The following is a 56,139-nucleotide window of genomic DNA, read 5'->3' on the forward strand; positions in this document are numbered from 1 at the left end:
CCAGTGGGTTTGGCGACGAGTATGAAGCAAGGGCCAGCCAACGAGAGCGTACAGGTCGCAGTGGTGGGAAGTATATGGGGTTTTGGTGACAAAACGGATGGCACTGTGATAGACTGCATCCAATTTATTGAGTAGGGTATTGGAGGCTATTTTGTAAATGACATCGCCGAAGTCGAGGATCGGTAGGATGGTCAGTTTTACGAGGGTATGTTTGGCAGCATGAGTGAAGGATGCATTGTTGCGAAATAGGAAGCCAATTCTAGATTTCACTTTGGATTGGAGATGTTTGATGTGAGTCTGGAAGGAGAGTTTACAGTCTAACCAGACACCTAGGTATTTGTAGTTGTCCACATATTCTAAGTCAGAACCGTCCAGAGTAGTGATGCTGGATGGGCGGGCAGGTACAGGCAGCGATCGGTTGAAGAGCATGCATTTAGTTTTACTTGTATTTAAGAGCAGTTGGAGGCCACGGAAGGAGAGTTGTATGGCATTGAAGCTCGTCTGGAGGGTTGTTAACACAGTGTCCAAAGATGGGCCAGAAGTATACAGAATGGTGTCGTCTGCGTAGAGGTGGATCAGAGACTCACCAGCAACAAGAGCGACATCATTGATGTATACAGAGAAGAGAGTCGGCCCAAGAATTTAACCCTGTGGCACCCCCATAGAGACTGCCAGAGGCCCGGACAACAGGCCATACGATTTGACACACTGAACTCTATCAGAGAAGTAGTTGGTGAATCAGGCGAGGCAATCATTTGAGAAACCAAGGCTATTGAGTCTGCCGATGAGGATGTGGTGATTGACAGAGTCGAAAGCCTTGGCCAGGTCAATGAATACGGCTGCACAGTATTGTTTCATATCGATGGAGGTTAAGATATCGTTTAGGACCTTGAGCGTGGCTGAGGTGCACCCATGACCAGCTCTGAAACCAGATTGCATAGCGGAGAAGGTGCGGTGGGATTCGAAATGGTCGGTAATCTGTTTGTTGACTTGGCTTTCGAAGACCTTAGAAAGGCAGGGTAGGATAGATATAGGTCTGTAGCAGTTTGGGTCAAGAATGTCCTCTCCTTTGAAGAGGGGGATGACCGCAGCTGCTTTCTAATCTTTGGGAATCTCAGACGACACAAAAGAGAGGTTGAACAGGCTAGTAATAGGGGTTGCAACAATTTCGGCAGATCATTTTAGAAAGAAAGGGTTCAGATTGTCTAGCCCGGCTGATTTGTAGGGGTCCAGATTTTGCAGCTCTTTCAGAACATCAGCTGACTGGATTTGGGAGAAGGAGAAATGGGGAAGGCTTGGGCGAGTTGCTGTGGGGGGTGCAGTGCTGTTGACCAGGGTAGGCATAGCCAGGTGGAAAGCATGGCCAGCCGTAGAAAAATGCTTATTGAAATTCTCAGTTATAGTGGATTTATCGGTGGTGACCGAGTTTCCTATCCTTAGTGCAGTGGGCAGCTGGGAGGAGGTGTTCATATTCTCCTCGGACTTTACAGTGTCCCAGAACTTTTTTGAGTTTGTGTTGCAGGAAGTAAATTTCTGCTTGAAAAAGATACCCTTGGCTTTTCTAACTGCCTGTGTATTTTGGTTTCTAACTTCCCTGAGAAGTTGCATATCACGGGGGCTGTTCGATGCTAATGCAGAACGCCACAGGATTTTTATGTGTTGGTTAAGGGCAGTCAGGTCTGGAGAGAACCAAGGGCAATATCTGTTCCTGGTTCTAAATTTCTTGAATGGGGCATGCTTATTTAAGATGGTGAGGAAGGCATTTAAAAAAAATAACCAGGCATCCTCTACTGACGAGATGAGGTCAATATCCTTCCAGGATATCCAGGCCAGGTCGATTAGAAAGGCCTGCTCGCTGAAGTGTTTCAGGGAGCGTTTGACAGTGATGAGTGGAGGTCGTTTGACCGCTGACCCATTACGGATGCAGGCAATGAGGCAGTGATCGCTGAGATCTTGGTTGAAAACAGCAGAGGTGTATTTAGAGGGCAAGTTGGTTAAGATGATATCTATGAGGGTGGGCGTGTTTATGGCTTTGGGGTGGTACCTGGTAGGTTCATTGATCATTTGTGTGAGATTGAGGGCATCAAGCTTAGATTGTAGGATGGCTAGGGTGTTAAGCATGTCCCAGTTTAGGTCACCTAGCAGCACGAGCTCTGAAGATAGATGGGGGGGGCAATCAGTTCACATATGTTGTCCAGGGCACAGCTGGGGGCAGAGGGTGGTCTATAGCAGGTAGCAACGGTGAGAGACTTGTTTTTAGAGAGGTGGATTTTTAAAAGTAGAAGTTCAAATTGTTTGGGTACAGACCTGGATAGTAGGACAGAACTCTGCAGGCTATCTCTGCAGTAGATTGCAACACCGCCCCCTTTGGCCATTCTATCTTGTCTGAAAATGTTGTAGTTAGGGATGGAGATTTCAGAGTTTTTGGTGGTCTTCCTAAGCCAGGATTCAGACACGGCTAGGACATCCGGGTTGGCAGAGTGTGCTAAAGCAGTGAATAAAACAAACTTAGGGAGGAGGCTTCTAATGTTAACATGCATGAAACCAAGGCTATTATGGTTACAGAAGTCATCAAAAGAGAGCGCCTGGGGAATCGGAGTTGAGCTACATCACCAGAGGAGGAGTAAGATAAGGGTACGGCTAAAAGCTATGAGAATTGGTCGTCTATGACGTCCGGAACAGAGAGTAAAAGGAGCAGGTTTCTGGGGGCGATAAAATAGCTTCAAAGTATAATGTACAGACAAAGGTATGGTAGGATGTGAATACAGTGGAGGTAAACCTAGGCATTGAGTGATGATGAGAGAGATATTGTCTCTAGAAACATCATTGAAACCAGGTGATGTCATCGCATGAGTGGGTGGTGGAACTGAAAGGTTGGATAAGGTTTAATGAGCAGGGCTAGAGGCTCTACAGTGAAATAAGCCAATAAACACTAACCAGAACAGCAATGGACAAGGCACATTGACATTGAGAGGCATGCTTAGCCGAGTGACCATAAGGGTCCAGTGAGTAGTGAGGTTGGTTGGGGTCACAATAATTGGTTGGTTGGGGTTATAATAATACATATTCGTTGTACAATTTTGTAATATTTGTACATTTCAAAGAAAAAAAATCCATAACGGAAAGTCAATTAGTGCAAGCAGCAGTGCAAATGTTGGGATGCCTAGCTCACTACATAGTGAAGGTTACCACCTGGCCAGTCCTTTTCAAGTACTCTTATTAAGTCTTTTGTCAAATATCGTTTAGCATTTTTGACAATTTACTATGTACAGTAATAAAGGAATAACACGTAGGCTATGCAATAACTTTAATATTTGAAAAAAGCTTATTTGCGGAAAGCACATGCATGTGTGCAAAAGATGAGCAGAAACATGCAGTAGTTTGACTTTTTTTTCATTTCACAACAGGTGAAACATTGGCCATGATTTCAGGTTTTATGTTACGCTACTTATTGCACAGATATACACTGAGTGTACAAAACATTAGGAACACCTTCCTAATATTGAGTTGCACCCCCTTTAGCACTCAGAACGGCCTCATTTCGGGGGGGCATGGATCTGCAAGCTGACTAAAGCGTTCGACAGGGATGCTGGCCCATGTTGACTCCAATGCTTCCTACAGTTTTGTCAAGTTGGCTGGATGTCCTTTGGGTGGTGGACCTTTCTTGATACACATGGGAAACAGTTGAGCATAAAAAAATCCACACATTCAAACATGTGCGCCGGGCACCTACTACCATGCCATGGCACGGCACACATACACAATCCATGTCTAAATTGTCTCAAGGCTATAAAATCCTTCTTTAACCTGTCTCCTCCCCTTCAGCTACACTGATTGAAGTGCTTTTAACAGATAACATCAATAAGGGACCATAGCTTTGACCTGGATTCACCTGGTCAGTCTATGTCATGGAAAGAGCAGGTGTTCCTAATGTTTTGTACACTCAGTGTATAGTTGCAGGGGTGCAACTTTCACTGGGGATGGGGGGGCTCCACCTAACATTCTGAAATTGTCCTGCCCAGTTTAATCAATGGAATTTGATACAAAACAAGGAAACGGTGTGCTTTATGACCATACGGACGCCACCGAGCGGTCGGGTAGGCTGTTTGGAATGTTTATCCGTCTGGATTAAAAAATGTAAACACTTCTGAAACCAAAGTTGCGCCCCTGTATAGGGGACATGAGGAGTAGGCTACCAATATGGCGGACGGTGGCTTTCGAAGAAATTGTAGTCTCATCAAGTTATTTAAAATAAATGACACAAATTATATTATAATTATCTTGATATTTAAGATTACATGTTTGTATGAAATATAATCCTATATTCTTACAATAAGTCTTTTTTTTAGATCGATTACCAGACTAGGCCTATAAGGAGCGGGAGTAGAGAACCTAGACGCAGCTGTCTCTAATCAAAGCTTGACACGGTAACATGAGATCAACTGATCTGCTGGTTTATTCTTGTGGGTTTTTAGTTGCATGAAAGTTGTTCCAACACGTAGGTGCATGAACTCCAGCGCTAATACAGAGCTGCATGTGGTTCTGCCTGGTAGTTGCAATTGGCCAGCAAAGTCATTCATCTCTGTTTACACAACGACCTGTGCACACAGACACACTGGAAAAATGTCAATAAAGACATCTTGCTTTTTCGGTTTCATTCTCCTCTGAAAATAACACTTTACACTATTTCAGAGGTCATCTGCATACAAACGCTAAATGAAAGACAGACAAACATTTATGAGAAATTATTGAAACTTTATTGCACTATTCTTTTCTATTAAATGAGTACTCAGGAACATAAAAATATGGGATATTGATTCGTAACAGAGCTTTTAAAGGGAAAGCTGCTATGAACATAAAATGTATTATGATTACTGTCATCATCATTTGTAAAACATGAACAATACCGGGTACAAATGTATTGCTAACAGGTATAGTCACTTATCTCCTTGAACACCCCTCCCCCAGTAGTGAACTCCAATGCTTTCCAGTTGAGAATATTTCCTGGAGTAAAGTTTTTCCCTTGCATATACAATTTGATTTGGCAAGGAGAGATGACACTGTCCCAGAAGTGTACATCAGTAACATCCCCCACAAAGGATTGTGATGCTACAAAACCTCCACCATAACTGCCTTGGTTTTGACCTAAGATTATACTTGGTTTTCCATTTATAGGGCCATTTGGCTTAAGAATCTTCGATGCACTTCGTCTCCCATTTGCCCACATCTGGGTGAGACCAGTTTTAGAGTCCCACGTGACACAAAAAGAGATCCATCCATTTCTATTTTCTGGCAAACCGTTGATAGTAACAGAATTTCCTCTGATATTCAGTTTATACCCACCCTTTGATTGCAGACACAGATTGATATCTTTGGAATCAGAGGGGGTTGCTAGAGAGAAAAGGGACTGGTCTCGTTGTACCTCAGTGAAGAACCTCTGACACATGGTCATAGCAATAACAGGCTTTAAGACGTTGTCAGAGAGTTTTACAAACGAGTCGCTTGTCTCGACTGGGATGATGAACTTTTTCCCTGAGAGATCTGTATGGGTTAAAAATTAGAGAAGGAGAAAAGCTCACCAACAGAAATGTAACAAATCAACTTGACCTAGTATGTGTTGATGTACAGTATGATGAAAATATAGCGCTTTGCTTAGTTATTTCGCCACAGATTAGTTGAACAATATTTGCAATGCAACATGATCGGAAGAGAAGTTGCGGACACTCAATGACAGCAAATATTTGCACAGTTAAGTCCATGTAGGGCCAGATCTACTACATGGTTAAAATTACAAGTGAAAACTTGAGAGATCATTCACCTTGAGGTTCACCATAACAACCATAGGTCAGAACCAGCAGAAACAGCAGCTTCTCCATCCACTTTAGTACACTGTAAAAAGAGAACACAATGTACTGAAAGTATGACATCTGCTGCCTGTTAAACCTGCCTTCAAGAACCATTCTGAGTGCTTTGTACACAAAAAACAGTGCTAAATGTTGCCGATCTCCAAAATCAATTGAAAAACGATTATATTTTAGTAAAGTCATTCAAATTACCTTTCCATGTCTTCTTGATTAAGCAAATGTCCAGGATACCAGTTTTACTCGAGCTCTCTTCTGGGTCTTTCTCTTCTTCTGTAAAAGTCATAGACTTTTAAAGGGGAAGGGGTGGATCTATTATGAACCAATGGTGAAGAGCATCAGATAAATACACTCTCCTCCTCTGGTTGCCATGTTTTACCAGTGAGTGTAAGTGGGTCATTCAAATCAAAGCTGCAGATCATTCATCTTTGCACACAGTATATTCCGAGACACAAACTCAGTACCCTATCTACAGAGAAACAACTAGAACCTATTAGAAGCTTTGTCAATCCCACTGACACAGAAAATGGTGACAGTAGCCTACTTCAGGGCTATTTCCGAATTACTCTTATCTTACTCTTACAATTACACTACATGACCAAAAGTATGTGGACACCTGCTCGTCAAACATCTCATTCCAAAATCATGGGCATTAATATGGAGTTGGTCCCCCCTTTGCTGCTATAACAGCCTCCACTCTTCTGGGAAGTCTTTCCACTAGATGTTGGAACATTGGAAGCAAGTCCCTGCAGCATTCAGCCACAAAAGCATTAGTGAGGTTGAGGTGATGTCTGCAGTCTGCGTTCCAATTCATCTCAAAGGTGTTCGATGGGTTGAGGTCAGGGCTCTATGCAGGCCAGTCAAGTTATTCCACACCAATCTCGACAAACCATTTCTGTATGGACCTTGCTTTGTGCACGGGGGAATTGTCATGCTGAAACAGAAAAGGGCCTTCCCCAAACTGTTGCCACAAAGTTGGAATCATAGAATTGTCTAGAATGTAATTGTATGCTGTAGCGTTAAGATTTCCCTCAACTGGAACAAAGGGGCCTAGCCCGAACCATGAAAAACAGCCCCTGGCCATTATTCCTCCTACACTAAACTTTACAGTTGGCACTATGCAATCGGGCAGGTAGCGTTCTCCTGGCATCCGCTAAACCCAGATTCGTCTGTCGTACTGACAGATGGTGAAGCGTGATTCCTCACTCCAGAGAATGCATTTCCACTGCTCCAGAGTCCAATGGCAGCGACTTTTACACCACTCCAGCCGACGCTTGGTATTGTGCATGGTGATCTTAAGCTTGTGTACCTCTGCTCGGCCATGGAAACCCATTACATGAAGCTCCTGACGAACAGTTATTGTGCTGACGTTGCTTCCAGAGCCATTTGGAACATGGTAATGAGTGTTGCACACGCTACGCACTTCAGCACTCGAAGGTCCTGTTCTGTGAGCTTGTGTGGCCTACCACTTTGTGGCTGAACCGTTGTTGCTCCTAGACATTTCCACTTCACAATAACAGCACTTCGAGTTGACCGGGGCAGCTCTAGCAGGGCAGAAATGTGATAAACTGACTTGTTAGAAAGGTGGCATCCTATGACAGTGCCATGTTGAAAGTCACTGAGCTCTTCAGTAAGGCCATTCTACTGCCAATGTTTGTCTATGGAGATTGCATGGATGTGTGCTCTATTTTATACACCACGGATGTGGCTGAAATAGTAGAATCCACTAATTTGAAGGGGTGTCCACATCACTATATATGCAAAATGATCTCTCCTTCCTCCCAAAGTGTGAACTTGTTTACTTCCCTGATTTGAAAGGAAATGACTGGTATAAGAAATATGGTGGAAACCCCCACTAGGCCATGCCTCCACCAATCCAATGGTTGGTGCCCAGTGAGCAGTGGAAGACACAACCAGTTGTGCTCACTGGGTGGTCAGTAGTGGGTGGTCAGCCCCGTGCCCAGTTTTTAAAAACATTGCTAAAATCCAATCAAAGAAATCAGATAAATCTTAGATTTGGATTTTTCGAAACTGAAGAATTAGATTAGGAACATTCGGATTTGCTAATACAATCTCAACTTTAATAAAGATTAAATGTTGTAGTTGCGTTTTTCAAAATTCAAAAAGGTAGCGATTAGGATAGTTTTGAGGCTGAAATAATCTGGATGATCTTGATTCTACTGGAAGGGTGGATTCAGGTTGGAAGATTAAGATTAAGATCATCGCCCCTCCTGAGCGTAAATACTCTGTGTGGATCGGTGGCTCCATCCTGGCCTCTCTCTCCACCTTCCAACAGATGTGGATTTCCAAGCAGGAATATGAGGAATCCGGCCCGTCTATCGTCCACCGCAAATGTTTCTAAAGCCTCTACTCTCTTGAAAGGCACTACAACCAAACAATGTCAATGTAACTAAGGTGGGAGGTTTAAAAAACACACTGAAAATCCAGATCTGTGACCTTTATATTGTAATATCGGGATCAAAATGTTCCTATCCACTTATTTTCTGAAGAACTTGCTAAAAAAAAGACCGATCTGATTCTGGACAGCAAAAAAATCATTCTGATCCAGATTAAGATTTTTTTTTAAACTGGGCCCAGGATATTGGTCAAAAGAAGCCGTGCATTTATCCACATTTGAGTATAATAACCTAAGGTTACAGTACTTGTGTAACCCCGGTTCTCTGATAATATGAGTGAGGTCACTCACTACGGGATATGTGAATAGTGGGGAACCCACTCCTTATCAGGCGCCACGGTCCCGTCTTCCAACTTCATTATCAAGTATGTCTTCTTCCTTACGCACAATATGAAGTGAAACGCGGTGAGGGACCTCATTCATATTATCAGAGAACCGAGGTTACGTTAGTAACCTTAAGTTCTCTTTCAAATATTTGTTTTGGTCTCTCACTATGGGGATATAGCCAACTCCTGTAGCACTCGTATACTCTCCAAAGCTAGGTAGTCTAGACGGAATCACCCCTCAGGGGCCCTGACATTGAGATCTGTATGCACCAATGAGGGTGCAGTGACAACCAGTCGGTAGAACCTCATGAAGGTATGGGGGGGTAGGCCAACGTTCCACATTACAAATCTCTTGAACAGAGATGCCCTTGAACATTGCCCATGACGCCGCCATACCTCTAGTGGAGTGAGCTCTCAAGCCCTCCGAGGGTGATAAACTTTGCTTTTATACGCCAGTATAATAGCCCACTATCCAGTGGGATAGACGCTGGCAGGAAATGGGCCTTCCTGGGCAGGGCGTTGGCCCAAGAGATTACGGAAATACTTTTATTTATTAGGATCCCCATTAGCCGACGCCAATGGTGACAGCTAGTCTTACTGGCTATATGTAAAGTGGTCATTTATTAGAGACATCTAATTTCCATGCTTTCCAGTGGCCTGAATGGCGGCTGTGAAATGGCCTCAAGCACAATAGATAGCAACCTTCCTTGCTCTGCCAAGGGTCTCTCGCCCTTTGAGTGTTCCCTGGGTTATCGGCCCTTGCTCTTCCCTGAGGAAGAGGTCGGCATACATTCGGCCAGATGTTTGTCCGCCGCTGTCATCGTTCCTGGAAGAGAGCCCGGTTGGCTCTTCTCAAGACCACCTCCAGGTATTGACAACAAGCGAACCGCCACCGGAGCCCGGCACCCCGGGTATGGCTGTCCACCCAGGATATGCCCCTCCAGGTGGAGTCCCACAAACTTGGAGAACCTGTCAGACATGGCGCACGTGTTCTTGGGCGGAGTGGGAGAAGACGCAGATGTCGTCGAGGTAGACTAAGACGAACCGGTTCAACATTTGGCGGAGAACATCATTAACCAGAGCCTGGAACACAGCTGAGGTTTTGGTAAGGCCAAATGTCATGACCAGATACTCGTAGTGACCGCTGGCCATGTTGAAGGCAGTCTTCCACTCGTCCCCTTCCCATATCCGCACCAGGTGGTAGGCGTTCCATAGGTCCAGCTTGGAGAACACGGTGGCCCCCTGGAGTGGCTCAAAGGACCAGGAGATGAGTGGTAGCGGATAGCGTTCTTCACAGTGATGTTGTTGAGGCCCCGGTAGTCGATGCACAGGCGCAGGGTTTTGTCCTTCTTCTCCTTAAAGAAGAACCCTGTGCCAGCGGGGGAGGCAGAAGGACGGAAGAACCCTGCAGCTAGGGAGTCCTCAATGTAGGCCACCATAGCCTTGGTCTCTGGACCCGACAGAGAGTACAGTCGTCCCCGGGGCGGAGTGGTGCCTGGGAGAAGGTCAATCCCGCAGTCATAGGGTCGGTGCGGCGGAAGCGAAGGGGCCCGGGTCTCACTGAACACCTCCTGGAGGTCCTGGTACTCCGCGGAAATAGTGGAGAGGTCCGGGGCGACTGCCGAGCCCCCAGGAAGACGTCCTGGGGCAGGCTGCACTGACTTCAGGCAATGAGCGTGGCAGAACGGGTTCCAGCCCATGATGGCACAGCAGACCAGTCAATAAGGGGATTGTGTCGCTGGAGCCAAGAGAATCCCAATACCATGGGAACCTGAGAAGACTTAGGAATTGGATGGTCTCGCTGTGGTTCCCTGACCCACGTAGGTTGAAGGGGGTGGTATTGTGGGTGACACAGCCTATAGCGCGCCCGTCCAGTACTCTAACATCCATGGGAATGGAGAGGGGCTTAATGGGGATGCCCAGTTCGGATGCCAGGGTAGCGTCGATGAGTACCTGGAGAGATTTCGACTGTTTCCCCCAAAGCAAAATAACATGAAAAGGGGTGCGAGTAAGGAGAGAGGAAAAGTTCTCTGTATGGCCCCCCAGAGTACTCACTCCTACCAGTGAGCCTAGTCTTTTAGTGGACAGGTGGAGACAAAATGACCAGTAGTCCCGCAATACAGGCAACTCTTAGTGTGATGCCTGTATAGCCGTTCGGCTGGAGACAGCCTAGCTCTGCCTAGTTGCATTGGCTCAGGAAGAGGTGAATCGGCAGACTTCAGAGACTCTCGGGGAAACAAGGGTAGCCTCGGGTTCTCTCGGCAACGGAGCCGTCAAGGCCTTCCGGGATGCCTCGGAGGCGAGGTGGAATCCTTAAGCGGGCGAGTGAGATCAAATCTCCTCTCCTTCCTTCGTTCCCGTAGTCGCCCATCGATCTGAACAGTCAAGGCGATAAGCGAGTTGAGATCTGTCAGTAGTTCCTGGGCTGCAAGCTCATCCTTTACTTCCTCCGATACTCAGTACAGGAACATGTCGAACAGTGCTTCCGGATTCCAGGTGCTCTCTGCTGCCAACGTGTGGAAATCTACTGCATAGTCTGCCACACTGCAGGAGTTTTGCAAGAAAGCTGGAGTAACTTCCGGGCAGCCTCTCTCCCGGACAATGGAGCATCAAAAAAACTCTTTACCTCCGCCACGAACTCCTCTAGACTGAAGAATATGGCCGACTGTTGTTCCCATACTTCCGTAGCCCAGGCGAGAGCCCTCCCGGACATCAGCGTGATGAGGTATGCTATTTTAGAGTGGTCCGAGGGGAAGGAGGAGGGCTGCAGCTCGATGATGAGGGACCACTGAGCGAGAAACGCCCGACAGTTGCCCCACTCTCCATCAAAGCATTCCGGGGGAGGTAAGCGGTGTTCCCGGGATACCGGGGTTGCCGAGAAGGCGGGCTGGTTGGTTACCATCGTGGTAGGTTGCCTAACAGACAACCCGCGGATTTGCTCCAGCAATGTGTTCAACGCTCGGTCATGGCATTTGGCCAAGGTCTGGAACCCTTCCATCAGACCACGAAGCAACTGATGGCTCCTTGGGAGGAGATCGCATTGCGGAGCTTTTCCGCGTCTGCTGGGTCAGTCATGGCCAGTTCGTACTATCACGCTTCAGGGAAGACCCAGATGCTGACAGTGTTGAAGTAACAAAAGTGTATTAGTAGAACAGGGGGCAGGCAAAACTACAGGTCAAGGGCAGGCAGAGGTCAGTAATCCAGATCAGAGTCCAAAAGGTTCAGAACAGCAGGCAGTCTCAGGGTCAGGGCAGGCAGAAACCAATAATCCAGTGTGGTGTGATAAGGTAGAGAACAGCAGGCCGGCTCAGGGTCAGGGCAGGCAGAATGTTAAATACCAGGAAAACTAGAAAACAGCAAGGGGGAAAATGCTGGTAGGCTTGAAGAACAAAACATACTGGCAACAGACAAACAGAGAACATAGGTATAAATACATTGGGGATAATGGGGAAGATGGGTGACACCTGGAGGGGGGTAGAGACAAGCACAAAGACAGGTGAAACAGATCAAGGTGTGACAGGATGGAGATAAAAGACAGTAAAAAGACATGATGATGTCGATCAAACAACGTTATGTCCCATATTCTTTAGAAGTAGATGGCAAGACCGCTCAGACCCCACTTGTGAAGTTGACAAAGCAAAATGCAGATAAATTCCCTTTGTTGGATTCAACATTTTGAACATTGAGATCTGAAATAAATGATAGGAAAGAAGAGTAGAATCAAAGGAGAAAGAGACAGGGTTTTATGTCAGAAGTTAACCTCTATGGGCTAGGTGGGACGCTTGCAGCCACTGGCAGCCTTTCAAAACCTTAAAAATCCTATTACTTCAATTTCTCAAACATATGACTATTTTACAGCTATTTAAAGACAAGACTCTCGTTAATCTAACCACACTGTCCGATTTCAAAAAGGCTTTACAACGAAAGCAAAACATTAGATTATGTCAGCAGAGTACCAAGCCAGAAATAATCAGACACCCATTTTTCAAGCCAGCATATAATGTCACCAAAACCCAGAAGACAGCTAAATGCAGCACTCACCTTTGATGATCTTCATCAGATGACAACCCTAGGACATTATGTTATACAATACATGCATGTTTTGTTCAATCAAGTTCATATTTATATCAAAAACCAGCTTTTTACATTAGCATGTGACGTTCAGAACTAGCATACCCCCGCAAACTTCTGGGGAATTCGCTAACATTTTACTAAATTACTCACGATAAACGTTCACAAAAAGCATAACAATTATTTTAAGAATTATAGATACAGACCTCCTCTATGCACTCGATATGTCCGATTTTAAAATAGCTTTTGGTGAAAGCACATTTTGCAATATTCTAAGTACATAGCCCAGGCATCACGGGCTCGCTATTTAGACACCCGGCAAGTTTAGCACTCACCATAATCATATTTACTATTATAAAAGTTTGATTACCTTTAGTTGTCTTCGTCAGAATGCACACCCAGGACTGCTACTTCAATAACAAATGTTGGTTTGGTCCAAAATAATCCATCGTTATATCCGAATAGCGGCATTTTGTTCGTGCGTTCCAGACACTATCCGAAATAGTAAAGAAGTGTCGCGCGCATGGCGCAATTCGTGACAATAAAATTCTAAATATTCCATTACCGTACTTCGAAGCATGTCAACCGCTGTTTAAAATCAATTTTTACGACATTTTTCTCATAGAAAAGCGATAATATTCCGACAGGGAATCTCCTTTTCGGCAAACAGAGGAAAAAATCCCAAAGGCGGCGGCGGTCGGGTCATGCGCATAAGCCCAGTGTCCCTTGATCGGCCACTTGAGAAAGGCGATAATGTGTTTCAGCCTGGGGCTGGAATGACGACATTCTGTTTTTTCCCGGGCTCTGAGCGCCTATAGACGACGTGGGAAGTGTCACGTTAGAGCAGAGATCCTTAGTAAATGATAGAGATTGAAAAGAAGTTCAAGAAATGGTCATGTAAAGGAATCTCTCAGGTTTTGACCTGCCATTTGAGTTCTGTTATACTCACAGACACCATTCAAACAGTTTTAGAAAATTTAGGGTGTTTTCTATCCATATGTAATAAGTATATGCATATTCTAGTTACTGGGTAGGAGTGGTAACCAGATTAAATCGGGTATGTTTTTTATCCAGCCGTGTCAATGCTGCCCCCTAGCCCTAACAGGTTAAGAGCCTTCTGTATCCATGAAATTTTGGGATTGTGAGTGGCTAGCCAGGGAATACCCAGTACCACCGGAAATGCTGGTGAGTCAATAATGAAGAGGCTAATACACTCCTCATGACCCCCCAAAATCACCATAACCAGTGGTGCAGTAACCTCCCTAACCATGCCCGACCCAAGTGGTCGGCTGTCTAGGGCATGCACGGGGAAGGGTTGGTCCAACTGGATAAGGGGGAACCCTAACTTATGGGCGACCCCACGGTCCACAAAACTCCCAGCCGCGCCTGAATCGACTAGCGCCTTATACTAGGAGTGCGGGGAAAACTCAGGAAAAGACACTGAGACATGTATGTGGCCAACAGAGGGCTCTGGGTGAGAATGGTGCTGACTCACCTGGGGTGTTGACGTGGTACTCTGCCTGCCCTCTGAACTCCTGGGTGAGCCTTTCCAGCACCGGTCGGCAGTGTGCCCTCTGTGACCACAGTGGGCACAGGAGAGACCCCCCCCCTCCGGTCTTCCTAGCTGCAGTCCCCCCTATCTCCATGGGCGTTGGATCAGGAAGACTGGGAGGTGGAACGAAAAGGGCCCGAGGAGAACGCCCACGAGCAGCCAGCAGGTTGTCCAGTCTGATGGACAGATCGATAAGCTTGTCCAGGGTGTTTGTAGTATCCCGACATGCCAGCTCCCGGCGAACGTCCTCCCTCAGGCTACAACGGCCCTCTCGTTCCACCCCACTCCAGCGGCAAGGGTCCGGAACTCCAACGCGAAATCCTGTGCGCTCCTCGTCTCCTGTCTCAGATGGAACAGTGTGCACAAAACAGACATAACTAACAAACACATGAAACATGGATCGGTGGCAGCTAGTAGGCCGGTGACGACGACCACCGAGCGCCGCCCGACCGGGGAGTGGCGCCACCTTCTGTGGATGTTGTGACACCACCCTTTGCCTTGATGACAGCTTTGCACATTCTAGGCATTCTCTCAACTAGCTTCACCTGGAATAATTTTCCAACAGTTTTGAAGGAGTTTTTGGCTGCTTTTCCTTCACTCTGCAGTCCAACTCATCCCAAACCATCTCAATTGGGTTGAGGTCAGGTGATTGTGGAGGACAGGTCATCTGATGCAGCAATCCATCACTCTCCTTCTTGATCAAATAGCCCTTACACACCCTGGGGGGGGTGTTGGGTCATTGTCCTGTTGAAAAACGAATGATAGTCCCACTAAGCCCAAACCAGATGGGATGGCGTATCGCTGCAGAATGCTCTGGTAGCCATGTTGGCTAAGTGTGCCTTGAATTCTAATAAAATCACCGGCACTGTCACCAGCAAAGCACCCCGACATCATCCCACCTCCGCCTCCATGCTTCACAGTGGGAACCACACAGGCGGAGATCATCCGTTCACCTACTCTGCGTCTCACAATGACATGCCGGTTGGAACCAAAAATCTCAAATTTGGACTCATCATACCAAAGGACAGATTTCCACAGGTCTAATGTCCATTGCTCATGTTTCTTGGCACAAGCAAATCTCTTCTTCATAATTGGTGTCATTTAGTAGTGGTTTCTTTGCAGAAATTCGACCATGAAGGCCTGATTCACGCAGTCTCCTCTGAATGAGTTGATGTTGAGTTGTTTGTTACTTGAACTCTGTGAAGCATTTATTTGGGTTGCAATTTCTGAGGCTGCTAACTCTAATGAACTTATCCTCTGCAGGAGAGGTAGCTCTGCACTTTCCTTGAAATTGTCCATGTTGACTGACCTTCATGTCTTAAAGTAATGATGGACAGTCATTTCTCTTCGCTTATTTGAGCTGTTCTTGTCATAATATATACTTGGTATTTTACCAAATCGGGGTTTCTTCTGTATACCACCGCTACCATGTCACAACACAACTGATTGGCTCGAAGCATTAAGAAGGAAAGAAATTCCACAAATTCACTTTTAACAAGACACACCTGTTAATTGAAATGCATTCCAGGTGACTACCTCATGAAGCTGGTTGAGAGAATGCCAAGAGTGTGCAAATCTGTCATCAAGGCAAAGGGTGGCTACTTTGAAAAATCTAAAATATATTTTGATTTGTTTAACACTTTTTTTGGTTACTATATGATTCCATATGTGTTATTTCATAGTTTTGATGTCTTCACTATTATTCTACAATGTAGAAAATAGTACAAATGAAGAAAAACCCTTGAATGAGTAGGTGTCCAAACTTTTGACTGGTACTGTATATGGGATCCCCCGCTTTATAAAGGTAGCACACCCTTCTCATCCCCCTGCCACCCTATCTCTATGGACTCCAACATGACCTTGTAATACAAAATCTAGAGTAGTTTTATGCCATGTCTCCTGGAGACATTTCACATCAGGTTTGGCTGGTAACTCCTCAAGAAACTGTTTGAAATCTTGCCCATTACCCATCAAACTTCTGGCATTCCAGTGAAGGATTAACACCATCATGAAAATTAACCAATACATGATTCCTGGCTGGACTGATTCTCAATCTTATTGAGGTCATCCTGTACATTTTCCCCATGTTAGTCATGTGATCCCAAGATACCTCACCGCCTGCTCCTCTATAATCTATATCTTCTTAGTCTTCAATTGTAATTTTCCTTCGCAATTGATTGCTGCTGTCACAAATGTAACAAACTTCCTCATGTCTACTACCATTCTTGTGTTCTCTCCCATTCTGCTCCCTACATCACACCCAACCTGCATCCCAATCTGCCCTGGAATACATGCTCCTCTAGGTGTCTCGATTGTTTCTGCGTGAACTTCCTTCACTGCTTCTACATGTAACCCTCTCACCAGGCTCGAATTTGACTCTCACGATATTCACTTACGTAGAGTATCTCAACAGCATGGGATGTTAGGTGAGAAGGACATCTCCAATCAGAATCCCCATTGTAAACTATCTAGGGTGATGACAAATAGGGTATTAACTTCAAATGGAATGATTATAGATTTTTGTTATTGTATAAGGATATACTTTCCCATGCATTAAATTAAATTGAAACAGGAAATGACTCCACCAAGGCAACATACATAAGGTTCAAGATGGGTATTATTACATTTTCAAAGCACCACATAAAAATAATAAACCCCAATGAGTCGTGCACAACCCATGTCCAAATTATTTCAAGTTTGCTTAACCCGTTGGCGCACGTTGGAGTCTTTCTTAACAAAATTATAACAACTCTCTTATAAAGTAAATCGGTATTTCCCTTCAAAACTCGGTAGATATGGGTTTTGTTCTATTTTTATCGTCTTTTATTAAAAAAATCACCAAAGGTCATAATGTAATGTCCATCCTTTTCTCAACGTCTCTCTCCCTCTCTTTTTTTCCCAGGCCTCCTGCTAACCAGGTCAACTCCCATTGGCCACAGCTTAACAAGCGACCTTATTGGTCAAAACTTAAACTTAAAAGTAAACCAACCTATTCACTTATGCATTAATTAAATATTTTTTCAAAAGAAATGCATTAACATTACAATTCGGGAGCAATTCAATCACCTTTTAAATTTAATACCAATTAATTATAACAAATAAACTCAATACTTGGTTCTAACAAGGGTATTACACGCATATGAGATTCTTTGCTCATTCCTCACCTGCTGCACTTCCACCTGTCTTTTCATCACTGAACAACCCCCATACGCGTCCCCACAGTTACAGCACTTTAACTGGACCCCTTCTCCACATTCCCCATCTGCATGTTCTCCCTCACACATTGCACATCTCCTTTTGCCTTTACACAGCGTCGTCACATGCCCAAACCTTTGACAGTTATAGCAACGCAATGGTTTCAGAACATATGCTCACACATTGTATCTCATATACCCAATCCTAACTTTCCTGGCAATACCAGATCCTCAAAGTTTAGTAGCACTGACAAGCTATCAACCACAAGTTTACATACCTGCCTGAGTTTGAACGCCTTCTCATACTGTTCAGCATTAAAACACACCACCACCAAACTTCCATCACAAAGAACTTTAGCAGGCAACATCTCCTACTTTACTCTCCAAATCTCTAGTCAACGTGATCAGACTCACCACCGTGACTCCACCTTGGTCCTTAAATTTGACCAAAACCTTGAACTCCACTCCTCTCAGCACTGCGAACCAAACCGCCCTCATCACTACGCTCCTTTGACAAGACCTGCAAAGGCTCTTCAGGCTTCCTCTTCTTCTTAACCTTTACTCTTACTATACCTCCACTTTTTCCACTCTACCACTACACGCCATCCCGTCCTCCTCAACTCCTAACCCCCCTACCTTTCCATCCATCTCTGCTCAAGTCACAGCCCCGTGTTGCTCAACCCCCTCCACTGGATTTCTTCCCGTTTTGACAATATAAAAACCAAAACTCAGGAAAAAGCATTTAAAAAAAACAACAACTAAGCAACACAAACAAAAATGTAGCCAGACATGGAAGAGAAAGCAAGTGAGGGGGGGGGCAATGCAAATAGTCTGGGTAGCCATTTGATTAGCTGTTCAGGAGTCTTATGGCTTGGGGGTAGAAGCTTTTTAGGAGCCTCTTGGACCTAGACTTGATGCTCAGGTACCGCTTGCCGTGCGGTAGCAGAGAGAACAGTCTATGACTAGGGTGGCTGGAGTCTTTGACAATTTTTAGGGCCTTCCTCTGACACCGCCTGGTACAGAGGTCCTGGATGGCAGGAAGCTTGGCCCCGGTGATGTACTGGGCCGTTCGCACTACCCTCTGTAGTGCCTTGTGGTCGGAGGCCGAGCAGTTGCCATACCAGGCAGTGATACAACCAGTCAGGATGCTCTCGATTGTGCAGCTGTAAAACCTTTTGAGGATCTGAGGACCCATGCCAAATCTTTTCAGTCTCCTGTCGTGAAAATTCAGTACTGAGAGAGACTTGGTAATTTATTCAAACAATCATCTTTATTTAATATCGATTCATTATTGCAATAATGAGGCTGGTAGACCCCCCACCCTTGAGTGTTGGACCGAGTAATCTAACCTTTACACAAATGCAGAGTACTATATATAGCTGACACTAACAATGCTCAGTCATGGTTGGTTCAACCCCCCTCGTGCAGACCAAGGAGCATCATAAGCCACTCTGGAATCATCCTGTCGTTATCTGCATGTGGGTTGTTATCTTAACCCCACCCTGGCTTAGTTTCCCAGATGCAAAAATAATTTAGAGATAATGAGGAATTGTTCTAAACTCCTTCTGGCTATCTTTATCTCGGTTAGACCCACCACATATTGTCTATGTAATGCAGTCTTTAAGTAATTTGTCAGCTCAAGCCATCTCTCGTGACCCTACGCCCAGATTAGTTGCAGGGAACTAGAGTGGAGACCATAAAAACATAGACCCTAACAGGACAGAAATGTGTTCCTATTTGTTAAGTATTAATTGCTAACTATTAATATCAAACAAATCAGGTAAATACGTAATTTTTCTCTCACACTCCTGAGGGGGAATAGGTTTTGTCGTGCCCCCTTCACGACTGTCTTGGTGTGCTTGGACCATGTTAGTTTGTTGGTGATGTGGACGTCAAGGAACTTTAAGCTCTCAACCTGCTCCACTACAGCCCCGTCGATGAGAATGGGGGAGTGCTCGGTCCTCCTTTTCCTGTCGTCCACAATCATCTCCTTTGTCATGATCACATTGAGGGAGAGGTTGTTGTCCTTGCAACACACGGTCAGGTCTCTGACCTCCTCTCTACAGGCTGTCTCATTGTTGTCGGTGATCAGGCCTACCACTGTTGTGTCATCACCAAACTTAATGATGGTGTTGGAGTCGTGCCCGGCCGTGCAGTCATGAGTGAACAGGGAGTACAGGAGGGGGCTGAGCATGTACCCCTGAGGGCCCTCCGTGTTGAGGATCAGCATGGCTGATGTGTTGTTACCTACCTGTACCACCTGGGGCAGCTCGTCAGGAAGTCCAGGATCCAGTTGCAGAGGGAGGTGTTTAGTCCCAGGTTCCTTAGCTTAGTGATGAGCTTTGTGGGCACTATGGTGTTGAACGCTGAGCTGTAGTCAATGAATAGAATTCTCACATAGGTGTTCCTTCTGTCCAGGTGTGAAAGGGCAGTGTGGAGTGCAATAGAGATTGCATCATCTGTGGATCTGTTGGTGCGGTATGCAAATTAGAGTGGGTCTAGGGTTTCTGGAATAATGGTGTTGATGTGAGCCATGACCAGCCTTTCAAAGCACTTCATGGCTACAGACGTGAGTGCTCCGGGTCGGTAGTCATTTAGGCAGGTTACCTTAGTGTTCTTAGGCACAGGGACTATGGTGGTCTGCTTGAAACATGTTGGTATTACAGACTCAGACAGAGAGAGGTTGTGAAGACAGAAATACTGGAGATTTTTAACTCTTATTATGGTGGTGATTTGACAAAATTGCAATCATGGTCTTGAATTAGACCGCTGGAGTACAGAGCCAAAACAATAACAAAAATGTCACTGTCCCAACAATTACCGAGGGCATTCCATGAATGCCACCAGGAGAAAGACAGAACAAACAAAAGCCAAACAGAAATATGCTGCTGAAATGAACAAGGAGGCAGTAAATTCGGACTGATCACTGTAATTTATACCATACACTTTTAATTTGAATAATGTTGAAGTACTAACAATATGGTCCTCAATAAAATTGATGGGACTTTAAACGCTGTGTAAGTTTTACTTGTGTATTACTTTAAATAAACTAAAATCTAAAATAAAGACGTCAATTTGTTGGTCTAAATGCCATTTTAATAACAATGCAGCTATTGGAATAAACCTATTTTGGGTAAAGACCAGTGTTGTGTTCCAGACCACCTAAAGCGAGACCGATTCAAGACCAAGAGCGGAAGGGGGGGTAAGACCGAGTCAAGATCAAGACTGGGAGGGGGACAAGCGGTCAGAGAACGAGTCAAGGCCGAGACCAGAAAAAAATTACAATTACAATCTGGTCTCGGTCTTGACTCGGTCTCTGACCGCTTGTCCCCCTCCCAGTCCTGGTCTTTACTCGGTCTTGCCCCCCCTCTGCTCTTGGTCTTGGCTCTGTACTCCAGCACTTTGTACTCCAGGACTTTGAAATGATACAGTGACTATGTTAAAGTGCAGACTGTCAGCTTTAATTTGAGGGTATTTTCATCCATATCGGGTGAACCGTTTAGAAATTACAGCACTTTTTGTACATAGTCCCCCCATTTTAGGGGACCAAAAGTATTGAAACAAATTCACTTATGTGTATTAAAGTAGTCAAAAGTGTAGCAATTGGTCCCAAATTCATAGCATGCAATGATTACATCAAGTTTGTGACTCTACAAACTTGTTGGATGCATTTGCTGTTTGTTTTGGTTGTTTCAGATTATTTTGTGGCCAATAGAAATGAATAGTAAATGTGTCATTTTGGAGTCACTTTTATTGTAAATAAGAATAGAATATTTGTTCTAAAGACTTATACATTCATGTGGATGCTACCATGATTCATAATCGTCGCCAAACACATTGGCTCCAGGTCATCTACAAGACCCTGCTAGGTAAAGTCCCCCCTTATCTCAGCTCACTGGTCACCATAGCAGCACCCACCTGTAGCACACGCTCCAGCAGGTATATCTCTCTGGTCACCCCTAAAGCCAACTCCTCCGTTGGTCGTCTCTCCTTCCAGTTCTCTGCTGCCAATGACTGGAACGAACTACAAAAATCTCTGAAACTGGAAACACTTATCTCCCTCACTAGCTTTAAGCACCAGCTATCAGAGCAGCTCCCAGATCACTGCACCTGTACATAGCCCATCTATAATTTAGCCCAAACTACTACCTCTTCCCCTACTGTATTTATTTATTTTGCTCCTTTGCACCATATTATTTATATTTGAACTTTGAACTTTCTTCAAACTACAAATCTACCATTCCAGTGTTTTACTTGCGATACTTTATTTACTTTGCCACCATGGCCTTTTTTTGCCTTTAGCCTCCCTTATCTCAAAACAATTCAATCATCAGGATCCATTTACAAGTTACTAAGAGGTACATGCATGCAAATCAAAAATAGACATGCAAACTATAAATACATATCAGGATGTGTAAACATATGCCCTGATAAAAGAATATCAACGAATGCAATAATTTTACAGGCTAACACAGGGATATTCACACATCAGCAATTTAAACAGAGAGGTAGAGAGAACTAAGACTTGGGCTATTGATTTATGGCCGTCTCTGGCCTGGCTATAGCTCTTATGAGGCAATCAGTAAATGCGCATGTGCAGGGACACAAGATAGGTTATACATTACAGAAGTAGCACGTAAACAATATAATTATTGCTATATCCCTTAATAATGAGTATGCTAGTTGCACTCAATAAATACTCTTGTAGCAATGACTAGACAATACTAAATGGACGAGGTAGCATGCATGGGGTAAATACAACCAGACAGTGAACGTAAACACGTATTAAAATGAAGTGTCGGGGCGGGCCCTGGAGTGCGTAAACGTCCTGATTGGTTGGAATGGGCGGATGAACGCGAATCATATTGAGAGGACCGTTTTTTTTAATGTCCTCTCAATATGATTCGCGTTGTTTTTTATATACAATAAATAAAACAACGCGTCTAACTTATATATATAGATATATATTTTTTTTTACATATAGGCCTACTGTAGGTCCAGCCTTGAAAACGCAATAACATAATTTGTGACGTTTTGCTGAGGAATTTCCCTGTGCCTTTCTATACCCAAATACATCTAACATTAATCTAAAATAAAACTTCCTCAGACTTTATCAGGTGACAATTTTTTTCCCATGATTTTACCATTTACCTTACCAACCTCTCGACTGTGATTGGTTTAATACTTTGATTGGCTCCAAACAAATCACACTCTGATTGGCACAGAGCATTTCTCAAAACGAAAACTTCCTGTTTGTCTGAAAATTGACCAAACTCGTATTTTATTACACGGACGCTTACGAGTCTTTCGCTTAAGTTGACTTTGATCAAAATGAGATTTAAATGTATTTATAGCATTGCTTTACTCGTAGTAGTCTCTAATTTATCAGCACATTGCGAGTTTCAGACTCTCGCACATTTAAAACCGCAAGCCAACGACAAGACTCAGGGAAGAGCTGTAGTGGAACTTCTGAGACGTCTACTTGGAAATAGATCTCGTGAGTTCATAGTGTCCGTCAACAGAACTTTATCCAATGACAATTTGGAAGTGTGTGAGCTCCGGTCGGCGAAAAACAATAAAATCATAGCCACAGGCAGCACTGGGGTGGCAGCCGCCTCTGGGATTTACAACTACTTAAAATACTTCTGTAATTGTCACGTATCGTGGTCAGGTAATCAACTTAACATTCCTCGCCCTTTGCCGCAACTCACAGGCGTACTGCGCATCAGCACCCAACACAGGTAAGTGAACGAAACTTTATGCGGAGATGTAACAGTCCTCACAGGATGAAATAGGGCAACCTAGGCTCATAGACTAGACGTAACATAGTAAACACGAGACACTCAAATTAGGGATACCTAGTCAGTTGTACAACTGAATGCCTTCAACTGAAATGTGTCTTCCGCATTTAACCCAACCCTTCTGAATCAGAGTATGATATGATATGTTATGATTGGTATGGTTACTTAAGGTTATGGTTACTAACCCAAAGGTTGCAAGTTTGAAACTCATCACAGATATTTTTTGTTAATTAGTCACTACTTATTACTTTTTAGCTACTTTGCAACTACTTAGCGTGTTAGATAACCCTAACCATTTTAGCTAAACCCAGAGGTGGGACCAAGTCATTGTTTTACAAGTCACAAGTAAGTCTCAAGTCTTAGCACTCAAGTCAAGACAGGCAAGTCTCAAGTCCAAAACTTTGAGTTTCGAGTCCTAAACAAGTCATAATGTGCTCTTCACCAAATGAAATACCATTTCATATTTTTAACAAGCGTAATAGTTTGTATATTAGGTTTCAAGTTTGAATCCCCGAGCTGACAAGGTACAAATCTGTCATTCTGCCCCTGAACAAGGCAGTTAACCCACTGTTCCTAGGCCGTCATTGTAAATAAGAATTTGTTCTTAACTGACTTGCTTAGTTAAATAAAGGTAAAATATATATTTTTTACACATCATGAATGTTTTAAAAAATATCTATCTATTACTTTCCAAATAAATGTTATATTTCCATGGAAATACATGGGTAGCCATGAGAAAGACCCCTCCATCTGTAATTTTCTTCCTGCATGTTTTGCAAGTTGCAATTCATTTTGGTGTTAAAGTCAGTCGAGTTGCAAGTCATCATATTTGTGACTCGAGTTTGACTCGAGTCCAAGTCATGTGACTCGAGTCCACCTCTGGCTAACCCTAACCACAACCTTAATGCTTTAACCTAACTCCTAAACATAACCCTAACCCTTAACTAACGTTAGCCAGCTAGCTAGAATTCGTATAATTTCATGTTTGTTTCAACATATTGTACGTTCTGCAAAATCATAACATATTGTATGTTTAGAAAATTCGTAACATATAATTTGAATTGTAAATCGCAACATGTCATATGAAATTGGTGATGGACATCCACAAATGATTACATACTAAATGGAGTGTCTGGGATTTACATACAGAATCATGTGAAATGCTTTGAGACCAGGTTGCAGCGGGACATAACAATGTATGCAGAACTCAATGGCATATTGTGCATTATCAATATAATTTTCATCTTACACAAATGTTTTGAGTTTAACAAATTCTAATATCCCAAATAGCGCCCGTCTTCTATTGACTGGTTGGTATTGTCAATTTATGTTTAGAAGCTTGAAAAAGCTGCTCAGATGTGGAAATCCAGTTCTACCACAAATATGAGAATGCTATACAGTTAGAGCCATTGACTTGGCTTACGATCTCCTAGTGAGATCCTTTTTGGAGCAGTGAGCAAGTTACCTAATTCATAGGCGCTAACTATCTTTAGTGCCTATTGATGAAGATATCTTCTTCCTGGGGGACTTTTAAGAGCCCAGAAGCTCAGTCTGAAGGTGAACACACATTGCTTACGGTACAGTTTTTGGAAACATAAGAAACAGCAAAGTATAGTAAATGTAAAATGAACAGTGTAATGTTTGGATTCACTCTCGTCGGGTGAACTGTTGTGTCCTCACCTTTTTACTTTAATGTTCCCATCATTTCCAAACTCTTCCCTTTTTATTGCTACCTGGTTATGCATACGTTTTCCAGATTTCTTCTGTAAGAAACATTTCAATTTAGCCCTAGGCCGATTCTCACGAATGCAAGAGGTTTTAAGAGTACATTCTTGTGCCAATGGCTTGGGAGAGCCGGGTTCGAGACCCGCAAGAAGCATTGCAATGTAGCCGTTCGCTACATTGGAGTCAGAAGTGGGATATGGCTGCCATGAGGCCATCAGAAAGGCACGTACATGAGAGGGACTTGCTATTGTTAAGCATGGGGACACGCTCCTCCTGTACGGAGAGCAGTGGCGTGTATTCATTCATGGATGCCAAGGGAAGTCAGGTGTCCCCCCCAAAAATTGACAATGAATAAAATAATTTGTCTTTAGTCTGTTTCCTAATTTTCCTTCAATTCGCAAGAGGCTGAATGTACAGTATCTCACTGGAGAAAGTATCTGAGATACTCTGTCTCAGTATTGTTTGGTCGATAGGCTGTTGGTTGACTAAGATCTTTTTTTAGTCAAGCAGTTTAAAATATATAGATTCTATGATATATGAGACACCTGTCTGATTCACGCCTGTCTCAGTGGACTAATCGATTGTGGAGGCCACGGGGATGGCACACAAGTATCACATTTACCGTTAATTCCCATCATTTCTAATGTACAATGTTTGTTTGGTTACGGTAATTTCTGTTAATGCATTCAATATATTACTATTAGTCTTTTACTGTTCTCATTGTCAAAGTGGAAACGTTGTTTGCGGACCGCACAACCTAAGCTACACTTGTGAGGAACAAGTTTTGGTTTATTTCATTCTATTTTGGAGTCAATTTATTCATTTTTTGTTTGTGGCGCTCCTGTCAATGTTGGGTAAGGACGCGCACCTGATTATCCATAAAAGTAGGCCTGGGCTACCTGGCCTGCGTGCAAATGTAGGCCTATAAATGTGCCCATGTGGGGATCTGATAGAATTTCTGATTGTCTTAACTCACCACCGCTGTGGAACTTCTCAAAGTAACTTTTTATTCACCTCAAACAGCAAGTAAACAAAGTCTGTTTTTACATCCATTGTGAATGACAATAGTTCCTCAACGTAGCCTATTTAAAAAATATTAGCAGCTCTCTTTCGATAACCACTCGGCGTGAAAGGGGGGAAAAATGTGTTTCTCTGCTCTGGTGGAAACGTCATAAAATAGGCCTAACTGATTACTTCTTATTAGGGATGCAAGATATATCGGTGAACATATTGGAATCAGATGATATTTGCTAAAACTACCAACATCGGTATCGGCCCGATGTCTATTAACGCCGATGTGCAAAACTGATGTCAAAGCTGACGTGCATACCTATATAACGTAGATACATGACGTAATGACAACACAGCATTCCTAACCTAGCCCACAATGTCTGCTGTGTGGATTGAGCAGTCAACAAGTCGAGCAGTCATTTGAAAGAGTAAGAATTTCAGCGAGACAACTCAAAGGCGAAATCCATTAACACCAAGATAATGGCATTCATTGCCCTTGACAATCAACCGTTCTCTGTTGTGATGTTGGCTTTCACCGACTGTTCGAGCACCGGTACACATGTTGCCCTACCGGAGTTACACAGTAATAGCGTCACTGCTATTCGCTTCACGACATACTATGGAACGCCATTTTGGGGCTTTGCGTGTGAAAAAAGATGCATTTCAAATAACACTATTTGACGAGTCAACAGTTCTATTATAGAATGTTGTGTGTTCTGAATTTGCACGTGCAATCCAAGCGCCACCACTACTATCAGTAGCACTGTCAAAGCTGTACAAAAACTCTGCAAACACAGGCCACAAACGATATGTTTACAATACCGTGTTGGTAATTAAGCATTATTTGTTTGACCGCAACTTCTGGGTTAGCTAGCTTTAGCTTGGTACCTAGCTAGCACCAATACAACCAGCCTGAAAACAATGACCAGTAGAAATTGCAGTCATTTTCATTATTCTTAGCAATGATTTAGGAATCCTTGTATAAGTATTAGCTAGGTAGCCACTTGTTTTTCACCTATTGAACTTCAGTTCATGAAAATGAATAGCTAGCCAGCTACTTAACCCTGTTGCCCAAAGCTAACGTTATAAGCAGCCAGTTAGCTTCATCTGGCTAGTGAGGTTCAACCGGGTTAAGTGTTGTGAAGCTAGCCACAATAAGGATTAGGCACAAAGTGGAATTTGCGGTTTGCCTTCAAAAAATAAGTAACTCTTTGAAAGTGATGCAGAAGGTTACAATTGGTGGAATTGTAACCAATTGTGGCTCAATTCAGTTGTTTCAGAGTCCCGCAATAAGAGCTACGATGCTGATGTTCTCTGGGTGTCACTGAGTAGACTGATAACCATGTCATTGATCCACAATCCATAGGTAAGGCTGTACAGTTAAGTATGCCCCCAATGCAATTCTAAAGTATAATACATCCAGTGTGATTAAACAACCTCGTTTAGCATTTTCTATTCAATTATGGCATAATTTTACTATTTGTATCGCTGTCAGTTACATACTTTTATTTTGAAGGCTAACCGCATAGTCCACTATTGTGGCCAATCCTTATTGTGGCAAGCTTCACAGATGGGTCCAACCACCATTAATGAAATAAGAACGGTCTTATATATTAGGGTTATTTTAGATCATGACACCTAGCTATATAGTTAGCTAGCTAACTATAGCTACTGAAACAGATTGTCGTTTTGCTATGTTTCGGGGGAAGAACATTGTTTGCATCCATGAGCTAGCTAGCTTTTTTTTATGACCAGCACTGTAGGTGCGCGAGACAACTTTACCAGCATCATAGCATACGTATTGATGAATCGTTGTGACAATGAAATACGAGTGATAGGTAATCAATGTGTAATAATTACATAATTTAATGCATTCATACATTTTTTTTATGTGATGTGCAGTCATATTCAGGTCCTGATTGGTCAACAAGCTTATTTGACACGTCAAATAACACTATTTGACACGCAAAGACCCAAACTGAGTGCCATTGTATGAGAAATCCTACATATAGTTTATTAAAACACATAGGGTGTGTCTATATAGCGAAAAAGAAAAAAAACACACACAGAGAAATCAGTACCATGGACAGATGTATCGTATGTTATCGTTTCTGGTATCTTAGTTGTGACTGTATTAGACTAAGCATAGATGATTTGATGATGTTGAAATGGTGTTGGAATAGTGGATGTCTCAAACATTAACTTGCTTGACCAGTCTGTAGTAGGTCATGTAACTGTTTGTTTGTGGACTTCACCGGACAGATGTTGCTCTCCGATTTTGTGATGAAATAAAGAATTGCATTGTTTGCACACATCACAAAGCAGGTTGTAATATGGCTTTTTTCCTATTTTGTTGCATTACAAACTGTAATTTTAAATTGATTTTTATTTGGATTTCATGTAATGGATATACACAAAATAGTCAAAATTGGTGAACTGAAATGAAACAATAACTTGTTTAAAAACATTCTAAAAAAAAATGGAAAAGTGGTGCGTACATATGTATTCACCCCTTTGCTATGAAGCCCCTAAATAAGATCTGGTGCAACCAATTACCTTCAAAAGATTGCACACAGGTGGACTTTATTTAAGTGTCACATGATCTGTCACGTGATCTCAGTATATATACACCTGTTCTGAAAGGCCCCAGAGTCTGCAACACCACTAAGCAAGGGCACCATGAAGACCAAGGAGCTCTCCAAACAGGTCAGGGACAAAGTTGTGGAGAAGTACTGACCTGCCAAGAGAGGGCCGCCCAACAACTCACAGACCAGGCAAGGAATTAATCAGAGTCAACAAAGAGACCAAAGATAACCCTGAAGGAGCTGTAAAGCTCCACAGTGGAGATTGGAATATCTGTCCATAGGACCAGTTTTATTTTATATTTTAACTTTATTTAACTAGGCCAGTCAGTTAAGAACAAATTCTTATTTACAATGACGGCCTAGGAACAGTGGGTTAACTGCCTTGTTCAGGGGCAGAAAAACAGATTTTTTTTCTTGTCAGATCGGGGATTCAATCTAGCAACCTTTCGGTTACTGGCCCAACGCTCTAACCACTAGGCTACCTGCCGCCCCATCCACTTTAAGCCGTACACTCCACAGAGCTGGGCTTTACGGAAGAGTGGCAAGAAAAAAAGCCATTGCTTAACTTCTATGGGCTAGGTGAATAGGTGAGACGCCCCGATTCCGGCGCAAGTATTATACATCAACACAATGCTACTTATGAAACTGTTTATATTTACTTTCAATTATCAAGTTTTCCACAAAAAAGAAAATGCTTAGTTTAATTTTAGGCATCAACGTTCGTTTTGTTTCTGAATAGTCTTTTCACTTTTCTCTCAATAAGAAAAATATACTTTCTGGTCACCTGAATACATTATCAATGACTTCCCTTTCAGCACAAATAGTTCAACATCACCCTTTAAACTTAGTGATCAACATGTACATAAGTTACACCAGAATGTCACATTCATCAGTCTTTTCTTTTAACTCAAACCACTTATTTCAGTAATGTTCAGCCACTAATAAACTATGTAAATGATACTGTATTTCCTTTGTCCCTTTACTTCGTCAGCAACCTGGAACATTGGAGAATTGTCACTGGTTGGCAGTGCGAAACTTACCTATACTCAATGCTGCATAGGCCTCCCCCAAGATGGCGATGGCTGTAGTAGAACTGGTCAGAAGATCAGTAGCGCATTCCGACTGCACCATGGGTCTCTCTCTCTCCTATTCCCTTTTGACAGGCGGAGAATGCAGCTCTGCTGTAGCCCTCTCCTCCTGACTGGCGAAGTCCTATTCACTTTACCATATCCCTCCTCTTGACTGGCAAAGTTCCGCATTAACTTCTATGGGCTACGTAGGACGCTAGCGTCCCACTTGCGGGACACAGCCAGTGAAATATCAGGGCGGCAAATTCAAAAACAACAAAATGTCATAATTCAACTTTCTCAAACATACAACTATTTTACACCATTTTAAAGATACACTTCTCCTTGATGTAACCACATTGTCCGATTTCAAAAAGGCTTTACAGCGAAAGCAAAACATTAGATTATGTTAGGAGAGTACATAGACAAATAATCACACAGCCATTTTCCAAGCAAGGACATGTGTCAATAAAACCCAAAACGCAGCTAAATGAAGCAATAACCTTTGACGATCTTCATCAGATGACACTCCTAGGACATTATGTTACACAATACATGTATGTTTTGTTCAATGAAGTTCATATTTATATCCAAAAACAGCATTTTTACATTGGCGCGTGATGTTCAGAAAATGTATTCCCACCAAAACTCCCGGTGAATGTGCACATCAATTGACAAAAATACTCATCATAAACGTTGACAAAATATATAACAATTATTTAAAGAATTATAGATACACTACCCCTGGATGCAACCGCTGTGTCAGATTTTAAAATAGCTTTACGGAGAAAGCACATTTTTCAATATTCTGAGTACATAGCTCAGCCATCACGGTGAGCTATACAGACACCCGCCAAGTTCGGGGCAACCTAAACTCAGAATTAGTATTAGAAATATTCTCTTATCTTTGCTGATCTTCGTCAGAATGCACTCCCAGGACTGCTACTTCCACAAGAAATGTTGTTTTTGTTCCAAATAATCCATATTTATGTCCAAATACCTCCATTTTGTTCGTGCGTACAGATCACTTATCCAAAGGCATAACGCGTGAGCGTGGAACCGGAGACAAAAAGTCAATGTTCCATTACCGTACTTAGAATCATGTCAAACGCTGTTTAACCTCTATGGGCTAGGTGGGACGCTTGCGTCCCACCTACTCAACAGCCAGTGTAATCCCGTGGCGCGTTATTCAAAAACCTCAAATGCAAAAACTTCAATTTTTCAAACATATGACTATTTTACACCATTTTAAAGACAAGACTCTCGTTAATCTAACCACACTGTCCGATTTCAAAAAGGCTTTACAACGAAAGCAAAACATTAGATTATGTCAGCAGAGTACCCAGCCAGAAATAATCAGACACCCATTTTTCAAGCTAGCATATAATGTCACATAAACCCAAACCACAGCTAAATGCAGCACTAACCTTTGATGATCTTCATCAGATGACAACCCTAGGACATTATGTTATACAATACATGCATGTTTTGTTCAATCAAGTTCATATTTATATCAAAAACCAGCTTTTTACATTAGCATGTGACTAGCATTCCGACCGAACACTGCCGGTGAATTTACTAAATTACTCACGATAAACGTTCACAAAAAACATAACAATTATTTTAAGAATTATAGATACAGAACTCCTCTATGCACTCTATGTCCGATTTTAAAATAGCTTTTCGGTGAAAGCACATTTTGCAATATTCTCAGTAGATAGCCCGGCATCACAGGGCTAGCTATTTAGACACCCAGCAAGTTTAGCCCTCACCAAAGTCAGATTTACTATAAGAAAAATGTTATTACCTTTGCTGTTCTTCGTCAGAATGCACTCCCAGGACTTCTAATTCAATAACAAATGTTGGTTTGGTCCCAAATAATCCATTGTTATATCCAAATAGCGGCGTTTTGTTCGTGCGTTCAAGACACTATCCGAAAGGGTAAATAAGGGTGACGAGCATGGCGCATTTCGTGACAAAAAAAATCGAAATATTCCATTACCGTACTTCGAAGCATGTCAACCGCTGTTTAAAATCAATTTTTATGCAATTTTTCTCATAAAAAAGCGATAATATTCCGACCGGGAAAGCGTGTATACGTACAAAGAGAGAGAAAATAAAAACATCTCGTGCCCTCGTGCACGCGCCGGATTCTCAGAGTACTCTGACCAGCCACTATCCAAACGCGATAATGTGTTTCAGCCTGGGGCTGCCTCGATATCATTCAGCTTTTTCCCGGGCTCTGAGAGCCTATGGGAGCCGTAGGAAGTGTCACGTTACAGCAAAGATCCTCAGTCTTCAATAAAAAGAGCCAAGATGAAACACAACTTGTCAGACAGGCCACTTCCTGTTCAGAATCTTCTCAGGTTTTGGCCTGCCATTTGAGTTCTGTTATACTCACAGACACCATTCAAACAGTTTTAGAAACTTTAGGGTGTTTTCTATCCAAAGCCAATAATTATATGCATATTCTAGTTACTGGGCAGGAGTAGTAACCAGATTAAATCGGGTACGTTTTTTATCCGGCCGTGTCAATACTGCCCCCTAGCCCTAACAGGTTAAAATCAATCTTTATGGTATTTTTTATGTAAAATTGTGATAATATTCCAACCGGACAATAGCGTATTCATTCAAGGAGAAAAAGAAGGAACAGCGTGCTCGCGTGAACGAGCATATCCAATCCCTTTGTTGCCAGGCAGTCCACTCAGAAACTGAGCTCCTATTATCTGCCCAGTGACAGCAGAATGCTCAAACCACTTTCTGAAGGCTTTAGACAGCCAATGGAAGCCTTAGGAAGTGCAATGTAACCCCACGGATACTGTAGTTTCGAAAGGGACTAGAAAGAACTACAATTCTCAGATCCTCCACTTCCTGGTTGACTTTTTCTCAGGTTTTTGCCTGCCATATGAGTTCTGTTATACTCACAGACACCATTCACACAGTTCTAGAAACTTCAGAGTGTTTTCTATCCGAATCTACTAATAATATGCATATTCTAGTTTCTGGGCCAGAGTAGTAACCTGTTTAAATTGGGTACGTTTTTCATCCGGCCGTGAAAATACTGCCCCCTAGCCCAGACAGGTTAAAGAAAAATAAATAATAAGCAAACGCGTTTGGTGTTTGCCAAAAGGCATGTGGGAGACTCCCCAAACATATGGAAGAAGGTGCTCTGGTCAGATGAGACTAAAATTGAGCTTTTTGGCCATCAAGGAAAACGCTATGTCTGGCGCAAACCCAGCACCGCCCATTACCCCGAGATGATCATCCCCACAGTGAAGCATGGTGGTGGCAGCATCTTGCTGTGGGGATGTTTTTCATTGGCAGGGACTGGGAAACTGGTCAGAATTTAAGGAATGATGGATGGCTGTAAAAACAGGGAAATTCTTGTGGGTAACCTGTTTGTCTTCCAGAGATTTGAGACTGGGACGGAGGTTCACCTTCCAGCAGGACAATGACCCTAAGCATACTGCTAAAGCAACACTTGAGTGGTTTAAGGGGAAACATTTTAAATGTCTTGGAATGGCCTAGTCAAAGCCCAGACCTCAAGCCAATTGAGAATCTGTGATATGACTTGAAGATTGCTGTACACCAACAGAACCCATCCAACTTGAAGGAGCTGGAGCAGTTTTGCCTTGAATGGGCAAAAATCCCAGTGGCTAGATGTGCCACGCTTATAGAGACATACCCCAAGAGACTTGCAGCTGTAATTGCTGCAAAAGGTGGCTCTACAAAGTATTGACTTTGGGGGGGTGAATAGTTATGCACCCTCAAGTTTTCTGTGTTTTTGTCTTATTTCTCGTTTGCTTCACAGTAGAAAATATTTTGCATCCTCAATGTGGTAGGAATGTTGTGTAAATCAAATGATAGAAACCCCTCAAAAAATAAACTTTAATTCCAGGTTGTAAGGCAACAAAATAGGAAAAATGCCAAGAGGCTGAATACTTTCGCAAGCCACTGTACATAGTCTCATTACAATCTATGCTCGTTCATTAAATCGTCAGACAATAGCGGTGAATGTGCGGTGAATGTGGAAAGAAAAATATCACACATTATGTTTGACCCTGCATGTGAAATATGTGCTTAGTCTCTCTCGGAGTGTCAGCATTTGCATATGACCAGTTCAGTGTTCTGGGCTCTCTTTCGCTGCTTTATGGCACAGTGAAAATCGGGGGGGTGAGAACAGAGCATTGTTACAATTGAGTTATCCTTGTTTATTGTGAGCGCTGTGCCCTTCAATTATCCATAGTGCATTAGTCGCACATCAGCTAACCCCAGCTATGTCATCATGTAAACAGTGGTTGGATTGTAAAGTCCATGGCAAGCATGGAGCAGTTTTTCCCATGACACAACATTAACAGTGAAGTTTAAGTCAATTGTTGAGCTTGAACCTGGCTGAAAGATTTCATCCAATGAATCAACAGGATCTGTATGACAAACGCTGGTGTCAAGGTCAGCAGCAGGATTAGTCTGTAGAACATACACTAGTTAGTGATTAGCCAACATTTTATTACTTTGTCCCCATCAGTACGCACTCAAAAGTACTATATCCACCCACCAACCCCACTCGTGTCAATAGATCATGCATACTAACCTTCACACACAATACCCACACTTAACAGGCACCAGTCGGTCACCCACAGTATCTCCTCCTTACTAATTTTCTCCAATTTAGACTTCAAGCTTCGTATAAACAATCAACTAAGCATCTACAATACAGAGAACTACAGTAGACGTTGTAGCCTACTTATAACACACCAACTATTACCATGAGACACAGACCATGTTTATGCCTAGTACCAGTACACAGTGCATTCGGAAAGTATTCAGACCCCTTCACTTTTTCACATTTTATTATGTTACAGCCTTATTCTAAAATTAATTATAGTTTTTTTCCCCCTCATCAATCTACACACAATACCCCATAATGACAAAGCAAAAACAGATTTTTTTAAATGTTTAAAAATGAAATGCATAAGTATTCAGACCCTTTACTCTGTATTTTGATGGAGCACCTTTGGCAGCGAGTCTTCTTGGGTATGACACTACAAGCTTGGCACACCTGTATTTGGGGAGTTTCTCCCATTTTCTTCTCTGAATATCCTCTCAAGCTCGGTCAGGTTGGATGGGGAGCGTTGCTACACAGCTATTTACAGGTCTCTCCAGAGATGTTCGATCGGGTTCAAGTCCGGGCTGACTGGGCCGCTCAAGGACATTCAGAGACTTGTCCTGAAGCCACTCCTGCGTTGTCTTGGCTGTGTGCTTAGGGTCATTGTCCTGTTGGATGGTGAACCTTTGCCCCAGTCGGCGGTCCTGAGCGCTCTGGAGCAGGTTTTCATCAAGGATCTCTCTGTACTTTGCTCTGTTCATCTTTCCCTCGATCCTGACTAGTCTCCCAGTCCCTGCCGCTGAAAAACATCTCCACAGCATGATGCTGCCACCATGCTTCACCGTAGGGATGGTGCCAGGTTTCCTCCAGACGTGACACTTGGCATTCAGGCCAAAGAGTTCAATCTTGGTTTCATCAGACCAGAGAATCTTGTCAGTCCTTTAAGTGCCTTTTGGCAAACTCCAAGCCGGCTGTCATGTGCCTTTTACCGAGGAGTGGCTTCCGTATGGCCACTACCATAAAGGCCTGATTGGTGGAGTGCTGCAGAGATGGGAGAACCTTCCATGAGTACAACCATCTCCACAGAGGAGCTCTGTCAGTGACCATCCGGTACTTGATCCCTGACCAAGACCCTTCTCCCTCGATTGCTCAATTTGGCCGGGCAGCCAGCTCTAGGAAGAGTCTTGGTGGTTCCAAGCTTCCATTTAAGAATGATGGAAGCCACTGTGTTTTTGGGGACCTTCAATGCTGCAGAAATGTTTTTGTAATCATGTCCAATCAATTGAATTTACTACAAGTGGACCCCAATCAAGTTGTATAAACATCTCAAGGATGATCAATGGAAAAAGGATGCACCTGAGCTCAATTTCGAGTCTCATAGCAAAGGATCTGAATGCTTATAAGGTATTTGTTTAACTTTTTTTTATGTATTTGGAAAAATGTCTAAACCGGTTTTTCATTTTGTCATTATGGGGTATTGTGTGTAGATTGAGGATATATATTTTTTTATCAAATCCATTTTAGAATAAGGCTGTAACGTAAGTAAATGTGGAACAAATCAAGGGGTCTGAATACTTTCTGAATACACTATTTATTTGCTCATCACGGAGTCATGGAAAGATTTAGCAAAGGTGATTTGCCCTAGTTCCTGGTGCTGAGTTTGATGTTGACGTCACTGCAGATGTTAATGGGATCGGTTCATATCTCTGCAGATGTTAATGGGATCGGTTCATATCTCTGCAGATGTTAATCGAACATACAGGCCAGTCAAGTTAGCATCTGCAGTAGTTAGTTGGCTAGCTAACAGGTAGATGTGGTCCAGTAGCTAACGTAACTTAACATAGCTAACATTTGCTTGCAAAGTTACAAATCACATTGCCAGATAGCAGCTGGCTAATTACATTGATTTGCTTCGTAATGTTTAGCCATCAAATTATGAAAGCTAGCTAGATTTTGGTTTAGATAAACACTACGTTACCTCTGCTCGACTTCTTAGTAAGGTAACCAATGAAATGTTAACCCAGCAGCCTGTGCTTGCTTGTAATGGAATAATGTGGAAATGGAATAATGTGTCCCTGAACAAAGGGGGGGTTAAAATCGAAAGGAAAAGTCAATATCTGGTGTGGCCACCAGCTGCATTAAGTACTGCAGTGCATCTCCTCCTCATGGACTGCACCAGATTTGCCGGTTCTTGCTGTGAGATGTTACCCCACTCTTCCACCAAGGCACCTGCAAGTTCCCTGACATTTCTGGGGGGAATGGCCCTAGCCCCCACCCTCCGATCCAACATGTCCCAGACGTGCTCAATGGGATTGAGATCCGGGCTCTTCGCTGGCCATGGCAGAACACTGACATTCCTGTCTTGCAGGAAATTACGCACAGAACGAGCAGTATGGCTGGTGGCATTGCGATGCCGGAGGGTCATGTCAGGATGAGCCTGCAGGAAGGGTACCACATGTGGGAGGATGTCGTCTTCCCTGTAATGCACAGTGTTGAGATTGCTTGCAATGATAACAAGCTCAGTCCGATGATGCTGTAACACACCGCCCCAGACCATGACGGACCCTCCACCTCCAAATCGATCCCGCTCCAGTGTACAGGCCTCGGTGTAATGCTTATTCCTTCGACGATAAACGCGAATCCGACCATCACCCCTGGTGAGACAAAACCGTGACTCGTCAGTGAAGAGCAGTTGTTGTCGGTGATGTCTGGTATGGACCTGCCTTACAACAGAACAGACCTGTAAGCCCTCAGTCCAGCCTCTCTCAGCCTATTGTGGACAGTCTGAGCACTGATGGAGGGATTGTGCGTTCCTGGTGTAACTCGGGCAGTTGTTGTTACCATCCTGTGCCTGTCCCGCAGGTGTGATGTTAGGATGTAACGATCCTGTGCAGGTGCTACACGTGGTCTGCCACAGCGAGGACGATCAGCTGTCCGTCCTGTCTCCCTGTAGCGCTGTCTTGGGCATCTCACAGTACGGACATTGCAATTGATTGCCCTGGCCACATCTGCAGTCCTCATGCCTCCTTGCAGCATGCCTAAGGCACGTTCACGCAGATGAGCAAGGATCCTTGGCATCTTTCTTTTGGTGTTTTTCAGAGTCAGTAGAAAGGCCTCTTTTTAGTGTCCTATGTTTTCATAACTGTGACCTTAATTGCCCACCGTCTGTAAGCTGTTAGTGTTTTAACGACCGTTCCACAGGTGCCTGTTTATTAATTGTTTATGGTTCATTGAACAAGCATGGAAACAGTGTTTAAACCCTTTACAATGAAGGATTTTTAGAAGTTATCTTTGAAAGACAGGGTCCTGAAAAAGGGACGTTTCTTTTTTTGCTGAGTTTAGTTATTCGCAAGCTGATGTTCTATGAACGAGTGGTTTCTCCAGTGAATAACGTTAGCTAACTTTTGACACCCATTCTCAACTGGATCCACCTTGGCAGGGGTGGTACTACGTTCTGAAATCGCTGTGAATTCTGGATATTGGGGTTTGCTTACAACCAGGAAAAGTAGATTACCTGTTTCTAGCGGTGAGATGCAGAAATGCTTGCATTTGTGTGTAGTGAGGAAATTATTTGACACATTGGCCATTAATGTTTATTATCATATGTGAAAGAACAGCGGTGAAATTTTCCTTTAGCATTACCTTTTTAATTAGTTTTTTTTTTAGGTGTGATTTAGCCTCTGAACTCATTATTTAAGCAGGTAAGGATGCGTTTTGGATTTTTATTTAGTCATTAGCCCATCTGTAATAGCTACACTAGCTATCCGGCTTACACAGTTACTTTTTCCTCCTTGTTCAGAGTGTGCGCGACGTGATTCATTCCACTTTGACCTTGACGTTGGCAATATTTCTGGAAATTAATTTCCAGATTGGGGTACGTTTGGCTTTTTAAGCCAATTGCTGGCTACACACAGGTGGGATAATGTCAATGTGGCTTTGATTAGATAGTAGCCAGGAGCTTAAAGTATCTGATATTTGTGAGATTTGTTTATGACAGTTTGCGCGAACAAGTAAAACATTTATCGCCTTTAAGAATTGTTTGGCTTCTGGTAGCTTGCGATCAACCTGTTGTAGACCTCTGTTACTACATCAATCAGGCCTGTTACACTGGACACAACATTTGTCAAGCTTGAGATGCTCCTATTCATTTCAATGAAAGCTGGACGTAAGCAACATTCACTTTTCAATAATTAGACATGATAAAGTGGCTCGCGCTCTGCTGACGCTGGCAAAACGTTGTGTCCAGTGTAGCAACTAAACACCAATGTTTTCCCGACGTCCCAGTGTAGCTCCCTGGTAATGCCTTTCTCTTGTTTCTAGATTCAGGTACTATCAGAACGTATGCACTCAGAGCTACTCCACAGTGTGGTGGGACTGGCCACGATGGCAGAGAGAGATCGACTGGATGGCACTGAATGGCATCAATCTGCCGTTGGCATTTACTGGACAAGAGGCCTTGTGGCAAGAGGTAACGAGATCCCACAGTGTGTGTGTGCTGTGGTGGAGCAAACTGGAATGCATATTACAACTCATTTCCTACTAATAGGTGGGGGTAATGCCAGATAAAAGTGCAAAGTAATTTTTTGCTGAGTTTTTCCTATTTAAACACATTTTGTCTTAAAACTGTATTGTATTTTAGAACAACTCTGACATCTAGCTGTTTGTGATGGATTAGGTGTACCTCTCACTGGGGCTGAACCAGACTGAAATTGACCACTTCTTCACTGGCCCCGCCTTCCTAGCCTGGAACCGTATGGGGAACCTGTTCCAGTGGGGCGGACCCCTACCACAGTCCTGGCATGTGAAGCAGCTCTATCTTCAAGTACTAACATTTTGATTGGTCTCCACTCACACATTGGTTCCCCCCTGCATTTGGAATAATAATGATATATATGTTGTATATTTCTTCTGCACTTCAGTTCAAGATTTTAGACCGAATGAGGTCCTTTGGAATGCTGCCTGTCTTGCCGGCTTTCTCTGGGATTGTGCCTCAGGGCATCGCCAGGTATGACTGCTGATTCAAAACCGTTTCATCAATCCATGGCTTCTGTTCTATATTTTTTGTTGTTGGAATACAAAATAAATATTTGAATCAGTTAAGATCAATGTGCTCGGAAACAATGTTTTCCTGGATTGTTCAGTCCTTGTTTGTTCCATTTTCCAGGCTCTTTCCGAAAGCCAACGTGACTAAACTGGCGCCCTGGAGCCATTTCAACTGCAGCTACTCCTGCGCATATACCCTGGACCCCCGTGACCCTCTGTTCCGTTCGATCGGCTCCCTGTTCCTGTCCCAGCTGGTCAAGCAATTTGGCACAGACCACATCTACAACACAGACACCTTCAACGAGATGACGCCGACCTCCTCGGACCCCACCTACTTGTCCGCGGTCAGCCGCGCAGTCTTCGACACCATGACCTCTGGTGAGACGTGCATGCCGAACGACGCAGAAAAACCCGCTGTCTGTTAATTAGCTGACACTAGCTTTGTTGCCCTCTAATGTGTTAAGTAGTTTTTCTTCCGGGAATTCCGGCCACAACAGTGAGCGGATGTTAAAATGGCAGTATACATTGGGTCATAATTACTGTAATTATCCTACTTTCATAACCCCAGGGTGCCCTGCCATAGTGCCACCTGTGGGGGGGTTGTACCCCTTGCCCATACTCTTAGCCATATCAAGAGCTCTGCCTTTCTTCTCTCTCACCCCAAAATCTTTTTTTTGTCTCCAGTGGATCACCGGGCCATTTGGCTGATGCAGGGCTGGCTCTTTGTGTTTGACACAGCATTCTGGAAGCCTGCACAGATTCAGGCCCTTCTGCACGGAGTGCCCATCGGTCGGATGATCGTGCTGGACTTGTTTGCAGAGTCCACGCCGGCTTTCTCCTTAACCAAGTCTTTCTACGGCCAGCCCTTCATATGGTGCATGCTTCACAACTTTGGCGGCAACAGCGGGCTCTTTGGCACGGTGGAGAGCATCAACTCAGGGCCGTTCGACGCGCTCGCCTTCCCTAACTCCACCCTGGTTGGGCTCGGGCTAGCACCGGAGGGCATCGAGCAGAACCCTGTGGTGTACGAGCTGATGAGCGAGTTGGCATGGCGCAAAGAGCCAGTCAACCTGGCCAAGTGGGTGTCGCTGTATGCGGTTCGCCGCTACGGCAGCACCCACGAGAACCTTACGGCCGCCTGGAGACTGCTTTTTGGTAGCATTTACAACTGCACCGTGCCCCACTACAAGAACCACAACCATAGTCCACTGGTGCACCGGCCCTCGCTGCACAAGACCACAGAGGTGTGGTACCAGCGGGCTGACCTGTACGAGGCCTGGAGGCTGTTGTACCAGGCGGCCTGGCCTCTCATGGCCCAAGAGACGTTCCGATACGACCTGGTGGACGTCACCCGAGAGGTTCTGCAGCTTCTCACCACCGACTACTACCGCGAGATCCGGGATGCCTTCCAGGCCCAGAAGCTTCCGGAACTCCTGACGGCGGGGGGCGTGCTGGTGTATGACCTCCTCCCCGAGCTGGAGCGCCTGCTGTCCAGCGACGGCCACTTCCTGCTGGGGACGTGGCTGGAGCGGGCACACTCCCTGGCCCTGGATGAGGCAGAGGCGCGGCTGTACGACATGAACGCCCGGAACCAGATCACCCTGTGGGGGCCCGAGGGCAACATTCTGGACTATGCCAGCAAGGAGTGGGGTGGCCTGATGGAAGACTACTATTCCCAGCGATGGAGCCTGTTTGTCAACACCCTGGTGGAGTGCCTGGAGAGAGGCCGACCCTTCAGGCAAGACGCTTTCAACCAGGCCGTCTTCCAGGTGGAGAAGGGCTTTGTTTTCAACAAGCGGAAGTACCCCTCCAAACCACAGGGTGACACCTACGACATAGTCAGCAGAATCTTCCTCAAGTATTATCCACAGGCTTTGGAGAGACTAAAGTGAGCCTGTCTGTAATCTGCCGAAAGACTTAATCTCCTTTCACAGCGAGAAGAATGTCTCCCCCCCTCAATCACTTTTCTGTAGAATGTACTCAGAGGCTCAAAATACACTTTTATTTTGTAAATAATTATATTGTGGATTGTTGAGATTACTAGAGCAGCATGCAAATGTACATATTGAAGATGAAACATCCAAACATATGTTAAATGTGTAAGGAAAAATAACAATGACCTATGACATTAAATAGAGAGTTCAGCAAAGTGACATTAAATAGAGAGTTCAGCAAAGTGACATATTTTGATATTTGTTTTCTTACCTTCGACGCAGTCTATGGACAAGAAGTAACTGCAATCCACTATTCGGTTTTGTTAAACTACCACTGCGAACAAATGGTAAAATTTGCATTTTCAGAGCAAAAACGAATGTAAGTCAATCACCCTTGTTTAGCATGTTTTAAATGTAATGCCCAAATGATCTCTTAAATGGATTGTGTTGCTCAATTGCTTTCCAATTACTTGGTTTAAACAAAACAAAAAATGGGAGATTTGGCCAGGAAATTAGGCTGCTTTCAAGGTAAGGAAACTAATATTTAAATATATATTTCACTGTTAAGTAGCCTTGCTTGAGCCTTGGCATGCATTTCACTGCAGGTAGGCCAAGTGCAGCTGTATTTGGCTCAATATCAAATCATTTCTGGGTAACAACTAAGTTAAGCAGTTTTACGTTAACATTTTAAAAAAAATAAAAATAGCTTTTTAGCGCAACTATTTCTCATGCAAGCATTTTGCTAGGACTGTCTGGGAGTGGAGCGGGGAAGGGAACCAGAGCGGTGCACTAATCACAGTTACGATTGTGGAAGGAAGCAGAGAGGCCTAATGGGAGGGATATGTAACTTGAAAACGAACTGTTATTTGCAGAGGTTTGGAAGTCTCTCTTTATTATTGGTCTAATAACTTATTTCGCCTCGATGAGACGAGCCAAAACACGAGGCGAGCCACAACCCATACAAAACCTGCTGAATAGAAGGTCCTGGGTTGTATTTTTCAGCCAGCAACTATCGGGAAATAACACTGATCACATTTGTTTCACACTTTTACAGTGTTCTTTTCAGCGGTTATACAAAAATGATACAGAACACAGGAAAATCTGAACTTTGACTGCACTGGGCCTTATACTTAATTACTATAACCAGCATAGATGAATATATGACTTCATTGCGCCATTAATTAATACACTGTGTACAAAACATTAGGAACACCTGCTCTTTCACATGGTCAGTCTGTCATGGAAAGAGCCGTGTTCTTAATGGTTTGTATACTCGGTGTATTATAGAGAGTAGTCCTTTTGGAGCCCAGATCATTTATTTATGAATCCCATCATTGGAATTTTCAGTAGTTGGGTTTCCCAAGGGACTCCATAGGCCAGCATAACTGACCTAAGTTGTAAATGTACAAAAAAGGAATTGCCCGGTAATGTGAATGTATCTTTCAAAATTTGGAATGTTCTCAAATCATTACTGTTCATGATATCGATAAGGGTACGGATTCCACATTTGGGCTGACGCAAAAGGCCGTCCTCCAGATCGCAAGGCATTGTGAAATGTTGGAGTATGGGAATGCCATTTTGATTCCCAGTTACATTGTTTTTTAAATTTTGCGCCAAATAGGAATTGTGTGAGCAATAATGGGACCAAAGTGTAGTTTACATTGTTTAAGGGATATACAGTATCAGTGAAGACTACCTCTTCCAGGGCGATAGCAGACATCATATTTCTCTATATACTCAGCCGGGGGGCAGAAGAATCTTGTCTTAACCAATTTAGGATGTGGCGAATTGCTAGTGCCTGGAGATACAATTGAAAGCTTGGCACGGATAGTCCTACGTCTTTCCCTATTTGTACCGCAATATGAATTTTATCCCAATAGCCAGAAGGGGAGCCTTCTACTCCCAAATATTTTAAATGGGAACTATTGGGATTCCATAAGTAGAGTCCTCCTGATTTTGATCAGATTCATTTTATAGCTTGAGATCAATTCAGCTTCATCTATGATCTTCGATGCGTTAGGGAGCAATCAGAGGTGTACAGGTCTTTATAGAAGCGAGAGAATCTTTAATTAATTTGTGTTCTGATAGTAATTACCGTCTTTCAGATTCAATAGTTGCTAATATCAGCCAATTGATCATTACTACTTAGCTTGTTGGCCACAATTACCATGGAAATAATGGTTAAGTCTTACTCTATGGATGGCAAATTCTGCTCTGTCTAATTAATAAGTTAAGTTCTGTCTTGACTTTGGAAAAATGGCTACCTGGTCTAAAGAGAGTTTGTGGAGAACGCTCAAAACAGTTACAGAATAAATCAGATTTGTAAATGTTAATTGTGGTCCCGTGTGGCTCAGTTGGTAGAGCATGGTGTTTGCAACGCCAGGGTTGTGGGTTTGATTCCCACGGGGGACCAGTACGGGGGGGAAAAGTATGCAATGTACGCATTCACTACTGTAAGTCGCTCTGGATAAGAGCGTCTGCTAAATGACTAAAATGTAAATGTATTCGCGCCAAATGCAATTGCCTTATTTTTAATAAAACCTTTGGTGGCATTCCATAGAATCCGGGGGTCATCGACTGAAATTTTTGTTGATCTTTATGAATGAATTGAATTGAATTTCAAATTGATGACAGAAATCAGGATTTTGTAGTAATGAAACGTTGAAACGCCATCTTGTGTCTCTTTTGAGATTCTGAAGTTGGCAGTAGTCAGCGTGGTGGTCTGACATACTCATATGTTGAATTTCTATTTTCTCAATTAAATTAAATACAGGTGTAGATAATAGTATGAAATCGATTCATGAGAATGATGTATGCCTGTTTGAGGAGAAAGTGTACTCTTTTTGCTTTAGGATTATGTGCTCGTCAGGCATCAATGAGGTTGTAATCAGAGTATATGCTGGAGAGCCTTGGTTGCCTGTGGATTGTTGTTGCTCTTATTAGATTTCTCCCATGTCAAAAATGGCATTCATGTCTGTCCAAATAACCAGATGGAATTCAGTTAATTTTAACAAAATGCTGTTCAGAGAATCGAGAAATGTAGGATCATATGAATTGAGCGTACACATGAATAAAGGCTATTTTCTTTCCATTTGGAATACGTTTAAGGAAAGTGATTCCCCCTTCTTGGTCTTCGCCTTTATGCTCTGTGACTTACAAAATACATTACTTATCTTGTTTACAATTTAAACATTTGAGACATTTCATGTGGAAGCAGTTTAGCATGGCTTAACGACCTATAAAATCACTCTGGAGAAACTGAAAAGGGTAAATGTAAGAAATGTGTGCTTGCATCAGCTGTCTACATTTTTTTTGTTAATGGTAGTAAATTATGATATACTGAACAAAAATATAAACACAACCTGCAACAATTTCAAACATTTTTATTGAGGTACAGTTCATATAAGAAAATCAGTCAATTTAAATAATTTAGGGCTGACCCCAATTAGTCAATTGTTCGATCGTTAGGCTGTTGGTTGCCCGAGATGGTTTTAGTCGAGTAGTAACAAATATTTGCACCCATCTCAGTGAACTAATCCATTGCAGAGGTCTACACTAAAAGCCAATTTATGCTTGATCCAAAAATGTGGTAGGAGGGTGTAACACAATTGCTGAGCCTCCACAGGCATGCAGAGGCAAACAAGCTCTGTTCCACATCGCCATGCGCCTCCCAAATTTTGTAATATTGTGGAGGGCTCTGTATAGCTCCACATTGACATGATTTGTTGCCGATCGGTGGCGGTGGTACATCCTGTATAAACACAAACTCACTTCCTTGACAACAGCTCTGCACTGTCTGCGACGCGCAAGAAGTATGAATGCCCTGACTTCTCCTTAGGCCATATCACCATAAATGCTGCATGGCCAATTATTTTATATAATTTTTTTATTTAAGGTCAGACAAAATTGTTTCACTGTTTTAATGGATTCCCCCCCCCAGAAAAGTGAGGCACGTGAGCAACAAAAAAAATATATAAAAAATGAATTAGGTGGATAAGGTACTTTACTACATTGTCCTAGGCTATATGGACATGAACAATTAGTGAAATATTCAATTTGACTGATTTTCAGATTATGATTAGAGGTCGACCGATTTATGATTTTTCAACACCGATACCGATTACTCGGCAGATATTTATTTATTTAATTTATTTTTTATTTTATTTTATTTGTAATAATGACAATTACAACAATACTGAATGAACACTTATTTTAACTTAATACATCAATAAAATCAATTTAGCCTGTTCAATTTGGTTTAAATAATGCAAAAACAAAGTGTTGAAGAAAGTAAAAGTGCAATATGTGCCATGTAAAAAAGCTAACATTTAAGTTTGTTGCTCAGAACATGAGAACATATGAAATCTGGTGGTTCCTTTTAACATGAGTCTTCAGTATTCCCAGGTAAGACATTTTAGGTTGTAGTTATTATAGGAGTTATAGGACTATTTCTCTCTATACCATTTGTATTTCATATACCTTTGACTATTGGATGTTCTTTATAGGCACTTCAGTATTGCCAGTGTAACAGTATAGCTTCCGTCCCTCTCCTCGCCCCTACCTGGGCTCGAACCAGGAACACATCGAAAACAGCCACCCTCAGAGCATTGGAACAACTACTTCAAGGTCTCAGAGCGAGTGACGTCACCGATTTGAAACGTTATTAGCGCGCACCCCGCTAACTAGCTAGCCATTTCACATCGGTTACACCAGCCTAATCTCGGGAGTTGATAGGCTGGAAGTCATAAACAGCTAAATGCTTGAAGCACAACAAAGAGCTGCTGGCAAACGCACGAAAGTGCTGTTTGAATGAATGCTTACAAGCCTGCTGCTGCCTACCATCGCTCGGTCAGACTGCTCTATCAAATATCAAATCATAGACTTAATTATAACATAACACACAGAAATACGAGCCTTAGGTCATTAATATGGGCATATCCGGAAACTATCATTTAGAAAACCAAACGTTTATTCTTTCAGTGAAATACGGAACCGTTCCGTATTTTATCTAACGGATGGCATCCCTAAGTCTAAATATTGCTGTTATATTGTACAACCTTCAATGTTATGTCATAATTATGTACAATTCTGGCAAATTAATTACGCTCTTTGTTAGGAATAAATGGACTTCACACAGTTCGCAACGAGCCAGGCGGCCCAAACTTCTGCATATACCCTGACTGCTTGCACAGAATGCAAGAGAATTGACACAATTTCCCTAGTTATAAGGAATTCATGTTAGCAGGCAATATTAACTAAATATGCAGGTTTAAAAATATATACTTGTGTATTGATTTTAAAGAAAGGCATTGATATTTATGGTTAGGTACACATTGGTGCAACGACAGTGCTTTTTTCGCGAATGCGTTTGTAAAAATGCCGATTACCGATTTGTTATGAAAACTTGAAATCGGCCCTAATTAATCGGTCGACCTCTTATTATTAATACACAAATTAACATGAATGAACATTATTCACATAGGATCTATAATAGAATGCAATATTCTATCATATAAAAAAAATATTGAAAAAAGTTATGTATTATCAGTTCATTAATCTACTTAATTGTTAAGCCTAACAAATACAAGAATCATTGACAATAAATAATTGTAATCAAATTAAAATGTTGATGCATAATGAGTTCATTAACTGACTGCAACGCTATAGCCTAGGCGTTAACAAAATATTCATACAAATATGATTAGGCCTGTCATATTTCAAATCAACTGTATTTATAAAGCCCTTCTTACATCAGCTGATATCTCAAAGTGCTGTACAGAAACCCAGCCTAAACCCTCAAACAGAAAGCAATGCAGGTATAGAAGCACGGTGGCTAGGAAAAACTCCCTAGAAAGGGCAGAACCTAGGAAGAAACCAGGCTATGAGGGGTGGCCAGTCCTCTTCTGGCTGGGCCGGGTGGAGATTATAACAGAACATGGCCAAGATGTTCAAATGTTCATAGATGACCAGCAGGGTCAAATAATAATAATCAGTGGTTGTCGAGGGTGCAACAGGTCAGCACCTCAGGAGTAAACGTCAGTTGGCTTTTCATAGCCCATCATTTAGAGTAGTATCTCTACCGCTCCTGCTGTCTCTAGACAGTTGAAAACAGCAGGACTGGGACAGGTAGCACGTCCAGTGAACAGGTCAGGGTTCCATAGCCGCAGGCAGAACGGTTGAAACTGGAGCAGCAGCATGGCCAGGTGGACTGGAGACAGCAAGGAGTCATCAGGCCAGGTAGTCCTGAGGCATGGTCCTAGGGCTCAGGTCCTCCGAGAGAAAGAAAGCATACTTAAATTCACACAGGACACCGGATAAGACAGAAGAAATACTCCAGATATAACAGACTGACCCTAGCCCCCCGACACATAAACTACTGCAGCATAAATACTGGTGGCTGAGACAGGAGGGGTCGGGAGACACTGTGGCCCCGTCCGACGATACGCCCGGACAGGGCCAAACAGGCAGGATATAACCCCACCCACTTTGCCAAAGCACAGCCCCCACACCACTGGAGGTCTTGTAGAAAGAGGGTCAATCAGGTTAGGTCTGCCAAATTAATTTAGCATTGGGGGAAAAAATACATAAATCCAGCCATAGAGTATAACCTTTAATCATAAAAAAATATGTTTAACATGCACAAGTAGAAGCATCAATCTATATAGAGCAAGCGTGACTAAATTCGAGCACAGTAACTTTGCTCACCGCATCCTCATTCGATTGTCTCACCTGGCTGCCACGAAAAGCCCCCACCTGCTGATCTACACGAAGTATGTGCGTGCCACTGGGGATGTACTTTGCTGGACATGCTAGTGTAACTGATGTGAAATGGCTAGCTAGTTAGCGGGGTGCGCGATAATAGCGTTTCATTCGGTGACGTCACCCGCTCTGAGACCTTGAAGTAGTAGTTCCCTTTTCCCTGTAAGGGCCGCGGCATTTGTAGCGTCATGGGTAACGATGCTTCGGGGGTGGCTGTTGTCTATGTGTGCAGAGGGTCCCTGGTTCGAGCCCAGATAGGGGCGAGGAGAGGGACGGAAGCTGTGCTGTTCTCGGCGGCGCAATCACCTCAAACGCATTCCGTCGTGTTTGGCCTACTACTACTATCGGTAAAATGTACGTTTTGAATCGCAAATCACCATCGACCCTTCGATTTCATCAATAATTTTGACTTCATTTGGCCAGTCATTTGGTTGTTGTTTCGTCTTAATCGGTTGTAATATATCTGAAAATGAATTTATCCGACTATTTGTTTATACCCCCGGACAGGGCCAAACAGGCAGGATGCATCCGTTATAAATAAAAATAAATAAATAAAGACCCGAATGTACTGGGGCCTGTTGCACAAAAGTAGAATTAAGACATCCGGGATAAATGACTCAGCTGAGCTCAATGAAGCCAAAACATGTGCGTCCAGGCTTAATTGGTTGCACAAAGACCAAGCCAGGATGAGCAGACACGGATTCATTAAGCCAGGTGAAACCAATCCTGGATAGGTGCGCGCTCACGGCTCACTCAAATAGACCCCGCCACAGATCACAGATTAACTGATTTACCATGGCAACTAGAGCCGCGTACTTTTCCCCGTCGGAAGCACAAATCCTCATGGAGGCATACGAGGAGGTAAAATATATAATTAAGAAGAAAGGCAACACCGCCACAGTGATAAAGCAAAGAGAAAAAGCGTGGCAAAGTATTGCAGACCGCCTGAATGCGTAAGTAGTGCACAATTACACAGTCACCGCTCCGCTGAAACATCACAATTACAATTCAAATATTTAATTCACATCTCCAAAAATGCAGTTGTACTGTAATTATGAAACGGTTAAATTTTTAATTGAAATGCACTGCAGATATGAGTGAAATTGTGTAAAGTAACTCCATCACACTGTATAAAGCTATGATAGATTTTTTGATATTTTTACTGAAAACAAGACAAAAATACCAAGTAATTTTTTGCAGTGTGACTCCATTAAATGTGTGTGTGTGTGTGTGTGTGTAGATTAAACATGAACGGGCCAAAACGGACATGGCAGCAGGTCAAAATCAAATACAAGAACATTCTGCAGAATGGTATGGTCCCTGACTAATATTTAACAAAGCACAAGCATATATTGTACCCAGAAGGTGCCTGCTCACACATTGTCTGTACTGTTTTAGCAGTGAAAAAGAATACCCACAGACAAGGCACGGGTGGTGGGTCACCAAAGGCTGACCTTACCCCAGCAGAGGACATGGCCTTGGAGCTAAATAAAGGCAGGCCCGTCTTAGAGGGGATCCCTGGGGGAAAGAGACGAGCATAGGTTCCTCCCAAGATGCCACCCGCTTCATTCAAGGTATGTCCTTCCATCTCTACATGGGATACAACCACATTCATATTGAATCAATTTGGACTGTCTGACTTTGGTTTACCTATTGCCTTGCAGTGTCTGGCAGCACTGTGTTCCTGTTAGAGCCACCAGCACAAGCACCAGACGATGCTGATCCAGTGAGTACTCCATCAAAGGCATACTGTAGGCCTGGCATGTCTTGTCTACTAGCTTCAATATGAATCCGATTAAATGTGATAGGGTGAAGGCCCCAGTGCAGCAGCAACAGCACATGATGGAGACGATGATGAGGAGGAGACCATCTCTCTGGATTCCAGAAGGCATGAGGTATCATGTTAAGACTGTGAAAGTACTATTTACTCTACAATGGTGAGGAGTCCTCATCAAAATCAAAAAATCTAATTTCTTTTACAGGACCCAGATGCTATACAGTGGGAAAACCAGCCTGGCAACATAGTGCGTATTAATAAAAGGACACCACATCCTGCCAAATTCCAGCTGCGCTAATTGTATTGTGTTCACAGAGCTCACAAGCTATCAGAAAGTTGTATGGCAACCACCTCCGGCGCCAAATAGAACTGGCAGACATAGACATTCAGTACAAGAAGAAAAAGATGGAAAATCTTGCACTGGAGTCCGAAATAAAAAGAGGACAATTAGGAAACTGGACCTTGAAATAAAAAACTTGAGAGGGAGGTGAGATATGCCTTCAATGTACACTGTATGCTAACTGTAACACAAATGTATTAATCATTATTTTTCTTTCCTCCCCCAGCTCCAAGAAGATGACACAGCTCAAAATAAAAATTAGGTATATTCTCGTAAAGTCAAGTGAGCCATGACATATGAGCTCTTATTGTGAGCACACAGGACGGTGGCATCTTTCTAAGGTTTTTTTATTTTCCCAGCAATCAGTACAACCAAGTCATCGTTATAAGGCATCGCCCTCTTTTGCCCACCCCCCAGCACCAGGTGTGGCCACTAGCCTATATGAAGGCCCAAAATTGTGTGTTCCTTTCTGCTCTGACAATGGCATGCCCATTCGTGCGAGATGTGGTGGATGAAGAAGCACTTGTGCTGAGGAGAGCCTTCAGGCGAGAAAGGGTCTTCAGGGACCGGTTGGACCCACTGGCCTTCCCCTGATGACCATCTATATGAAAGATACAGGTTTTCTGCAGATGGCATCAGGTATCTATGCAGACTACTGTGTCCCAGGATTAAGCACCGCACTGCACGGAGCCATGCACTGAGTGTGGAGCAAATGGTTTGTGTGGCCTTGCGCTTTTTTTCTAGTGGAGCCTTCCTGTACTCAGTGGGGGATGCAGAACAGCTGAACAAGGCCACAATTTGCCGCACAATAAGGAGTGTGTGTCTGGCTATCAAAGCATTAGCAGATGTCTTCATCTCCTTCCCTGGCCACAGAAGACTCTGTGACATCAAAGAGGAGTTCTATAGGATTGCAGGTAAGAGGATCTACAAATTACAGGACAACTGTTAACACATAGTAGGATACTCATTACTTTGTGTGACAGGTTTCCCCAATGTCATTGGTGCAGTGGACTGCACACACATAAGGATAAAAGCCCCCTCAGGTGCCCATGAGGCCGATTTTGTGAATAGGAAATCCTTTCACAGCATTAATGTTCAGGTGAACATAACTTTTTGATATTGTCCATTGACGAACACTCTGCATTGCCAGTGATGTGCATTGATTGGTGTAATATTCCTCATCTTATGATTTCAGATGGTCTGCAATGCTGACTGTGTGATCAGCAATGTTGTGGCAAAATGGCCTGGCTCAGTCCATGACTCCAGAATCTTTCGGGCCTCTGAAATCTATCAGTGCCTATCACAAGGTAAGCCACACAACCCCTATTTATAACCATCATGGCTGTGTCAAGAATATCACTGTGTTTATGAGGTAGTAATGATGAGATTTTGTGTTGACAGGTGAATTCTCTGGTGTGCTGCTGGGAGACAGGGGGTATGGCTGCCAGCCTTTTCTCCTGACACCTTTCACAGACCCCCAGGAAGCACAGCAGGCCTACAACCATGCCCATACCAGGGCCAGAGTTGAAATGACCTTTGGCCTCCTGAAGGCACGCTTTCACTGCCTTCACAAATTAAGGGTCAGCCCTGTTAGGGCATGTGATATTACTGTGGCTTGTGCTGTCCTCCACAATGTGGCCTGCCTGAGGAAGGAGAGGGCCCCCAGAGTGCCACCAGCCATGGACTGGGACAATCCGGCAATCTTCCCTGATGACGACAGTGGTCGGCTGCTGAGGGACCAATATGTGTTGAATTATTTTAGTTAGTATGTGTGCTTTCAATTTTGGTTAAATATGTCCTGCGGTGGCAGAGGAATTGGGTTTTTTTTGGGTTCGTTTTTTTACGAATTTGGCCTCTTATGATGTTTGTGCGGTATACTGTGTGTAATACAAGGCTGCAGGGAGGCTACTGCATCCATTCATTTGTCTGTTCAGTTGATGTGTATGGATTTGTCCTGCATTTATTTTAGTGTGCAGACATGCAGGGTGTGTTATATACAGACCTTTGAATGTGTATGTATCATTTTGTATAATATGCTTGGATTCTGTGCTTTCCATCTTGTAGTCACTGTGACTTCAGTTTCGAAAGGAGCTGATGGTTTACCTGCTTTGTTTTGTCCTTATTCAATAAAGGAACATAATGTTACACATTGTGTTTTTATATTCATATGGAATGTGTATTTGTTTATATGACAGAGTACTAGGGCCACACTGAAGAAAAAGGATAAAGTCATAAATTTATGAGGCTGGTTCTTTCTGCAGAAAAGCTACATATTGTTTTTACAGTTTTGATACTTATGACAATGTGATACTTAATATTCTGGCACATCAGCATGTCTTTGTTTATGAAACCATACTGAAGTACAATTTCACGAAATGCCCCACATCTGTCATTTTAACAACTGTCCTCCTTTAAAACAACCGGTTACAATATTATTACTTGTGTTTTTTTCCCCTCTGTGGCCCTAATATTCTATCATTTTATATATAGCCTTATAGTCTATGGGAAACTGTAAATTATCTAATGATAGCAACATAATCTAAAAATTATTTTTTATCCAAAATCATTGAAATTAATGATCACAAACGTTTAAATAATGACAGTGGGTCTAGTTATGTGATAACAATGTATAGTGAGCAGTGAAATAACTATTGGTTTCCATTTGTGGTGACTGCTGACTGACATTAGGGATGAGATTAAATAGATCCTGGAATTTAGCCTGGTCTGGAGCAGGCTAGCTCCACAGAATAAATCTCCATGGTAATTTATACCATAACATATCCTCCTGCCCCCTATCCATCTTTAGTGCAACCGGATTACGGATCAATTGAGCCAGGATCACCAAGATATCCTGGCTTAATCCCTTATCCTAGTTTTGTGCAACAGGCCCCTGGCCATAAAATAACACATCAGATTTGTTTCCTCCGGTGTGTTAGAAAAGTGAGGCGGGGCATCCGTTAAACAGTAATTCAACTTTGTCCGGCCTAACCTTTATTTAACTAGGCAAGTACACATTCTTATTTACAAAGATGGTCAAACAAATGTATAATTCGTATGCAATAAGCTACATTGAGGTTTTTCTTTCATTATTTATTTAGGCTATTAGTGTGTAAGCCTGTTTTGTTCCAGAACCTATTTGGCCGGATCCGGTACCTCTCATGGCATGAAAAATAATTGTCACTTATTGCAATGTAGAAATGAGAATAAATTATTTTATTGGTGTGGCGAAATGCTTGTGTTCCTAGCTCCAACAGTGCAGTAGTATATAACAATACACATCTAAAAGTAAAAGAATGGAATTTATAAATATTAGGACGAGCAATGTCGGAGTGGCATTGACTAAATACAGTAGAATAGAATACAGTATATACATATGAGATGAGTAAAGCAGTATGTAAACATTATTAAAGTGACTAGTGTTCCATTATTTAAAGTGGCCAGTGATTCCACAGTATGTATATAGATAGGGCAGCAGCCTCTAAGGTGCAGGGTTGAGTAGTCGGCTAGTGATGGCTATTTAACAGTCTGATGGCCTTGAGATAGAAGCTGTTTTTCAGTCTCGGTCCCTGCTTTGATGCACCTGTACTGACCTCGCCTTCTGGATGATAGCGGGGTGAACAGGCAGTGGCTCGGGTGGTTGTTGTCCTTGATGATCTTTATGGCCTTCCTGTGACATCTGGTGCTGTAGGTGTCATGGAGGACAGGTAGTTTACCCCCAGTGATGCGTTGTGCAGACCTCACTACCCTCTGGAGAGCCTTACGGTTGTGGGCGGAGCAGTTGCCGTACCAGGCGGTGATACAGCCCGACAGGATGCTCTCGATTGTGCATCTGTAAAAGTTTGTCAGTGCTTTTGGTGACAAGCCGAATTTCTTCAGACTCCTGAGGTTGAAGAGGCACTGCTGCACCTTCTTCACCACGCTGTCTGTGTGGGTGGACCAATTCAGTTTGTCCGTGATGTGTACGCCAAGGAACTTAAAACTTACTACCCTCTCCACTACTGTCCCGTCGATGTGGATAGGCGGGTGCTCCCTCTGCTGTTTCCTGAAGTCAACGATCATCTCCTTTGTTTTGTTGACATTGAGTGCGAGGTTATTTTCCTGACACCATACTCCGAGGGCCCTCACCTCCTCCCTGTAGGCCGTCTCATCGTTGTTGGCAATCAAGCCTACCACTGTAGTGTCGTCTGCAAACTTGATGATTGAGTTGGAGGCGTGCATGGCCACGCAGTTGTGGGTGAACAGGGAGTACAGGAGAGGGCTCAGAACCATCTGTGGGGCCCCAGTGTTGAGGGTCAGCGGGGTGGAGATGTTGTTACCTACCCTCACCACCTGGGGGTGGCCCGTCAGGAAGTCCAGTACCCAGTTGCACAGGGCGGGGCCGAGACCCAGGGTCTCGAGCTTGATGACGAGTTTGGAGGGTACTATGGTGTTAAATGCTGAGCTGTAGTCGATAAACAGCATTCTCACATATGTATTCCTCTTGTCCAGATGGGTTAGGGCAGTGTGGTTGCGATTGCGTCGTCTGTGGACCTATTGGGGCGGTAAGCAAATTGGAGTGGGTCTAGAGTGCCAGGTAGGGTGGAGGTGATATGGTCCTTGACTAGTCTCTCAAAGCACTTCATGATGACGGAAGTGAGTGCTACGGGGCGGTAGTCCGTTTGCTCAGTGACCTTAACTTTCTTGGGAACAGGAACAATGGTGGCCCTCTTGAAGCATGTGGGAGCAGCAGACTGGGATAAGGATTGATTGAATATGTCCGTAAACACACCAGCCAGCTGGTCTGCACATGCTCTGAGGACGCGGCTGGGGATGCTGTCTGGGCCTGCAGCCTTGCAAGGGTTAACATGTTTAAATGTTTTACTCACGTCGGCTGCAGTGAAGGAGAGTCCGCAGGTTTTGGTAGCGGGCTGTGCGAGCAAAGAAGTTGTTCAAAGCGAGCAAAGAAGTTGTTTAGTCTGTCTGGGAGCAAGACATCCTGGTCCGCGACAGGGATGGTTTTCCTTTTATAGTCCGTGATTGACTGTAGACCCTGCCAGATACCTCTTGTGTCTGAGCCGTTGAATTGTGACTCTACTTTGTCTCTATACTGACGCTTAGCTTGTTTGATTGCCTTGCGGAGGGAATAGCTACACTGTTTGTATTCGGTCATGTTTCCGGTCACCTTGCCCTGGTTTAAAAGCAGTGGTTCGCACTTTCAGTTTTGCGCGAATGCTGCCATCAATCCATGGTTTCTGGTTTGGGAATGTTTTAATAGTTGCTGTGGGTACGACATCGCCGATGCACTTGCTAATAAACTCGCTCACCGAATCAGCGTATTCGTCAATGTTGTTGTTTGACGCAATGCGAAACATATCCCAGTCCACGTGATCGAAGCAATCTTGAAGCATGGAATCAGATTGGTCGGACCAGCGTTGAACAGACCTGAGCGCGGGAGCTTCCTGTTTTAGTTTCTGTCTATAGGCTGGGAGCAACAAAATGGAGTTGTGGTCAGCTTTTCCGAAAGGAGGGCGGGGGAGGGCCTTATAGGCGTCGCGGAAGTTAAAATAACAATGATTCAGGGTTTTACCAGCCCTGGTTGCACAATCGATATGCTGATAGAATTTAGGGAGTCTTGTTTTCAGATTAGCCTTGTTAATATCCCCAGCTACAATGAATGCAGCCTCAGGATATGTGGTTTCCAGTTTACATAGAGTCAAATGAAGTTTGTTCAGGGCCATCGATGTGTTTGCTTGGGGGGGAATATATGCGGTTGTGATTATAATCGAAGAAAATTCTCTTGGTAGATAATGCGGTCGACATTTGATTGTGAGGAATTCTAAGTCAGGTGAACAAAAGGACTTGAGTTCCTGTATGTTGTTATGATCACACCACGTCTCGTTAATCATAAGGCATACCCCCCCGCCCTTCTTCTTACCAGAAAGATGCTTGTTTCTGTCGGCGCGATGCGTGAAGAAACCAGCTGGCTGTACCGACTCCGATAGCGTGTCTCGAGTGAGCCATGTTTCCGTGAAGCAAAGAACGTTAGTCTCATATGTCTCTCTGGAATGCTACCCTTGCTCAGATTTCATCTA

The 56,139-nt window shown here is 43.3% G+C and overlaps 2 protein-coding genes across 3 annotated transcripts; one reads left to right on the forward strand and one right to left on the reverse strand.

Moving 5' to 3' along the window:
* Window positions 1-4,737: 4,737 nt before the first annotated feature.
* Window positions 4,738-6,138, reverse strand: crp (c-reactive protein, pentraxin-related). The gene is given in 3 exon segments (NM_001140668.1): window positions 4,738-5,541; window positions 5,819-5,889; window positions 6,057-6,138. Coding segments are annotated over 3 exon segments (696 nt in total). The 5' UTR covers window positions 6,065-6,138; the 3' UTR covers window positions 4,738-4,924.
* Window positions 6,139-22,646: 16,508 nt separating this feature from the next.
* naglu (N-acetylglucosaminidase, alpha) lies at window positions 22,647-44,290 on the forward strand. 2 transcript variants are annotated; one of them, XM_014158723.2, is made up of 7 exons: window positions 22,647-22,917; window positions 23,134-23,161; window positions 38,536-38,683; window positions 38,891-39,037; window positions 39,135-39,220; window positions 39,380-39,636; window positions 39,943-44,290. In XM_014158723.2, the coding sequence occupies exons 1-7, from the start codon at window positions 22,752-22,754 to the stop codon at window positions 41,148-41,150; spliced, it is 2,040 nt and encodes a 679-aa protein (XP_014014198.1). In that variant the 5' UTR covers window positions 22,647-22,751; the 3' UTR covers window positions 41,151-44,290. The 2 variants fall into 2 exon arrangements, with proteins under 2 accessions (XP_014014198.1, XP_014014197.1); XM_014158722.2 differs by having other exon boundaries at window positions 22,647-23,161.
* Window positions 44,291-56,139: the final 11,849 nt, after the last annotated feature.

The sequence above is a fragment of the Salmo salar genome, chromosome ssa19 (genome assembly GCF_905237065.1).
Source record: "Salmo salar chromosome ssa19, Ssal_v3.1, whole genome shotgun sequence".
NCBI classification, from domain to species: Eukaryota; Metazoa; Chordata; class Actinopteri; order Salmoniformes; family Salmonidae; genus Salmo; species Salmo salar.

Coding starts and splice junctions, on each gene's coding strand:
- naglu (XM_014158722.2), top strand. CDS start 22,752: ATGAGATTTAAATGTATTTATAGCATTGCTTTACTCGTAGTAGTCTCT. Junction 38,684..38,890: donor AAGAGGCCTTGTGGCAAGAG/GTAACGAGATCC, acceptor GTGATGGATTAG/GTGTACCTCTCACTGGGGCT. Junction 39,637..39,942: donor CTTCGACACCATGACCTCTG/GTGAGACGTGCA, acceptor TTTTGTCTCCAG/TGGATCACCGGGCCATTTGG.